This window comes from Ostrinia furnacalis, unplaced genomic scaffold (assembly GCF_004193835.3).
Source record: "Ostrinia furnacalis isolate ACB-3 unplaced genomic scaffold, ASM419383v2 OfSCF3339, whole genome shotgun sequence".
NCBI classification, from domain to species: domain Eukaryota; kingdom Metazoa; phylum Arthropoda; class Insecta; order Lepidoptera; family Crambidae; genus Ostrinia; species Ostrinia furnacalis.
Window position 1 is genome coordinate 4,318 of NW_021133578.1, and position 69,481 is coordinate 73,798.

The 69,481-nt window shown below is 36.9% G+C and overlaps 5 protein-coding genes across 6 annotated transcripts; 4 read left to right on the top strand and 1 right to left on the bottom strand.

The window, feature by feature from the left end:
• Nucleotides 1-970: 970 nt before the first annotated feature.
• LOC114357731 (vitellin-degrading protease-like) lies at nucleotides 971-4,537 on the top strand. Its single transcript, XM_028311479.1, has 5 exons — nucleotides 971-1,028; nucleotides 2,482-2,647; nucleotides 3,040-3,295; nucleotides 3,543-3,686; nucleotides 4,355-4,537. The coding sequence occupies exons 1-5, from the start codon at nucleotides 971-973 to the stop codon at nucleotides 4,535-4,537; spliced, it is 807 nt and encodes a 268-aa protein (XP_028167280.1).
• A 17,603-nt stretch (nucleotides 4,538-22,140) lies between these two features.
• LOC114357739 (UDP-glucuronosyltransferase 2B14-like) lies at nucleotides 22,141-30,557 on the top strand. 2 transcript variants are annotated; one of them, XM_028311490.1, is made up of 4 exons: nucleotides 22,141-22,998; nucleotides 23,105-23,327; nucleotides 23,848-24,067; nucleotides 30,156-30,557. In XM_028311490.1, the coding sequence occupies exons 1-4, from the start codon at nucleotides 22,177-22,179 to the stop codon at nucleotides 30,433-30,435; spliced, it is 1,545 nt and encodes a 514-aa protein (XP_028167291.1). In that variant the 5' UTR covers nucleotides 22,141-22,176; the 3' UTR covers nucleotides 30,436-30,557. The 2 variants fall into 2 exon arrangements, with proteins under 2 accessions (XP_028167291.1, XP_028167290.1); XM_028311489.1 differs by lacking the exon at nucleotides 30,156-30,557 and adding an exon at nucleotides 24,429-24,737.
• A 1,068-nt stretch (nucleotides 30,558-31,625) lies between these two features.
• Nucleotides 31,626-34,201, top strand: LOC114357741 (UDP-glucuronosyltransferase 2B14-like). Its single transcript, XM_028311491.1, has 4 exons — nucleotides 31,626-32,447; nucleotides 32,576-32,798; nucleotides 33,080-33,299; nucleotides 33,812-34,201. The coding sequence occupies exons 1-4, from the start codon at nucleotides 31,626-31,628 to the stop codon at nucleotides 34,089-34,091; spliced, it is 1,545 nt and encodes a 514-aa protein (XP_028167292.1). The 3' UTR covers nucleotides 34,092-34,201.
• Nucleotides 34,202-35,636: 1,435 nt separating this feature from the next.
• LOC114357736 (UDP-glucuronosyltransferase 2B14-like) lies at nucleotides 35,637-38,462 on the top strand. The gene is made up of 4 exons (XM_028311485.1): nucleotides 35,637-36,464; nucleotides 36,559-36,781; nucleotides 37,226-37,445; nucleotides 38,061-38,462. The coding sequence occupies exons 1-4, from the start codon at nucleotides 35,652-35,654 to the stop codon at nucleotides 38,338-38,340; spliced, it is 1,536 nt and encodes a 511-aa protein (XP_028167286.1). The 5' UTR covers nucleotides 35,637-35,651; the 3' UTR covers nucleotides 38,341-38,462.
• Nucleotides 38,463-43,110: 4,648 nt separating this feature from the next.
• LOC114357737 (UDP-glucuronosyltransferase 2B4-like) lies at nucleotides 43,111-44,386 on the bottom strand. The gene is made up of 3 exons (XM_028311486.1): nucleotides 44,279-44,386; nucleotides 43,929-44,151; nucleotides 43,111-43,334 (listed from the first exon to the last, which is right to left on the bottom strand). Exons 1-3 carry the CDS (start codon nucleotides 44,384-44,386, stop codon nucleotides 43,111-43,113), a joined length of 555 nt encoding a protein of 184 aa, XP_028167287.1.
• Between the last annotated feature and the right edge of the window lie 25,095 nt (nucleotides 44,387-69,481).

A 69,481-nucleotide genomic window follows, 5' to 3' on the forward strand; every position in this document is an offset into this window, starting at 1 on the left:
TAGCTATAATAATAATATGTTGCAGTGCAAAACTGATTCTTATACAGTACAAAATACCACAAAACGCATACTCAAATCCTTAGAAAATTTGTCTTACATAAAAATGTTGATAAGAAAACTATTTTTCATAAAATGTTACGTATGTATTTATTGTAAACGTGTTAAAAAGTGATAGATGATATTTAATAATATTATACATTTACATACTTTCATACATTTTGGAATTTAAATAACTCGTTAAAATTATTTTATTTAAGGTATGTCGTACACTGACAATTTGCTTTTAATTTTATGAAATGTTTTTTATTGTGACGAAAAATGGTTTAAATTTTAATATAAGCCACATTATTTTGATGATTATTAATCTAGTTTTCAATAGTAAATCTTCTTAATCATTATCAATACATAAAATCGTTATTTTTTACTTGAAGCCTAAATGCGTAATATCGTTTGTAATGCGAACAGCTAGGGACTGGAATTCGCTGCCTGCTGCTGTATTTCCTGTAGGCCTAAGATGCACGCCGCGATAAGCGCTTATCACGCCATTTTATCGATTTTGCCCATACATTTTGGCGTCGATAAAAGTTATCACGGCGCGCATCTTAGGCCTACTGAACACTATAATCCGGGCGTTTTCAAGGCGAGAGTGAATAGGCACTTACAGGACAGCTGATAATAATATGTACCATCCTAGACTGCATCTCACTTAACACCAGGTGCGATTGCGGTCAACCTGCCTTGTCTAGCATAAAAAAATGTTTTTTTCAAAACCTATAAATTAGTTTCCCATACAACCTTTCACTAATTTTTTATTATTATCCTTGTATTTTTTAAGGAAAACTGCTGCACACTGTACGCCTTACCTTATACCAGTCGCGTTACTGGGCACCTATATAAACATAAGAAAGAATTTCACTATCGACTTACTTAGCTTTCTCTTGCTAAGTTTGGGTTCTGTATAACAACCAAAATGTGGTTCGCTGTAATTCTATTTCTGCAAGCACAGTTTTTCAACGGCCACGCTGGAGGTAATTAAATTTAAATATAACCAGAGAGTACTTATTGTGGTAATACTTGATGGTTTTTTCTCACTTCTATTTATTTTATGTACCTACTTGTTCCCAAGAGTACACTATTTCCCAGGAATATTTTTAAACTAGGAACCTTTCATGCTGAATAGGCTAGTTTCCTAAAAAAAATTTTTTAGTCCGTAATGTTAATATCAAAAAATATTGGACACATATATTTTTATTAATTTGTCAATCTAACAAATAATTACATAGTTATGGTGCGTTGAAGTTCCGCACGACGTCACAATGTGCGGCACTTTTATGCACGCATTGACGTCACGGGCCTCTTCTTACTAACTTTGGGACGCTTTATCTCATTATCATTAGTTTGAAAAAGTGAAAAATACGTGTAGAGTATTTTTTGATAAGTTAACTGACGGACTAATTAAAACTCTTGCTTTTTGACCCAGGAAACATCCCTATTCTTATCAACCTCGCAACCGTATCAACTCGAGGCGGTCAGTTTATTTGTATGACACTCCGTACCGCTCCGTTATCAACTGGAAAGGGATCAACACCGTATGGCCTTCCGCGAGCTGTCATCGCCTTACTCGAGCTGTCAATTGCGAGGCGAGGCGTTTATGTAACGGTGCGAATAAGTGTGCGTTGAAGTGTGGAGTTTCATACAAAGAATACTGACCGTCTCGAGTTGATACGGTTACGATCCCTTTCCTGGTTGATAAATATGCGACGTCCTTTATCTTCATCGTATGTAACCGTAAACGCCTCGCCTCGGTTGACAGCGCGGCGAAAGGCGATACGGCGTTGATCCCCTTCCGGGTTGATAAGTGTGCTGTGACCTTTGACAGAGTAAATACAAATAAGTAGGTTATCTTCATAGGAACGCACCGAACGCGGTTTGTATGTGAGCGCGCCAATACGTATGCGGCGCGCACGCACACACTGACAAAATTCGGCGCTACACCCCGCTAATCCACGCTAAATTGTTGTTGCTCGGTGCGTTTCTATGAAGATGACCTACTCATTTGTATTTATTTACTCTGGCGATACGGTGTTGATTTAAACTTATCAACCTGGAAGGGGTCCAGGTTGATAAATTTAATGTGCCGTGACCTTAGACCAGCCAGAACAGGCTGGTTTCGTCAAAGGTAAACTCAACCCAACCCAACTCCATAGAACGACTGGTCGTCCAGGGAAAAGTTGAAGGAACCCGATCGCGTGGCAGGTCACCAATGCGCTGGACCGACCAAGTGAAAGCAGCAGTGGGAGACGGCTTATGTGACTGCACCAGACAGTCTGCCAATAGAGAAAGATGGAGGGAGATCGTGCGGAGAGTTGTATCCGCCTCTACAACCGATGTGAACAACGCCTCAACGTGACCACGACCGCTCTGCCAAGAGCGTAACGAATAAGAAGAAGAAGAAGACCTTAGACCATTTTTTTGTTGCAGTGGTGGGGTCATTTAGCCGCGGTAACAATGAAATTGTTGGAGGCGAAGAGATAGAGATAACTGATGCTCCTCACCAAGCAGGGCTGCTGTTCAAGGGTGACTTCATCTGTGGAGGTTCAATAGTAGCCAAGGACGTCGTTATTACTGCAGCACATTGTTTGTCCACGTAATGCCCTTTTGATTCAACTGTATCGATAATCATCATTATCATCACATCATTTCAGCCATAGGACATCCACTGCTGAACATAGACTTTCATATTTTTCAATAACAATGATTTTCATGTTGATCTATTAGTAGCGGCCTGCTTCCAGCGCTTTCCTGCTACCTTTATGATGTCGTCGGTCCACCTTGTGGGTGGACGTCCCACGCTGCGTTTTCCGGTACACGGACTCCACTCCAGAACCGTCAGTTCTGTGATCGATAAATCAATGGACCATGGAAAAGAAATCAAATCCGAAAAAAGAAGATGGTGGCGTCCGTCCTAAAAGTCCGTTTTAAAAACCTCGTGAAGTCATAAAGATGAAATAATAATCGTATTATGTAAATTTCTTTTAGCACAAACCTATTGGATTACACAGTTCGCGTTGGGTCGTCGTATTCTGGTAGCGGTGGTCAGCTCGTACGGGTTGCCAAAGTACTAAGCCACCCAGATTATAACTTCAACAACGATATAGCTATCGTTTGGCTTTCTAAACCAGTTACATTCAGTGACAAAGTCGCGGCTATACCAATGAAGGATTCAAACGAAGAAGTACCTGATGGTGCGATGACACAAGTGACAGGATATGGAGCTACCGACCCTTGGTTTAAAGTAAGGAGATTTTATTACATAGTGAATACTATGCATAGCCTATTAGTTTCGGAAGAGCAGGATAGGAACATCCCCAATCTTTAAAAATGGCCCATAAAAAGGTAATGAGTCAATTTCCTTTTAAGGGATAAAAAAAACATAAGCACATAAACTGGCAATAATTGATCAGCTTTCAATGCTGGTCAAATAAGAACAAAATTCAACGTCAGTGGTTCGTCAAATATTTTTAAAATTTATTCCTTTTAAGTTACAGAACTACAACGTTAAGCTGCGAAGAGTTATGGTTCCCAAAGTGAACCATGATGTATGTCAAAAAGCATATGAACCTACAAAAATCACCCCACAAATGCTGTGCGCGGGCTTTCCTGAAGGCGGGAAGGATTCTTGCCAGGTAAAGCGTTCTTATTTGTATTCTTTTACTATTTAAGCTAAAATATAAATAAGGCCTCTCACTAGGTGAACCAACGATCTAGTGAAGGTTTCAGGGAACAACTAGATGCGGGTAACGCAATCTGTCGTTGTGGAAACCCTTGGGGGAGACCTTTATCCATGAGTGGACGTCATAAACTGAAATGACGACGAGAGCGATAAGTGACACTGCTTCATGAATCTCAGCAATATCCGTGACAAACGCGACATAAAGCTATGCTATGCGACTGTGCGCTACACGAACATACGTTAAGTCACACTAGTCGCATACTCTTAACGTCATAAAAATTTACAATGGGTAGGTCAAATGGTAGTTTCTTTCCCGCGGGACAAACCTGATCTTCCCTGCTAGAGTTTTTGGGGCGGTCAAGCTGTAGATCCCAGCTACACGGGAGTTGCAGTAATTGGAACGCCAAGTGGGAAGTCTCAATAGGTATTGCACGTGTTGAGAGTGAGACACAGAATAAAATGGTACACGGTACACTTGACAAAGACCTCCCCCAAGGATTTCGACCGGTCCTACGGGACCTTTACCTGATCTTTGGTCCACCTTTTGGGGGACCTGCCCACACTACGTCTTTCGAAACCAATGATGATGAAAAAAAGTATCTGAAACTATTTTTTATACAGGGTGATAGTGGTGGTCCTCTCATCCACGACGGCAAACTGGCTGGTATAGTGTCCTTTGGTGCAGGATGCGCTAGACCAGATTACCCTGGAGTGTACGCCAAGATGTCAGCTCTGAGGAAGTGGGTTGATGACCAGCTCCATCTTAGGAAGTTGGAGCAGATATTGAGGGCGGATTCCAATTAATTTGTAACTCTGTTCCAAATAAATTCTTCGGAGTTTGAATTTTATTTGTTTTTTTTTTTCATACATCTGATGTACCGCATCACAATACACCCGACAAAGTGTAGGTATTACTATCATTTTATTCCCAAGGTCATATGTTTTTACCCGACTGCCCAGAAGGAGGGTTATTGTAAGTATACGTCCTTGAACTAATAAAGCTCTGGGTTTATAGTGTAGGTACCTACCTATTTAAATTAACGAAATGTGTCATTTTCAGTTAAGTATGTAGTATGAAATATTTTGTTTGTTTGAAAACCGAGTCACTTGAAATCTACTAGAAAACCAAAGATTTTTATTTTCCTTACATTGCTGTTCCTGAAACATTAGAACACACTTATAACTGTGGATTTTATTTATTTCGATATGAGTAGATTTTGAAAGAAAGAAAGAAAATGGTAAAAGAAAATTATAAGGTACTCACCGTCCTGTAATAGAAAAAATAGTTATTATCAGCTAAATGAAAAAAATATACATCAATCAATTAATAAATCCCTAAGGAACTGCGAACACTATTAGTATGAATTATTTTTATACATACTTATATTTATATTTGAAAAGGGATTAACACCGTATCGCCTTTTGCGAGCTGTCATCGCTTTTCGCGCGCTGTCAATTGCGAGGCGAGGCGTTTACGTTACGGTGCGGATAAGTGTGCGTTGCAGTATGGAGTTTTATACTGGGTGGCGCAAAAGTAAAGACCCTATTTGGTTCAGCTATAACATTTTTTCTAAATTAGAAAACTAGATTTAGGTTTTTTTAAATGTATATTTGTGCCATTAAATTTCGTACCATTAGGATTTAAAGATAATGTCTTTTAACCCTTCATTTGGCAGTGATGCTTTTAAGCAACAACCACTTTGAATATTTCTACAGCACCAAATAATAAGTTTTGTGCAAATCATTCGATTTTGTTACAAAGCTTAGTTCAGCAAAACACTAGTAAATCGGTCGTCCACTGAGTTTTGAGTGATTTCATATCCATATTTCTGTCAGACGCCAAGATGACGCGCAATGAGAATAACAACGACGGAAGTTTTATGATTTTGTACTATTTTATCACCTCTGATTGTTTTTGTTTTGTCTAAATTTAATTTATAATAAATCAAACTAATCATATAAAGCAATATTTGGCGTAGAAACCGTGTTTTCTAATACATGACATGCTTCCGAACCTCGATGTTGCCTAGAAGCAACAGTGCCAAATAGCTAACAAAATAGGTTTAGCTTTTTGTTAATACAAAAGAGTGTCAATACACAATAAATCAATCATGTATTACATGAATAATGTTATAGAGATGGTATAGTAATTACTTTTGATGCAATTATGGACCCTGTCGGGCACAGCATTTTAGGAGAGAGGAAGAATTAGCTGTCTGTCTCTGTGTTGTTTGTCTTCACACTTATACCGCTGAACTGATTTAAATGATAAACACATTTTTCTTGCGTTGTAGTCAACAANACGAGACTCTGTGGCTTGTTCACATACACCCGAGATTTCAAAAAACCTCAAAGAAAGAAGTCTGGACTGGTCAGATCGGGTGATCTTGCAGGCCAAGGCAAATCGCCAAAACGAGAGATAACTCGGCCTGGAAAAGCGTCCGTAAGAACATTGACACAATTATTCCACGTTCTTGGGGAGTAAAACGGTCCATGTTTATTTTCAGTGTATTTTACATTTGTTCACTACACAATTTTCAACAACAAAATGACAGAAAATGTCATATAAAAAAAAAGTATTTTCTTTAGTGCCAGTACTTTTGCGCCACCCAGTACAAAGAATACTGACCGCATCGAGTTGATACAGTTACGATCCTTTTCCGGGTTAATAAATGTGCTACGTCCTTTATACTAGTGTTACGAGTGGCTTCACCACAATAGTCGAGCGCCGCGGCGGGGTTCTAACCTACGTTTCTAGTGCATTTCAGTAGCACTAATATAAAAAAACATGAATTCCTCGGATCTCAAATCGAATGTCGTTTTTTCGGAATCAGCCATTCCGAAAAAACGTTCGATTTTAGTTACTAATAAAGAACGAAGTTCACTCGAGGCCGTAAACTCGAGGCGATCAGTATTCTTTGTATGAAACTCCGTACTGTAATGCACACTTTTCCGCACCGTAATGTAAACGCCTTGTCTCGTGTTTGACAGCGCGGCGAAAGGCGATACGATGTTGATCCCTTTACGCGTTGATAAGTGTGCTATGACTATAAATACAATATGTCTCGTCGCTTCTCCTCTCCGCTATGGATGAAACTGGGCCTAGCAACCGATATTTCTATGGATGTGTATGTCCTTCTGATTCAATTGCCCTTTTACTCATAGTTTTCCCGCGGGATCCTATCAAAGAAATGTTTCTCATAAAATCTGACAGATAATATTCTGAGCTTCTATTTCGTAACAGATAATAAATTATGGATTTGGTTATCATCATTTATTACTAGATTTATAAGCAAACAAGTTAGTCTTTGACTTAGTTTGCAGACCTTTTAATAAAAAAACTTTATATTAATAAATATACAGGGTGTTAGCGGTAAATGGGTATATGAGCCGACACTAGCTCATGTTAACATGGTCATATAAATGGTGAAGTCAGAAAATTGATATCTTCATTTTAATTATTTTAATTTTCATACAAATCGGATTTTATAAAATTTATTTTGTATGAAAATTAAATAAAACCGACTCCAAAAAACCTACACTAAAAAGTAGAATAATAATTACTAATTACCTACTTATTTATTAGGACGAATTATTAATATTTATGTAGGTATACCATGATTGATACTTCTGGAGTCGGTGCCAAGATTATGAAACATGTAAAGTTTGCCTGCACCGACTCCAAAAGTATCAATCATGGTATACCTACATAAATATTAATAATTCGTCCTAATAAAAAAAAAAAAAAAAAAAAACATACGGGTCGAATTGAGAACCTCCTCCTTTTTTTGAAGTCGGTTGAAAAAATAAAATCATGATATCAAATTTCTGACTTCACCATACCATTTATATGCCTATGTTAACATGGGCTAGTGTAGGCTCATATACCCATTTACCTAACACCCTGTAGATGCGCTTTGAGGAATTTTATTATTTTTTTGTTTAATTTTTTTTATTTTAATATTGAAACACTATTGTAATTAGTGGTCCATGCAAATAAAGAAATTTTGACTTTGACTTAAACTTTATTAACTTTAGGTGCGCCTTAAAATGTTCCGCGGAATATTTCAAAAATACAAAAAATATTCCAGCCTGATCAGCTGTCTGTATTTGTAAGGAAATAAGTTATTTTTACATTCCCCAGAAACATTTATTAACAATGTGGCGTATTGGCAAAAAACCGGCTCTGTCAGATTTGACCTCCCGAGAAAATGTCAAACGTGAAGTATTGACGAGGGTCCCGTTGACAACGTTATTACAGATTTTCTTGAATATTAGATTTTATGTCATCATTCAATATGGTAAGTTTATGAGGCACAGATCTTCGAGTCCTAACAATATTCGATATATTAAGAGAAACAAATTGGCTTATTTACCGTCAATAAGTAAATACGCTAACAATAACTCGCCCGAGGTCACTAAAGTTGCGAACTGCGACGTCGTCCAATCATACGTCTACCTTGGTGCACTGATATCGAACAGTGGTGGATGCGCGGATGAGATCAAGCGGCGTATGGCTATTACCAGGTCCGCCATGGACCGGCTCAAGAAAATATGGAGAAACAGAAACATCACAAAGGCCACCAAAATGCGACTTGTCAGGGCATTAGTGTTTCCCATATTTCTTTACGGTGCTGAGACGTGGACTCTGAGAGAAAGTGAGAAGAAGAAGATAGACGCTCTAGAGATGTGGTGTTGGAGAAGGATGCTTGGCATAACCTGGACAGAGTTCCGAACCAACGTCTCGATCATCCAAGAGCTTGATGTCAAACAGCGTCTTTCTTCCATCGTCCAAAGTCGTATACTCACTGTCTTTGGCCATATAACACGTGGAGACGTCGCTTCTGTTGAACGACTTGTCGTGCAGGGGAAGGTTGAGGGCACAAGAGCGCGCGGCAGGTCGCCCATGCGCTGGACTGACCAGATCAAAACCGCACTCAATGGTCCACTCCACGAGTGCACAAGAAAGGCTGCAGTGCGGGAGGAATGGCGACGGATTGTGAGACTTGCCACCGGACCTGGTGTGACGACCACGACCACTCTGGCAAGAGTGTAGCGACGAAGAAGAAGAAAGTAAATACACTATTATGTTTATAATAAACATGATATGTTATGGTTAGCTGGAAGAGAATGCCACGTGGCATTAAGCGCGCCTGTTGTACCACTGTTTTTAAGTGTCCAATAAAGATTTTAAATAAATAAAATAAACAAGTGGTCGTCCAACCCCCGTTTTTTCACCTTATAGGGGTGGAATTTCGTAAAATCCGTTCTTAGCGGATGTCTACGACCTATAAAATAAAAAAAATAAAAAAAAGTATAATATTTCAAATAACAGGGATCCATAAATGTTAGTAAAAACTTAGGCACATTTCTAAAACAGACCTCGTCCTGCTGAGCATGTGGCCGATCAGTGGACAATCCACACTATCGGCTATCTCCTTCAGTACGCTGTGGCAGCTGCCGCGCCCTCTGTGCAGTAATGATGCGCACTTTTTGCGCATGACAGCTTCAAAGCTATCAACGCCCGCCAACGCAAACATCGCAGACGCACTACAAAACCGCGGCAGCCGCAACAGCGGCCTGAAGGCGTGATTATATTGGACACGCAGAGCACTGTAGGCTTTTTTGGTATAGTTGGTCCATAAGCTGCACGAATAAAATGACACACAATATGCTATAAAAAGCGTTATTTAAATAAATAAAGAACCCATCTGCCAAATTTCAAGTTTGTAGGTGTTATGGTTTCTGAGATTTCGTGATTAATCATTGAGTGGTATTTCGCTTTTGATAGATATTAATCGAGCTTCCACTTGTTTTAATTCATTTATAAGCAATAGCATTTTCCGAATAACATAATATCAATCTACTTCTATCTATCTACCTATCTATAGCAGCCTTTGGGTTCGCCTTCGAACATAGGCCTCCTCTTCAACCCTCCACCGACTTCTGTCTCTGGCCACACGCATCCAGTTCACTCCAGCCTGTTGCCGGATATCATCTGTCCACCGTTTAGACGGTCTTCCTCTGCCGCGGGTCTTGTTGCGGGGTCTCCACTCCAGGCTCTTTCTGGCCCAGCAGATAAACCAGGATCAATTTACTTAATCTTCAACAAATTATAACTAAGTATCTTGGTAAAATCACAGAATATTATTACTAAAATGTTTTACCTTGGTTCACCAAAATAGTGGCTCTCAAGCACCTCATGACAATCAACTGTTTGTTCAGTGCACTTACCATGAGTTTACGTTAGGTGTGCTCGATAGCTATCTTTGAAGATTTTAGTTCTTGAAAGTAATCACTAGGGGCGCTGTACAATTTGTCATACATTTATTATATTTTTTTACGCAGTTGCTAGCGAGCACACCACTAACGTAAACTCATGGTATAGTTAAAAGATTTTGAAACGTCAAATGGCAAAGATCGAAAATAACTGGCATTGATGTCCTCCTGCAAATTTTGTTTGTCTTGTTGGTTGTCCTATACACCACTAAATTTTTATCACCGAAAAAAAAAATTCTGGGTAATGAGTTATTGATACTAATCCTATTTATGCAAAAAAAAAAGTTAAATAAAGCTACTCAAAATATCATCTCAAAATTGGTAATATTTGGACACACGCGTCGCTAGCACTATTTACGCTCAACGCAAGGCCGCCCGTTACTATGGAGAGAGATGCGACGTTGCCGGCCCGACGCTTCCTAAAGGCGGCGGTGTACGTTTGTTGTGCGGCCATTATCGGGCGGGTGCCCGCGGCCACGCGCCGCCGTCTCGCTCGCCCGGCCGCCGGCCGCGGTCGGTCAGTTGCGCGCGCGCGAGCTCTTGATCGGTCGTGAACTGTCTTGTTAACATTGTATCAATCAAGTCAATAGTGTCGTGCAATTATTACGTTGTCTTACCAATTCACCTCACGTGAATACGTGTTAATGATACGTGCATTATTATTCTTGGCCGGAGAAATTGTGTAGTGCAGTTTTGCGACTGTACCGGGACAGCCACACTTCAGCACGATGCAGGGTGCTTATCAAAGCATTGAATTTTGCCGGTCCTAAGGCCGATCCTAAGCCCGGGTAAGTATGAAGGGAAAGTTGAATTATTTTTATTATTTTACCTAAGCGCCTTCTAAAACCACCATCTAAAACTGTTCGCACCACTCAGCTGTTATGGCGGATCTTAAATTCACGAACTACGAACGACGTGCGATCTCAATTGGAGTTACACAGTAGGTATTATTATTAACTAGTGTTAAAAACTCACAGAAATACAACGTGACGTATTACGTAATTACTAAATTACTGTTTTCGTCCTTTGCCCTGCGTTCAATTACAATTCTAATTACCTACTTGAAATGTTGCAATAAAAATAGCCTAAGATAGGTAGCTAAGTAATACATTATTATTATTCTGTGATGATAACACTGAAAGCCGCTGTTTTGGCAGATCTTTGAATTACATATTTCTTTTAAAGTCGTAGTAGCCTCGTAACGACACATTGGTGTGTATTCGTAACGTATTCACAGTAGGTAGGTATTTCATTGTATTATTAACTTACAATTAGTGTTAACAGTCAGAATACCACGTAAAGAAGTACGTAAGTGTAATGAAACACTTATTAGAACTCAAAATTACTTGAAATGTTGCATTATAATGGTCTAAATTAGTAATAATAACACTGGAAGCGTGGTCAAGGCGTGAGCGAGACAGACAGATCAATGTGCGAGCGCGTACGACTACTCTACTGAATGAACGAGCAGCGGAGTGGCCCAGCTGTGACGCGTAAAATAGGGACTAAAGAAAATTTAATAAAAAAATTAACTTTATAAAAATTTAATTTTTTTTTTTTACTTTATAATTTTCACACATTTCTACATAACCTGTTAAAATTTTTCCGGTGATAAAAAAGTAGTGGTGTATAAAATAAAATAAAAATTTCATTTCAGTGTTTTCCAACGTGGCAAAAATCGGAACCAGCGATTCGGTATTGACAGTGGCGCCCCTCTGTCAATGTCACGGTTCATGTAGTTCCCCTGAACACTGATTTTATAATTATAATAATATATTTGAATCTGTGCTTTAATTTGAGCGTTATTCAATAACAAGTATTTAAACATTACGAGCAATGCTCTCAAATGGGAATTAATGTTATCTAACGAATCTGCTGTCCAAAACAAAACCATCCTTGTTTTAATGAGTAACGTAACGCATATTCAGGGATTTTGTTTTTAATTCTACATATCCAACCAGAAGAGGCCTTTTTCATAATGTAGAAAGAGACAGAAAGGCCGGAATATTTTATGTTGCCGTACTTGCAACTTCGTATGCGTAACAATCCTTTTTCTAGTCAGTTCAGTAGACCAAACAAGAGAGTCGGGACTTATAAACTTTCGTGTAAGAATGCTTAGTGGACTCTATCTATCTATGTATAGCAGCCTTTGGAGTTCGTCTCCGAACATAGGCCTCCTCTTCAATCTTCCACCGACTGTCCCCGGTTACTTGCATCTAGATTATTTCAGCATGTGGCCGGATGTCATCTATACATATGTTTTATGTTCTTCTGAATAATTTCATTGCGGGTCCTATGACAGTTTTCCCCGGGACAAACATGCCTTCACTGGTTGGGTTTTTATTGGCGGTTAAGCTGTAGATCCTGGCTACACAGGAGATGCAGCGGTGGGAACAAGAGGTGGGAGAGAGTCCCGTAGCGGAAAGCTACTAAAATTTTATTTATAGCCCTACCCACTTATTAAAGTTAACATGCAACGGCTACTGTACATAATTTCACTGTGTGCTGTACGAAAATACTCTGGAATTTAATATCGCTGTGTTTAGACCCGCTTAGAGGCGAAACGGTGGGATGAACAATGTTTCCGTACTAACGCTCTTGTTTTCACACGAAAAAAATTAATTCAATTCCTTTTTTCCCCTTTTTCTCTTTAAACATGTGTTTTAGTCACCCAAATCTCGTTTAATTTCCATTGTCATCAGTTTAATTGTTATTGAAACAATATAATTTTCAGATGAGTATACTTAACCTTTAAACGACGACGTGATTTTTTTGTCACGCCGTCTGCGACGTGCAGTCTGTGGGACCGCTATACTGTTTACTCAAAAAGTAATCATTTTTTGTATAAAAGTATTATTGATTTTATATTTTTTGAGAACATTATAGTATTACAAATAAACATACGTATAATTTGTGAGGAATCAATGTAAATTATTTATTTAAATATGGCTAAAACGTTTTTGACGCTTAATTTCATTGAAATAACACTAGAGCTCAATAATCCCAACTAATATTATAAATGCGAAAGTAACTCTGTCTGTCTGTCTGTCTGTTACGCTTTCCCGCTTAAACCTCGCAACCGATTTTGATGAAATTTGGCATAGAGATAGTTTGAGTCCCGGGAAAGAACATAGGATAGTTTTATCCCGGTTTTTGAAACAGGGACGCGCGCGATAAAGTTTTTCTGTGACAGACAAAATTCCACGCGGGCGAAGCCGCGGGCGGAAAGCTAGTACCTATATAACTTGTAAATTTTAATCAAAGCAAGAAAAACTATACTCCTTCCTAAATATAGTGAACATAATGAATAAAATAAAAATAAATGACACGTACATTACATGCACAAAAAAAAAATGATGTAGGGTAAACATTAGGCACACTCAAGACATTTTTTTTACCGCATTCCAAGCATTTCCGGTATACATAGGTAACACCTGTAAGATAATTTCGTTTTTAATTTAGGTGGACTAAAATATACGTCTTTTTTGCCAGCTGGTACAATGACATCAGGCTGATTTGGCATGTCAGAACCTAGAATACATGTCACTGTTTGCTTTACCACCCGTTTCGGGGTATTTTTTTACAGACTACCATATTTTACATAATATTATGTCCAAATATCAATAATATCATTAGGAAATGTCTTTTCCTAGGTTGTGGTGGCCCAGGATCCATAATTTTTACGAAAAATGAGTCGTCTAAAACAAAAACGCAAGTTTTAGTATGGTACAAAAATGTCACGTAGTCTGCGACGTGCGGTCCCACAGACCGCTGTTGAACTTTAAATCGAATTATCTTATTAAAACTGCCCTCATCGATGTAACCACTACCTGTAATGGCGTTTGGGCAACTAAACTCGAAGGTACTGAGACGCTCCGGACATGGGAGTAAGTAGAACATTGCAATCCAGAAATTTCAAAAACCGGAGCGGTCTGTGAGACCGCACGTCGTCGGTTAAAGGTTAATAAGTACATAGCCCGCAGAATTGCCAAACTACAGTGGCAGCAGGCAGGCCGTAGCGCTGATGGCCACTAGCTACCCTAGTGTAAGTTCTTGACTGGCCACCACAAGCTTCAATATGCGTGGGCAACTTGGCGAGCCTCCCACTACGTGGGCCGATGATCTGGTGAAGGTCGCTGAAGGTACCTGGATTCAGGCGGCGCTGAACCAGTTGTTGTGCAAATCCTTCATAACTGGAGTTTGGTTTAATAGGCTTTGGCTCTTACTCCATACACCGATCTAAAGAAGACAGTTCGCGACGGGATGCAAAACGCGAGAGATCGTGCTTAGTATCGTCCTTTTAGAGAGGCTCACCCGCACTTGATTGGTCGAAATGATAGTTCAGGCGGCCTATCGTGGTTCTTCAGCCGACATGCCTTGCGGTTCTGGATTTTAGTGGTCCTCCACTCCCACTCTTCTTATGGTTGTCGTAGAAGACGACTAGAGGACATCAAGCCTCCCCAACCCGTCTATCCAGCGTGAGGAGTGTAGAGTTTCTACCTACAAAGTCTCTGGTAGGTAAAAGAAAAGATGGTTCTCCTGCAATAGAAACTTTGATAGCAACGATGATCATGATTTTATAAACGACCAAGAACATACTTTTAGGCACCCAGGTAAGTGTTCCAAATATTCATTATAACGAGCGAAAATACCCTGAAATATGTTATTTCGCCGTTATCGTATCCATATAGAAGGGCAAATAGGAAACAACGGGAATAATAGAGAGTACAAAAACATGCGAGCACTAATAAATAAAGATTACCCCAAATATTCTAACCGAAACAACCTTTCTATGGGGCCACGAAAAGAGCTGTTAAAATATAATTACTAAAAATATTAATTATTTGAAAAAAGAAGAAAGATATTTGTTTATTTTAGTTCAAAATAATCAGAAATATAGATGTACCTATAAATTTGTTTTTATTATTTTTGAACTAAAATGGCAACCACTCAGAAAGTGTCATGCTCTAGCGTAGAATTACAGAATACATAATAGAAGTAGAATGTAGAACATAACTCATTAGAACATTATTTGGAACCCACGGCTATTAATTCATCTTAATAAAACCATTATTAAAGCAGCTATGACAACGACATTTTATTTGTGCCCATGACATTTCTCAACCACGGGCCGGAAGATATAGTGTGGGCAGGCCTCCACTAGATGGATCGACGATCTGGTAAAGGTCACGGGAAGTACTTGGATGCTGGCAGCGTAGGACCGTCGGGAAATCCTTGAGGGAGGCCTTTTTCAGATATGGGCCTTTATCCATTGTGCTGAAACAATTTTTTTTATCCATAACGTGGAAGCTCTTAACCTCTATCTCACCTAATGGTAAGTGATGATCAGGCCGAAGGTGGAAGCGAGCTTCACCCGGAATCCTCAACCACGGAGGAACTGGCTATCTTACCTCTAACCGCCGGAACACAACAATGTTGTTAACATTGTTGTTATGGCGACAGACTTAGGTAAGATGGTGGTAGCTAGCCAGGCGGACTTAGAACAAGCCCTACAACCAACCAAACCGAACAGAAAAATCTGCCTCCACTGGGAATCGAACTTAGGATCTCTGCGTATGAAGCAGGTGGTCTTACCACTAGTCCACAGAGGCGGTTTAACAAACTGAAAATTGAAAATAATTTCCTTCATTTTCGTAGCCCCAAACTCAGAACGAGATTGTCCTTTCGATTGTTATTATCTCGGCAGCAAGTTTGGTGCCCGTTTTAGCTTAATAAGGCCCGATAAAGTTGGAAAAAGCTGTGTATTTAGTGTCACTAACTTTAGAGTTAGGGCCCATTGTGGGTGCCAGGTTTGTAGAGGGAACGGCCCAGTTTTTCTGCACGAAAGTTTCCCTTTACGGCCCGATGTCCTTAATAGGCCTGCTGCCCACATTTTGTGGTTATTAGTTACGTGTATAGTCGGTTTGTTACACTGAAAAAAATATTAATAAATTACTATAATGCTCTGCTTCTGTGTCTAACATAATTTTTAAAGCTGAGTTAGGCGGTGAACTTTAACAATGTATATCGATAACCGGTGTTTTTTGTATAGACTTTGACATATTTTTGACGTTTGTCAATGTTAAGGTAACCTAACCTAACCTAACTTTAACAGTAATTATATTGATAACCGGTGTTTTTGTATGGACTTTGACAGATTTTTGACGTTTGTCAAAGTTAAAATAAGATGGTGCAACCCAGCCTAAGACTTGTGAGATGCGTTAACTAATAATTACATACGATAGAACATAGAAATTGCGATATAAATGCCATAAGGTCTGCTAGGTAACCTTCGGGAAAATTAAAATTAAGCAAGCAAAAGAAAAATAAAGAAAACGATTGACATACCTCAGGCGGTTAGGTGAGCGCCGCGCGCCGTTTGCGTTGGGGGACTATTCTGCACTGTAGTGGTCGATCTAGGGAAATCGTAGATATTTAAAAAAATATTTAAAAAAATTTGAAGTCAGTTTTTTTGCTGATTTGTGATCAGAATAAGCTACTTAATCAACTCCCTAAATATGGCGGGTATTGAAATCAACACCCTGTATAACCTTTGGTTTTTCAAAACCATCTAGAATTTGAAAAAAATAAGAAAAGTTGCAGCCAGAACTGGCCAAAGAGGCTGCAACTTTTCTAGTAATAATAAATTGTATTTTTACGATTATCAGATTGATCGATCTTTAACAAGGTATAAAATAAATAGTTTTACAGCATATCGATAGCCAAGCCATTAATATATTAGACAACACTAGTTTCTCACAAAATCATTTTAGGATAATTAATAATATTATGTTATCAAAAATTTTGACCTGAACTTTATTAACCAAATATTTAGTAAATAAGTCGAGCTTAATTAACATCTTTTAATTAAATAACGAAAATAGAAACATAATTTATTCTAAAACTGTTTTAAAACGAATGTAATTCTACATTTATACTAGAGATGAAACGGATAGTTGTTTGGCCGGACACCGGATACCGGATATCCGGCCAGCTGCCAGGCCGGATAGCCGGATATCCGGCGGCCGGATAGTTGGCCCATTGTCTCGTTGCATATCGTGACAAGTTTAGCGCTGCACAGGTGCTTTGAACGCGATCAGTGGGTCTATTAGTAGACTAGAGTAGTCACACTTTTTGAAAATCAAATCCGTCCGAATAGAATGTCAGATTTTGCCACTTGTCTAGGGGGCAGATCAATTCGGGTGATATCGGTTGCTATAGTGAGTGTGTGATTGAATAGCGAAAATTAAATTAGTTTACTTGCTGCGTAATCTGACTGAACTGCATGCATCATGTCACTAGACCATCAGTGAAAAAAAGATCCCCTTTTTATTTGGCAATATTTCGACATTAACAGATGTTTACTATTTATGTATTCGCCATTAGAGTGCCTTTTTGTTGTTTAAATTCAAAGTTGTAATTAGGTACTATATTATGTTATTGTATTGTGTAAAGTTCACGGGTTGCTTACATTATAATATTATGCATGCTGTGGTTATCGTTTGTGTGGGAGCAGTTAGCTAGAGACCTTTGGCTTAATTTTTTTAATTGTGTATAATACTGTATCTCATGTTGATAGCCCAATAAAATAAATAAATAAATAAATAGACCTGAAAAAGTAATTAGTTTTTTGAAAGGCCTTAATATGGATTTTTTGTAACTTTTTGGACTTTAAATAAAAGCCGTCATTGCTATAAGCCATTTTATTGATATTTACCTCAAAGATTAATGTATTCCATTTTATTCATAGGAAATTGTCGTAGTTTTTTAATATCCGGTATCTGGCCGGATAGTGAGTTACTATCCGGTATTCGGCCGGATAGTAAATTTAGGCCGGATATCCGGCCTACCGGATAGTTACCGGATATCCGTTTCACTAATTTATACTGATCTGTTTAAAATATTGTAATGTCATTCCAAGTGATGAAGTTGTAAATGTATGTTAACATTTCTAAGAACTTTATGATTTTTAAAGGATTTCCTTTTTAACCCTTCCAATTTCGTATGTGGTATGAACGTAACAAACTGACAGTTTTTGTGTCCAATATTTTTTTCCTATCTAAAAATGGTTAAAACATTTTCATAACGATGGCGCCAATTTGACTTATACAGCATTTTGTTCCTAAAGTGAGATATTTCGGTTTAAAATAATGATTCTTCTTCTTCTTGTCGTGTCGACAACAAACCTATACAGTATCAGCCCAAAACTCCGATACAAGAGTGGCGTTGTCAGCAGCATTCATTAAATCTTCCTGCGTGCAGTTGTTTGGGAACGCAGGGCACGACATCATGTGCTTATAAAAATCGCTGATTTTAATTAAAGGTTGTCATAATAATTAATGATGCATGGAAATTATTGCATGTCAGAATATCTAATTGACTAAAAATATTCCTATTAATGAAAAGTTTAAAGTCAAAGTCAAAATTTCTTTATTTGTTTAGACTAATAAATAGTTCTTACAAATCGTCATTTTGCTCTTAAAGAGCCTCTACATGTCTCATAATCTTTTTACCCTACCAGCGCTTCGACACCAACATTTGGCAAGTGCTGAGAAGAAGCGCCGCAACAAACTCAGTCACCACTGTCTGTCGGTTAATATAAATAAATAGAAATAGCAGTAGTAGGTACATTCGATTCAGGAGCAGTTCACTGAATTTACCATGCATTCTTGTATGGTGTATCTTATAAGAATGGGTATACAAAATTGCGTGGTATATTAAACAAGGTAGTGACGTGCTAATATCTAGACTTACAGATTAAGATACTTAAATACTAGTAGAAATGACTCGCATAGGTACATAAATTTGAATAACTTGGATTGACCACGAGTAACAGTCTATTCAAAATGTAGGTACTCTGTAATTTTCACCCTCGCTTCATAATAAGCGAGTAAATGAAGATATTTTCTTGTTTATTCTGCTCAAAAGATGAGAAATTCCTATACAATTAGTTAATTAACTTCTGACGCTCAGAATTTGCTGTAATTTTGTCAAAGTTAATAGCTCGCTCATAATAACGACTTAAAATCGTTACAATATTAATAAAGGAATTGTGGTTTACGGAAGTTTAATTATCCGATGTTTTTGTGACCTATTAATGTATTTATCGCCTTTCGTTTGGTTATTCTAATTTCGTCCACTGCTGGACAAAGGCCTTCTTCACGAATTTCTACAAGGGCAGGTCCTGTGCTACCCGCATTCAGGTGCAACCCGGAACCTTTACCAGATCGTCAGTACGAACCCGTTTTCAAAATCAATCCATAATTTTTAAGTGACCCTTTTGAAAACAAAATTCCTTTAAAGTGTTACCATAAGGTTCCGGGTTGCGCCTTAATGCGGGCAGCGCAAGTCCAAACCCTTGTAGAAATTCAAGCCCTTGTGGAATGGACTGTCGTCTGCGGTGTTTCCGGACGGATACGACCTGCAAGCTTTCAAGAGGAGAGCGTATCTTTACCTTAAAGGCCGGCAACGCACCTGTAACGCTCCTGGGTCTGCGGGTGTCTATGGGCGACGGTAATCACTTACCATCAGGTGATCTGTCTGCTCGTTTGCCTCCTGTCACATAAAAAAAAATCGTAGAAAAGGCCTTAGCCCAGCAGGAGATTTATCTAAGTTGAAAAAAATATCAATTATTATGTATCAAAATCCTCCACTTGTTAAAAAAATAAGTGCTCAGCCCATTTTAAGACTAGCAGAAAATGCCTCACAGAGTCCACCTTTTTAACACTTAAATAGGTACTTAGCTAACACTTGCGAGTAAAAAACTTAAAAGTCCGTCATTAAAATTATATTGTTTCTAATGTTTTAAAACTACTTCCCCGTTCTGTAAGTTTGTGTGAACAGCAAAATAATTTACACCTACGGTATTGACGCAATGTTCCTGCAAAAAAACTGTTTACACCTACGGTATTGACGCAGTGTTCCTGTAACACCCCTAAAGCGTGCATTACTAAAACACAAACAGAACAAGACTTAACCTGAAAATGCCGGCTTTTAAACTTCCAAATGAATGCTCGGGACGGCTCAAAACACTCGGCTCTTTAATATCTTAATTACTGTAAAACGTACTGGCTTTTACCATTCGGGTGCGGACCCAGTAACAAGCCGAGTCAAGTTTATGCACCGTAAATTCTGAAACGATATAAGCAGAAAGAAGGAACTAACTAGGACTACGTAGTGGACCGATGATCTAGTAAAGGTCGCGGAAAGCACGCACGCACGCAAGATGTTGTGGAAGTCTTTGGAATACTTTGTCCAGCAAGTATATAATTTGGTTAAAACCGGGCAGATTGTAACTGCATCTCACTTAACGCCAAGTGCGATTGCGGTCAAATACCTGCCTTGACACGATCGGGGATTCTAAAAAACTTGTAGGTAATAAAGTTTTTTTTTTGTACAGATCAGGTGTCTCCAAACTACGGCCCGCCACTGCCATCAATCCGGCCCGCGACAGCTTAAACTAAGCCTAAGATGTTGGCATAGGTGAGCAGAAAAATTAAATTTTTTATGGCCCTTGCAACATACCACACCGAAAAAAATATTATGGCTTGGGGCCATAAAAGGCTTCTAAGTTTCATTGGTTTCATCATCCATTAGTCTATCATTTTCTTAAGTTTGGCAAGCTCATTATATGACATCTTGTATAAATACCGCTTAGCTTCAGCTAAATCAGCGCCTGCAGACCGCCATCTGCACGCGTTGCTTTGGCTGAATCTTTAAAAAGTCATGAACCACTCGCTTAAAACCGTCACCCGCTCTGCTTATCGCTACGCTCAACAAACAACCATCCCATTTCAATTTTTAGCTCTAAGCATTTTGAGGCATAAACGGCTTTCCGCGCCCTACAATTCTGCTAAGGCATGTAGTGGAACCGCCTTCAATGGTCGAAATAAGAAAATATTTTGTACATAAACGAGCTTTTCAATTTTAAAAGCAAAGCGAGAAATAATGATGCTGAAGGACTTAGCACTAGGAAGTGCGATGTACATAAATCGAAATGTAAAATTCCAACTATCGAATTAATTCAACCACAGGTCAAATCACTGGATAGAATTTTTTTTCTTTCTTCCAGCAACTGGGCCCAAGATTAAGATTCTAGAGTAGAAGCTAAAACTGGCCCCTTTCGTTAGTACCGGCACCATTCATAAAAACAATTTACCTGTGTAATTAAATCAAGAATTAAATTAGCATATCTTAGCTGTCTACAATGTTGACTAGTTAACATGACAATATACTTAAAAGGTACATTGTAATAATAATATTAAAACACAATGTCTGTAATCAAAAAATTTACACGTAACACAAAATTGTTAAGGAACAATGATATTCTGTATTGTACCGATTAATTTATCTTAAAAAGCGTACAAAATTCTTAAAGTAACCAGAAGGTTCTTGTAAACAATAGTTTTTTGGTGTATAATTAATAATGTGCGTCATTAGACGCAAGGAAAAACAGTAGCAAAAACCGGCCAAGTGCGAGTCGGACTCGCGCACGAGGGATTCCGTACGACAATTTTGTTGTTGTATGTCCCTCTTAAATATTTGTAATTGCCTAGCTATCACGGTTCATGAGATACAGCCTGGTCACAGACAAAAAGACAGCGAAGTCTTGGGCTGGGTTGCACCATCTTATTTTGACTTTAACAACCGCAAAAAATCTGTCAAACTCTGTAAAACTAAAGCATCGGTAAAAGTTAGGTGGTGCAACTCAGCCTTAGTAATAGGGCCCCGTTTGAATACGGATCACTAAAAATGCTGTTTTGCATCTTTAGAATCACACGTGTTTTCTGTAGGTAGTGAGTGCGTCATGTTATAACCCAAAAGATTATTCCTAGTTTAATCTCTTCTTTAAATAAAAATTCTGTGCCAAAAATTCCTTGCAGGAAAAGCTAGCAGAATCCAATGGGGATGTTGCCTGGGTCAAAAAGCAAGAGTTTTAATTAGTCCGTCAGTTAACTTATCAAAAAATACTCTACATACCTAGTGTGTAATAATATTATGCTTATCATTATATCAACTTGTCATTCAAATTAAGTACCTTGTAAACAATCTAAATTAACATGACTCTGCAGAACTTATTATCATTATTAGCCACTTCATAAACAAAGTGATTTCCTCATTACGCTATTTTATTATACCAGAGTAGTGAAGATTACCGTAGAACCATGTCGTGTCTGTTATTTGCGTGTTTTGCAAGTGTTTTGTTTGTCAATAATGTTGTCGAAGCTTCCAGAATTCTTGCTTACTATCCAACACCATCTATAAGTCATCAAGTAGTTTTCAGACCTCTCAGTCTGGAACTAGCTAGAAGAGGACATGAAGTAGTCGTCATAACCCCAGATCCTATGTTCCCAAATGGAACTGCACCAGAAAATCTAACAGAAATAGATGTGCATGATCTCTCATACAATACATGGAGAAAGTTGATTCAGAAATATGAAAACAAGATGGTAATCAGTCAATTTGCGTCAATGTTTAAATCAATGATATCATTAATGGAAGAGCAGGTTAAGACAGATCCCGTGCAAAAGATACTTAAAGATCCAAGACCGTTTGATCTGATAATCGTTGAAGCGATAGCGGAGTGTACTTTAGGTCTGTCCCACATATACAAAGCACCAGTAATTCAGTTTAGTTCATTAGCTAGCACTACGATACCATTGCAAATGTTTGGTGCTACTACACATCCGCTTCTTTATCCTACATTTTTTCATCATCGAATCTACAATCTCACCTTGCGAGAGAAACTCAACGAACTCTACGATGAACACGTTTACAATGCGTTGTTTCCAGAAGTAGAAGAATTTTGTTTGGATATGATGAAACGTGTGTTTAGCCCAGATGTTCCGACATTGGGAGAATTAAGAAAGAATGTGGATCTGTATTTTCTAAATGTTCATCCTTTGTGGGATTTCAATCGTCCAGTGCCCCCAAATGTGGTGTACCTTGGTGGGATGCATCAGAAGCCAGCAAAAGATCTGCCAAAGGTAATTGTTAATTATTTTAAATTGTAAACTTATTTCAAGTTAGTAACTTTATTTATGTGGCATATTTTTAAATATACGTACTATTTAATCTCAATTTCTATTTCAGGACCTACAAAATTACTTAGACTCTTCTAAAAATGGAGTCATATACGTCAGTTTTGGTTCAAACGTAGAACCAGCATTGTTCCCGCCCGAAAAAATACAAACGCTAGTGGACGTATTCTCAAAATTGCCATACGATATTTTATGGAAATGGAACCAAGACGAACTACCTGGACGCACTCCAAATATTAGAATTTCAAAATGGTTTCCACAACCTGATCTTCTGAGTAAGTATTCAAAATCCAAACTTTATTTGCTAACTGTAATTTGTAATTTGGCGTAGTTCCCTAGACAATATTCATAATTATTATCATATTAATTTAAGTTGACTTAACCAGGTCACAGGTCAAAATGACTTCGTCTTAGACCAAAGTATTGTATGTGTTTAATTCGGTGTAAATTAGAAACATCAAATCTACAAGATTTTTCATAATATTAAAATGATTTAAATGCTAGCACTTAATTAGCAATATCAATAATAAATAAACTAGTGTCTTTTTAACAATAAAAAAGTACCTAACGTGCACCGACTGATGTGACTATAAATTAATAGTTGTGTACTCGTACATCATCAGTAACAAGTAAAGGACCAAATCCTTATTACACGATTTTAAACTTTCGCTTCTGCTTGTGATCACGGCTGCAGCATTGCAGCCGAAACGTCAAGCCGTGAGTACAATAAACTTCGCGTTACCATATGACCCATGTCTTACTATTTCAATCTTAATTAGTTTTAATCTATTTTAGGACATCCAAAGATTAAACTATTCGTAACCCAGTGTGGGCTTCAGTCCACGGATGAAGCCATCACAGCTGGTGTTCCTCTTCTTGGAATGCCAGTATTTGGAGACCAGGAATTCAATGCTGAACAGTATTTACATTACGGCATTGGCGTCAGAGTTGATTTGGAAACCGTAACTGAAGACAAACTAAATGAAGGGATCAATAAGATTCTGAAAGATGATTCGTAAGTATCAGAAGTGTCTCTTGATTACACAATGTAAACAATAGTATCTCTAATTTGATAATAAATCATACTCCGATAAGAATAGAGTGGGTAGCCATTTACTATGATAACGCACGATGGCCTTGTGGTTAGAAACCTAAGGACCTGACTATCTAAAAAGTCTAAGTACCTAATTATGAATCTAAAATATTTCAAAACTAGTTTATTAATTGAAGAACCGATACTTTTCCTGGAGTATATAATATAGGCCCCTAACCCAAGGCAGCATCTTGTTTTTTTATTTATAAGGTTTTTATTATATTTTTTTATTTTGGAAATCCTGAAAAAAAAAATTTGTCTAATGAATAATTATTATTTACAGCTACCGTAACAACATAGTGCGCCTTCGCACCATAATGCGCGATCAACCTCAGACTCCACTAGAGCGCGCGGTCTGGTGGACAGAGTACACCATACGTCACTCTGGAGCACGTCACTTGCGAACACCTGCAGCGAACATCTCTTTGGCAGAATACTATGAGTTAGAATTAGTAATAACTGTGTTATTTGTTGTAGGACTAGCACTAGGCGTAGTTATAGGAGTGCTAAGGTATACTTATGTGAAGTTATTCAGAGTTACGCTTAAAGTTAAGAAGAATTGATGTGTGTAATTGTTTTTTTTTTGTTCAAATGTTTCCTCGGAACTTGAAAATACTAAAATTGAACATGTTGTTCATTATAAATGGTTCAGATTATTTCGATACCTTCAGGTTCACTTGTCGTATAAACCAAAACCCTACTTTTCAGGAGAGCCAAAAAACGATTTTTTTTTTTAATAAAAAATTCGTAACTTTTTTATTTGAGAAGTTATAAAAAAATGTCCAAGAGAAAACATTTTTCAATTTTTGCGATGAAAAAGTCTAAATATTTAAAAAATGGGCATCTTCAGTAGTTTTAAAGTTAGCTTGGAGTTACGTCGTTGAAAAAGGCACTCGGTGGTTTATACGACCCATTATATTTGACCTAAAAATAACTCTTTACGTCGTATTTGAATTTTTTGTAAACACGAGACTGAAATTGATGGCTTAAAGACCATTAGATGTATTTTTTTTGGTTTATATACCCATTGATAAAGTGATTTATTCAAATGTATTATTAAAACTATGTATGTAAATAATGTATTGTTTAGTATTTCCAGGCTTTTGTTGTTTAGAGAATTTGCACAAAGATATTTAACAGTGTAAAAACTATATTTGGTTGAGGTAGAAATAATAAATTTGCTTGCATACGAAAAATAACATTTTTTTTACATTTTGCAGGAAAATTATGGCAAAACAAATAATATTTCTAATAATTCTAAACAAAACTAATCACCATAAATTTTGAACAAAAAAATACAATTACAGCAAAACATTAAGACAGCTTTCCTGGTTCTCTGATTCTGATTTCGTTTGGTTATGATACATTTTGCATGAAGAGAAGAGCCCCAGTATGCTCAGGAGAAGGATTTGTAATTTTTTGAGAATTTCTCTAAGGAATTTGTATCTTTACAAGAAACCCAAATTTAAATTACAGCTAAAAGTAACCACTACTGGCAACAATTAAAAGTTGGAGTACTTGTAAAGTAATAAACTATTACAGAGCATCTCAAAAGGGTATAAAATGAGCACACTATGGCTTATTTTCTTTGTTTAAAAGTCTTGAATTCATCACATTTAGTCCGTCAAACAGATAATTAGAAAATATGAGACTCATATTTTTTATTTTCTTTCATAATTTAATAATATCAGTGCTACATCGAATTGAAATGGCGCGATACGTCACGCTTGAGTAGAATTTTTACTAAAAAGTGACGTCGCGCGACATTTCAACTCAATATAATACAGTAATTCTTCGATTATGGGAAAAAATTAAAGTATGAGTCTAAATTTTCTAATTCTCTGTCTGACGGACTAAATAGAGTTTCGATTTCATGACCCGGTCATCATTACTATTCACGGATGTACTGAAAGCAACCTATCTAGTTATTATCTTCAAAAGTAGAAACAATCAACTTTCTTTAACTTTATAAATAAGAAAAACTTACTTACTGTACATACATACATATGTGATGTAATAAATAAATAAATATGAATATGAAACAGATAATTACCATATTGAATACGTGGACTAACGACGTTGAATCTGGACATAAAACGCCATGTCTTAAGGCGTAAAAACCATTTTCAATTACGAGACAGTTTTACGTCCTGGCTTAAAAAAATGTATGGTTGATACATCTTAGCAAAAATACCAAAAACAAGTGTTCGGTTTTTACACTGTTTATAAGGTATTTATTTATCTTTTACGCTATAGTTTTTTGGGGCGTATAAACATTTTTTTAGCGAATTTCAATATTTCGAATATACAGCTCGATAGAGAAAAAAATTCTGATTAAAATGGTATATATAACTCGATTTGGCCAAAATGGTTTATACGACAATTGAACCTGAAGGTGTCGATTTATTAAATGAGACTGTAATGCCCGAATTAACCATCAATCCTTATTTTTAACTGACTCATATCTATGGTAAAACAAAAGAAATTTTGTTTTTATGGGGTCAAATAAAAATTAGGGATTGATGGTGAAAACGGTCTTAAATTTCTTATCCCTTTTACCGATGTTTTAATAAAGAAAGCGTGGGCACCTTAATACTAATAAGTAAGTATTTTATATCATGTGATAGCTAATAAAATCATCTATTGTTAGAAGTAGAACAGACACAACTTTCATACACTTTAGGGGAGTAAGAAAGGATTTAAGTAGAAGTCCTTTTCAGTTATTTTACAATACAAGAAAAACCAGGTCGTTTAAGTATGTTTTATTTGCATTTTGTTATTAGTATTTTACAAAACGAATGTAAATTTATTACTCTACGTCTATTAGCAAGTGGTAAGAGGTATGCTTTAGAGGTCTCGGATTTGATTACCACTGCCTGGCTAGCAACTCTATTTTCTTAAGTCTGTCACTATAACAATAATGTTAATAGCATAACTGTATTCCGGCATTTGGAAAAAGGAAGCCATAATTCCTCTGTAGTTGAAGTTCCCTTCCACCTTCAGCCTAATCACCGGGTATGAATCAGGTATGAATGAGGGCAAGAACTTCCTCGTGGAGAATAAAAACATGTTCTGTCCAGTTATTCTCTCTAAATCTGTTCTACGTAATTTCCAATATTAATTCACTCTAAGAAAGTCAAAAACATGTAACGGAATCTCCGACTTACCACTTTAGTGGAGCGATTACAGGAAATAGTGGCACATTTTTTGTATTATTATGAATGTTCAGGAAACTTGCGCAGTTTTAATATTGTTTTGGACCTATGGAAGTTCTTTTTTTTATTTAAACATTTAAGTTGAAAATTTGATATTGTTCTACTAAAATCATAATTTTAATATTTCTAGCAAAACTTTTGTATCATGCATCAAATATAGGAAAGTGATTATTTTTTTTAAACATCAGCAAATAATAACAAATGTATCCAAAAAAAATCTGAGAAAATACGACCCAAAAAAAAAAGATAAATTTTTTTAAAGCATTTATTAGGTCATTAAACTTTAAAAATATCACAAAATTAACTACTATCTCATAAAGCAAAATCGTGGAACATACATGGGGGTGATTCAGATACGTACACGGTCACACCTCGATGTAAGGAATCTAAATTTTTCTTTAAGACTTTACATTTTTGACCACCCTGAAAAATTTCCATTTTTTTTCATGTATCTGTTTCAATCTACCGACAAATTTCATGAAACTGAAATTTATGGTTCTTTAAAAATGGCTAAATGTTTGTAAGGAAACATAGATATTCGTTTAGTAAAATACGACAATTTCATACTTATTACAAAATTAAATAATCATTTGTCATTAAAATTAGGTAGGCTACTGTAAACAATTTGGAGAACTAGTTATTGTCATTCATAGCAAACATAAAGATTTCCTCATCACACTATGTTATACTACCAGAACTATCGTGGAATCATGTCGTGTCTATTAGTCGTGTGTTTTACAAGCGTTTTGACTATTATTAGTATTTGTGAAGCTTCCAGAATATTTGCTTACTATCCAACACCGTCTATAAGTCATCAAGTAGTCTTCAGACCTCTTAGTCTAGAACTAGCTAAAAGGGGACATGAAGTAGTCGTCATAACCCCGGATCCTATATTCCCAAATGGAACTGCACCAGAAAATCTAGCAGAAATTGATGTGCATGATCTTTCATACAATACATGGAGGGAGGTGATTCGGGCAAATAAAAACAAGTTAGTATTTAACCTATCAATATTAAAATTAATGATAACATTATTGGAAGAGCAGATTAATACAGAAGCCGTCCAAAAGATACTGAAAGATCCAAGACCGTTTGATTTGATAATCGTTGAAGCGCTAGCGTTTCCTTTAGGTCTGTCTCACATACACAAAGCACCAATAATTCAATTTAGTTCGCTTGCTGGCAGTACGATATTATATCAAGTATTCGGTGCTACTACACATCCGATTCTTTATCCTACAACTTTGCATCAACGAATTTACAATCACACCTTGCGGGAGAAACTCAACGTACTCTACGACGAATACGTTTACAATGCGTTGTTTCGAGAAATAGAAGGACTTACTTCGGATGCGATGAAACGTGTGTTTGGGCCAGATGTTCCGACAGTGAGAGAATTAAGAAAGAATGTGGATATGTATTTTCTAAATGTTCATCCTTTGTGGGATTTCAATCGTCCAGTACCCCCAAATGTGGTGTACCTTGGTGGGATGCATCAGAAGCCAGCAAAAGATCTGCCAAAGGTTATTTTATAAATCACTTGTGACTGACTTGAACTAAGTTTTGAAATTTTTTGCATATTTTCTTAAATTAATTTAATCTCCATTTCAATTTTAGAGCCTACAAAATTACCTGGACTCTTCTAAAAATGAAGTTGTATACGTCAGTTTTGGTTCAAACGTCGAACCAGCATTGTTCTCGCCCGAAAAAATACAAACGCTAGTGAATGTATTCTCAAAATTGCCGTACAACATTTTATGGAAATGGAACCAAGACGAACTACCTGGACGCACTCCAAATATAAGAATTTCAAAATGGTTTCCACAATCTGATCTTCTGAGTAAGTGCTTTTGTCTTGTTCTAAAATCTGAGTAAGTAATGTTGTTAATATGAATTATAATATAGGTAAAATATATAAATCTTGACTTACCAACTTGCTTTGACCTGTAACTTCCTCAAATATAATGAAAATTTATCATTGGAGCATATTTATATAGACAAAATGTATTGTCGTAATAACAATAAATGTTAATTCTGAGTAAATTATTTTAATTTGTAAATTTCTGATACTGAAAACGTCTACTCTAAAATATTTTTTATTTATAACATATAATAGTAGTCTTTGTTTATAACTATTTTATAGGATAAAAACAATTAATGTAATTTCAATTATAAAAATACTTCATGTATTTTTAATGATACAAAAAAGTATTGTGTAATTATAATCGACAATAAATAGAAGTGTACACGTCCACGATTAGTAATAATTTATGAACCAAACCAAAAAAGCTTGTTTTATTCTATTTTTAGGACATCCAAAGATTAAACTATTCGTAACCCAGTGTGGGCTTCAGTCCACGGATGAAGCCATCACAGCTGGTGTTCCTCTTCTTGGAATGCCAGTATTTGGAGACCAGGAATTCAATGCTGAACAGTATTTACATTACGGCATTGGCGTCAGAGTTGATTTGAAAACCGTAACTGAAGACAAACTAAATGAAGGGATCAATAAGATTCTGAAAGATGATTCGTAAGTAACAGAAGTGTCTCTTGATCACACAAATGAAACAATGTAGCTCTTGTTGATAATAAAATTAAATACTCTGATAAGAATAGAGAGCCATTTACTATAATCACGTACGATGGCCTTATGGTTAGAAACGCAAGCCTCAAAAGTCTGGATTTATAAATCTTAAATATTTCAAAACTGGCATAAGGCCTTTTCCTGGAGGATTTAAAGTATTCAGGTGAACCTGAATAAATAATATTATCTAATGAATAATTATTATTTACAGCTACCGTAACAACATAGTGCGACTTCGCACCATAATGCGCGATCAACCTCAGACTCCACTAGAGCGCGCGGTCTGGTGGACAGAGTACACCATACGTCACTCTGGAGCACGTCACTTGCGAACACCTGCAGCGAACATCTCTTTGGCAGAATACTATGAGTTAGAATTAGTAATAACTGTGTTATTTGTTGTAGGACTAGCACTTGGCGTAGTTATAGGAGTGCTAAGGTATACTTATGTGAAGTTATTCAGAGTTACACTTAAAGTTAAGAAGAATTGATGTATGTAATTGTTGTTTTTTGTTCAAATGTTAAAAGTTCATTAGTTACGGTTCAAATATAAAAAGATTGATTATTCAATGAGAGGAATATAAAGGTGTTTTAATAAATACAGTGCAGTGCAGTCGGATTTTTAATTTTTTCTTGTGGTGTCCGTTTCCATTAAAGGTATCAATTTCCTTTTTTTTATGTATCTGATGTTAAGGAAGATTCACACATATCAGTGTAGTCACAGTTCAGGCTCAGTACCGGCACAGTGCGAAATATTCTTTCATACAGTTTCTATGAACGCATCCCCACTTGCGAGTGTCAGTGACGACACAGTGCTCTCGGTGTCACTGCCGACACCGGCAGTCACGGACGTATTCGTTGACGACGATATTTTTGCCGGATCACGGACGCCGCCGCGACATCAAAAACAAAATAACTTACTTCATAGTTTCTGAACAAGAATATTGAAACAGCTCTCCTTCATTTTAAAACATTCCAAATATTTCACTGACGCAACATTGTAGCACTGATATAGATGACCCACGCTGAACTGTCCCGCCAAACTCAATGACAGGGGGGCGCTACCATCGTTCAACTTTATGGTTTCCAACATGGCAAAAATCGGAACCAGCGATTCGATATTGACAGTGGCGCCCCGCTGTCAATGTCATCGATAGGACAGTTCAGTATTTTGGAACTATACTGAACCGAGCGGACACTGTGACGGAACTGTGGCCTCACTGATATTTATGTCAATCGAGCTTGAATGTTGTTTCAATCTACTGACAAATTTCATAAACTGAATTTTATGGTTCCTCAAAGATCGGAAAATAATTGTATGGAAAAATAGATTTTCGTTGAATATAAAACGGTAATTTCATACTTATTACAGAACTAGCGGCCGCCCGCGACTTCGTACGCGTGAATCCCGTTTTTCCCGCTAATTCCCGTTCCCGTGGGAATTTCGGAAATTCCTTTCTTAGTGCACCTCTACGGTACCTAAGCTACGTCCCTTCCAAATTTCAAGTGCCTACGTTTAGCCGTTTAGGCTGTGCGTTGATCTGTCAGTCAGTCAGTCAGTTTCTCCTTTTATATATTTAGATTAAATAATCATTTGTTATTTAAATTAGGCAGGCTGTTGTAAGCAATCCATAGAACGAATATTTTTTCTCATCATACTATGTTATACTGCCGTAGAACCATGTCGCGTCTATTAGTCGTGTGTTTTACAAGCGTTTTGAATATTATTAGTATTTGTGAAGCTTCCAGAATACTTGCTTACTATCCAACACCGTCTATAAGTCATCAAGTAGTCTTCAGACCTCTTAGTCTAGAACTAGCTAAAAGGGGACATGAAGTAGTCGTCATAACCCCGGATCCTATATTCCCTAACGGAACTGCACCAGAAAATCTAATAGAAATAGATGTGCATGATCTCTCATACAGGACATGGAGAAAGTCGATTCAGGAATATGCAAACAAGATGGCAAGCAGTCAATTCGCGTCAATGCTTAAATCAATGATATCATTAATGGAAGAACAGGTTAAGACAGAACCCGTGCAAAAGATACTTAAAGATCCAAGACCGTTTGATCTGATAATCGTGGAAGCGATAGCGGTATGTACTTTAGGTCTTGTCCACATATACAAGGCACCAGTAATTCAGTTTAGTTCATTAGCTAGCACTACGATACCATTGCAAATGTTTGGTGCTACTACACATCCGCTTCTTTATCCTACATTTTTTCATCATCGAATCTACAATCTCACCTTGCGAGACAAACTCAACGAACTCTACGATGAACACGTTTACAATGCGTTGTTTCCAGAAGTAGACGAATTTTGTTTGGATGTGATGAAACGTGTATTTAGCCCAGATGTTCCGACAGTGGGAGAGTTAAGAAATAATGTGGATCTGTATTTTCTAAATGTTCATCCTTTGTGGGATTTCAATCGTCCAGTGCCCCCAAATGTGGTGTACCTTGGTGGGATGCATCAGAAGCCAGCAAAAGATCTGCCAAAGGTAATTGTAAATTATTATAATATAAACATAGTTCAAGTATAGTTTCGAAACTTATTTCAAGTTAGTAACTTTATTTATGTGGCATATTTTTAAATATACGTACTATTTAATCTCAATTTCTATTTCAGGACCTACAAAATTACTTAGACTCTTCTAAAAATGGAGTCATATACGTCAGTTTTGGTTCAAACGTAGAACCAGCATTGTTCCCGCCTGAAAAAATACAAACGCTAGTGGACGTATTCTCAAAATTGCCATACGATATTTTATGGAAATGGAACCAAGACAAACTACCTGGACGCACTCCATATATTAGAATTTCAAAATGGTTTCCACAACCTGATCTTCTGAGTAAGTATTCAAAATCCAAACTTTATTTGCTAACTGTAATTTGTAATTTGGCGTAGTTCCCTAAACAATATTCATAATTATTATCATAGTCATTTAAGTTGACTTAACCAGGTCACAGGTCAAAATGACTTCGTCTTAGACCAAAGTATTGTATGTGTTTAATTCGGTGTAAATTAGAAACATCAAATCTACAAGATCAAGCCGTGAGTACAATAAACTTCGCGTTACCATATGACCCATGTCTTACTATTTCAATCTTAATTAGTTTTAATCTATTTTAGGACATCCAAAGATTAAACTATTCGTAACCCAGTGTGGGCTTCAGTCCACGGATGAAGCCATCACAGCTGGTGTTCCTCTTCTTGGAATGCCAGTATTTGGAGACCAGGAATTCAATGCTGAACAGTATTTACATTACGGCATTGGCGTCAGAGTTGATTTGGAAACCGTAACTGAAGAGAAACTAAATGAAGGGATCAATAAGATTCTAAAAGATGATTCGTAAGTATCAGAAGTGTCTCTTGATTACACAATGTAAACAATAGTATCTCTAATTGATAATAAATACTCTGATAAGAATAGAGTGGGTAGCCATTTACTATGATAACGCACGATGGCCTTGTGGTTAGAAACCTAAGGACCTGACTATCTAAAAAGTCTAAGTACCTAATTATGAATCTAAAATATTTCAAAACTACATAGTTTATGAATTGAAGAACCGATACTTTTCCTGGAGTATACAGGGTGTTAAATGGGTATATGAGCCGACACTAGCCCATGTTAACATGGTCATATAAATGGTATGGTTAAGTCAGAAAATTGATATCTTCATTTTAATTATTTTATTTTTCATACAAATCGGATTTTATAAAATTTATTTTGTATAATATAGGCCCCTAACCCAAGGCAGCATCTTGTTTTTTTATTTATAAGGTTTTTGTTTTATTTTTTTAATTAGGTAAACCTGAAAAAAATAAATATTAATTTGTCTAATGAATAATTATTATTTACAGCTACCGTAACAACATAGTGCGCCTTCGCACCATAATGCGCGATCAACCTCAGACTCCACTAGAGCGCGCGGTCTGGTGGACAGAGTACACCATACGTCACTCTGGAGCACGTCACTTGCGGACACCTGCAGCGAACATCTCTTTGGCAGAATACTATGAGTTGGAATTAGTAGTAACTGTGTTATTTGTTGTAGGACTAGCACTAGGCGTAGTTATAGGAGTGCTAAGGTATACTTATGTGAAGTTATTTAGAGTTACGCTTAAAGTAAAAAAGAATTGATGTGTGTAATTGTATTTTTTTGTTCAAATGTTAAAAGTTCATTAGTTACGGTTCAAATATAAAAAGATTGTTTATTTAATGAGAGGAAAATAAAGGTGTTTTAATAAATACAGTGCAGTGGGATTTTTAATTTTTCCTTGTGGTGTCCGTTTCCATTAAAGGTATCAATTTCCTTTTTTTTATGTATCTGATGCTTAAGGAATATTCACACATATCAGTGTAGTTACAGTTCAGGCTCAGTACCGGCACAGTGCGAAATATTCTTTCATACAGTTTCTATGAACGCATCCCCACTTGCGAGTGTCAGTGACGACACAGTGCTCTCAGTGTCAGTGCCGACACCGGCATGCAGTCACGGACGTATTCGTTGACGACGATATTTTTGCCGGATCACGGACGCCGCCGCGACATCAAAAACAAAATAACTTACTTCATAGTTTCTGAACAAGAATATTGAAACAGCTCTCCTTCATTTTAAAACATTCCAAATATTTCACTGACGCAACATTGTAGCACTGATACTGAACTGAGCGGACACTGTGACGGAACTGTGGCCTCACTGATATTTATGTGAATCGAGCTTTAATGTTGTTTCAATTTACTGACAAAGAAGAACGGTCATCTGTGACCCAGGCCCGACAGAAACGAGACATACCTCAGTTTTTTTGTCATGTCTTAATTAGTTAAATTATATATTTTTTATATTCGAAATCTATGTATAACACCAAAATATTGCCCTTTGTTTTTGTTTAGGCGTTATACAAAAACTAATACAAAATGCCTATTTATCACCAAAATTGGTAAATGTATGTACCTAAATGTCTATTACAGCTGCTATGGAATGTATCTAGGTGACCTGGAGATACAGCCGGATTATACAGGGTGGAAAAAATAATAAGTTACAAAATCCAAAAATTCAATTTTACCAGCTTCCATAATCTGTACTCTATTAATGGTACCATTTGAAAGAGCTCGTGGAGCACTTTCAGAATCAGTAACTAGTTTTTCGATATCTTGTATAGTTTAGAAATAATCGAGTGAGATCACTTATCGTTCCATATGTATAACCACCCTGTATAATCCGGTTGTATCTCTAGGTCACCTAGATACATTCCATATCAGCTGTAATAGACATTTAGGTACATACATTTACCAATTTAGGTGGTACATAAGCATTTTGTATTAGTTTTTGTATAACGCCTAAACAAAAACAAAGGGTTAATATTTTGGTGTTATACATAGATTTCGAATATAAAAAATAAATAATTTAACTAATTAAGACATGACAAAAAAACTGAGGTATGTCTCGTTTCTGTCGGGTCTGGGTTTTTTTTGTATGGGGCGTGACCGTTCTTCAAATCATGAACTGAATTTTATGGTTCCTCAAAGATCGGAAAATAATTGTATGGAAAAATAGATTTTCGTTGAATATAAAACAGTAATTTCATACTTATTACAGAATTAAATAATCATTTGTTATTTAAATTAGGCAGGCTGTTGTAAGCAATCCATAGAACGAATATTTTTTCTCATCATACTGTGTTATACTACCGTAGAACCATGTCGTGTCTATTAGTCGTGTGTTTTACAAGCGTTTTGACTATTATTGGTATTTGTGAAGCTTCCAGAATACTTGCTTACTATCCAACACCGTCTTTAAGTCATCAAGTAGTCTTCAGACCTCTTAGTCTAGAACTAGCTAAAAGGGGACATGAAGTAGTCGTCATAACCCCGGATCCTATATTCCCAAATGGAACTGCACCAGAAAATCTAGCAGAAATTGATGTGCATGATCTTTCATACAATACATGGAGGGAGGTGATTCGGGCAAATAAAAACAAGTTAGTATTTAACCTATCAATATTAAAATTAATGATAACATTATTGGAAGAGCAGATTAATACAAAAGCCGTCCAAAAGATACTGAAAGATCCAAGACCGTTTGATTTGATAATCGTTGAAGCGCTAGCGTTTCCTTTAGGTCTGTCTCACATACACAAAGCACCAATAATTCAATTTAGTTCGCTTGCTGGCAGTACGATATTATATCAAGTATTCGGTGCTACTACACATCCGATTCTTTATCCTACAACTTTGCATCAACGAATCTACAATCACACCTTGCGGGAGAAACTCAACGTACTCTACGACGAATACGTTTACAATGCGTTGTTTCGAGAAATAGAAGGACTTACTTCGGATGCGATGAAACGTGTGTTTGGGCCAGATGTTCCGACAGTGAGAGAATTAAGAAAGAATGTGGATATGTATTTTCTAAATGTTCATCCTTTGTGGGATTTCAATCGTCCAGTACCCCCAAATGTGGTGTACCTTGGTGGGATGCATCAGAAGCCAGCAAAAGATCTGCCAAAGGTTATTTTATAAATCACTTGTGACTGACTTGAACTAAGTTTTGAAATTTTTTGCATATTTTCTTAAATTAATGTAATCTCCATTTCAATTTTAGAGCCTACAAAATTACCTGGACTCTTCTAAAAATGGAGTTGTATACGTCAGTTTTGGTTCAAACGTCGAACCAGCATTGTTCTCGCCCGAAAAAATACAAACGCTAGTGAACGTATTCTCAAAATTGCCGTACAACATTTTATGGAAATGGAACCAAGACGAACTACCTGGACGCACTCCAAATATAAGAATTTCAAAATGGTTTCCACAATCTGATCTTCTGAGTAAGTGATTTTGTCTTGTCCTAAAATCTGAGTAAGTAATGTTGTTAATATGAATTATAATATAAGTAAAATATATAAATCTTGACTCACCAACTTGCTTTGACCTGTAACTTCCTCCAGTATAATGAAAATTTATCATTGGAGCATATTTATAGGGACAAAATGTATTGTCGTAATAACAATAAATGTTAATTCTGAGTAAATTATTTTAATTTGTAAATTTCTGATACTGAAAACGTCTACCCTAAAATATTTTTTATTTATAACTATTTTATAGGATAAAAACAATTAATGTAATTTCAATTATAAAAATACTTTATGTATTTTTAATGATACAAAAAAGGATTGTGTAATTATAATCGACAATAAATAGAAGTGTACACGTCCACGATTAGTAATAATTTATGAACCAAACCAAAAAAGCTTGTTTTATTCTATTTTTAGGACATCCAAAGATTAAACTATTCGTAACCCAGTGTGGGCTTCAGTCCACGGATGAAGCCATCACAGCTGGTGTTCCTCTTCTTGGAATGCCAGTATTTGGAGACCAGGAATTCAATGCTGAACAGTATTTACATTACGGCATTGGCGTCAGAGTTGATTTGGAAACCGTAACTGAAGACAAACTAAATGAAGGGATCAATAAGATTCTTAAAGATGATACGTAAGTAGCAGAATAGTGTATATTGATTACACATTATAAACAATAGTATTTCTTATCTAAATACATAAATAACTTAAAGGTGATAGACCACGCACAGCCCAAACCACTTGACGGATCGGGCTGAAATTTGCCATGCAGGTAGGTGTTATGACGTAGGGGTGGAGTTGTTAATAAATACCCTGGTAAGTTTAGAGTGGGGGTAGCCATTTACTATGATAACGCACAATGGCCTTGTGGTTAGAAACCTAAGCCTCTGACTATCTAAAAAGTCTGAATAATTTATAAATCTAAAATGTTTCAAAACTGGTAATAAGAATTTAAGTACCGATACTTTTCCTGGAGGATATAATATAGGATATATTTTATTTATATCATATCGGTTTTCTACAGTAAAAGGCTACACTTCGGAGAATATGCGAAAGAATTACACGAATTAATTCCACCAGCCCCCTTCCATCATCGGGGAACCAGACGCAGGTTTGCGTACCATCCCTGTATTGTTGACATTCCACCAGCTCGCACTAAGCGTTTCGATGAGGCTTTTATAATGCGAACAGCTAGGGACTGGAATTCGTTGAATAATGAATAAAATTAAAATAGAAATAAAATTTACAGCTACCGTAACAACATAGTGCGCCTTCGCACCATAATGCGCGATCAACCTCAGACTCCACTAGAGCGCGCGGTCTGGTGGACAGAGTACACCATACGTCACTCTGGAGCACGTCACTTGCGAACACCTGCAGCGAACATCTCTTTGGCAGAATACTATGAGTTAGAATTAGTAATAACTGTGTTATTTGTTGTAGGACTAGCACTAGGCGTAGTTATAGGAGTGCTAAGGTATACTTATGTGAAGTTATTCAGAGTTACGTTTAAAGTAAAGAAGAACTGATGTGTGTAATTGCTTTGATTTTTACAACAATTTCTTTCTTCATTACTTAAAAGTTAAAAACTTCTTCATTTTCATCATTCAAAGATTATTTTATTCACCGAGACTAGATAATACATAAAGATGTTTTAAATAAATACAGTGTGATACAAAATTGATTTTTCATTTAAGTTTTGATCATCACTTTCCATCAGGTGAGATGCAGATCAAGAGCTTCCTTGTTTGTGAGAAAGAAATCATTTACGTGAGTTAAGTCATTATGTTATCAACTAAACCTCAGGCCTCAACTCCAGTACCTTGCTGCCCCATCGGCCGTCAGTTCTGCGTACTATGTGCCCTGCCCATTGCCACTTCAGCTTGCTAATCCGTCGGGCTGTCAGCGACTTTAGTTCGTTTACGGATCGGGTTAAAATGTGCTCCTTAAAATTAATGCCAGAAAATTTCACTCAATGGAAATACTTAACATACACATTAACGACAAAATTATGTAGTTTTAAATTACAACCTTTTATCTTTTCGAATTCAGTTGAAGTTTGAATGCCATCGCTGCTTAAAACTGTCAGTGCAATTACAATACAGTAGGGTAANCTTTTAAAATTAACAGACTCTAAAATTTCTGCAATAAAGTCCAAATTTCTGACACAATTTGGGGAAGACTGTGCACCGCGTCCTTCGTTATTAGCTTCCATTAAGTTGAAACTGCACTTAGTAGCAGGGATGTTATGGATATCCGTAACCGTAACCGAAACCATCGGATATTAGAAATAAAAAAAATATCCGTATCCGAAACGATTCAAAAGTTTCGGATAAAGGTGGAGTTTAAATCTTATTATTTTTTAATATTTGTAATTTGTCTGTCATTCCCTAACCAAACCTGACCTATTTTATCTTTATCATAGAGTGTCGTCATAGTGCACAAAGTGGCTATGTGGATCACGCAGCATCTTTCTATTTGAATTTTACATTTTTTAAATTCTAATATCCGTAACCGAAATTATTTGAAACTTTCGGACAATCCGAAATGATTTCATATCCATAACCGTAACCGAAACCGGTATAATATTATTCTAATATCCGTAACCGTATTCATAACCGAAACTTCATATCCTTAACATCCCTTCTTAGTAGCTTCAGCTGTACGTTGAATGTTCAAGCCGCAAGTATTTGAGGTTGCCATGCTTGAAAATTAGTTCATTAATGTAATTTTGTATAATGACTAAGACGTTGCAACAGGGCGGGGAATCCTGGAGCTTAATTCCTCACGTCACGGAGTTCTGTTTCATTTTCTGTTTACTCCTAATGTCGTTACGTTTTCTGTGATACAGGGGCAAATAATAAATAATGGAAATCTATACTAATATGTAGATACTAACTAGCGGCAGCCCGCGACTTCGTACGCGGGGATCGCGTTTTACCCCCTTAGGGGTGGAGTTTCGTAAAATCCTTTCTTAGCGGATGCCTACGTCATAACATCTACTTGCATGCCTAATTTCAGCCTGATCCGTCCAGTGGTTTGGCCTGTGCGTTGATAGATCACTATGTCAGTCAGTCAGTCACCTTACTTATATATATTTAGATGGATCAATACTAATAATTTGTTTGTTTGAAAGGAATAGACTCCGAAAGTACTTTAAAAAGAAATAATTTAAAATAAAATAAACACTAGAGGGGCTTTGTCATAGGTACAACAACAAAATTTTCGTACGGAACCATTCGGGCACGAGTTCGACTCGCGCTTGGCCGGTTGCTGCTACTGTTTTTCCTCGCGTCTAATGACGTAATTATTATTATTACACAATTCAAAAACTATTATTTACCAGCTGTTTGTTATGAATTTTGAACGCTTTTTAAGGTACATAGGTAGTAATTATCATCGTGGCATGACAAACTGCCTGGCTTTGTTTCGTGTACTGGAATTCCACACTAACTTTTGTTGATTCATATCATTATTATAATGTACCTTTTATTTGTCGCCTTTTTTTGAAGAAGAGCCGAAAGACGTAGCGTGGGCAGGCCTCCCACTAGGTGGACCGACGATCTGGCGAAGGTCGCGGGAGGTGCCTGGATGCAAGCGGCGCAGGATCGGTCTTCGTGGAAATCCTTGGGGGAGGCCTTTGTCCAGCAGTGGACGTCTTTCGGCTGAAACGAACGAACGAACGAACCTTTTATTTATATTGTTTCGTTAACTCACAAACTGCTTAGAAACCTTCTTAAAAGTAATTTGTTCGATACCAAATTTCGAAAATGTATGACACTTACAAGTGCGTTCAGCCTCATTGTATATTCTCGCTTTGATAAATTAAACTCTCATGAACTATTTAATGATTGATTCCTCACACTTGAAAGTCTTTACGCAGTCTGCGGGAACTTTGAATTAGTCAATTTAAAAACTGCAGCAATGGTGAAACTGTTACAGTTATTAATTTTTATTCGTTTCAGCCAAATGACGTCCACAGCTGGACAAAGGCCTCCCACAAGGTTTCCACAATGAAAGGTTCTGCGCTGCCCGCACCCAGGCTCTTCCCGCGACCTTTACCAGATCGTCGGTCCACCTAGTAGGAGGTCTGGCCTGTCTTCCAACCCGTGGTCATTAATTTTTATACCTACAACTAAACATCCTTCAGAGGAATCAGTAAAAAAATATGAATCATTTAAACTCGTTGATTCACACTAAAAATCTCTAAATACATTCAAACAGTAAGAAGTATGAAATAAAACCCTCATATCAATTCATCTTCTCTTTACTTTTCCAAACCTTTCTACAACATCTCACTGAAAACACAAGTCCAGCTACTACAGCCAATAATGCTGCCAATCCATAAACACATAAGTATAGTTCATAATATTCAACAAAAGAAGGATATGCGCCGGCCGCGCGCAAGTGGCGTGCGCCGGAGTGTCGGATCACGTATTCTGTCCACCACACCGCGCGCTCTAGTGGAGTCTGGGGCTGATCTTGCATGAGGGTACGTAGACGAACGATATTTCTGCGGTAACTGAAAAAGGGAAACAATTGAACATTAGGCTGGGTTGCATCATCTTACTTTAACTTTGACAAACGTCAAAAATCTGTCAAAATCCATACAAAAAGCACCATCGTTATAGTTTCGGTAAAATTTAGGTGGTGCAACTCAGCCTTAGTATTTTAAAAGAAGAACACAAACGCCCGTATACACAAACATTACTATGAGGTCTAACAGTGCGCGTGGACGCACAGAGTCACACACGAACCAATCACAGCGCTCTATTGAATGTTGTGTGTTCGATTTGCTGCAATCATCGTTTTTGAATACGGGCGTAAGGGTCTCAATGTTGAGTACACACGATAATGATTGCAGGAAGGTGCGGATCGGCTAATCTATATGTATAATCTAAGAATCTAGTTTCAGACTTAATAAATCATGCCTTCCAATCCAAGGCATATTTTTTAGACAATGAAGTTGACTTACGCCTAGAAGTGATAATACCGTGTATTAAATAAAGTCGATTTTTCTTGTTCCTTAAAAAGTGACAAAGTTTAAAAAATTATAGGATCAGGTTTATATTGAAACAATTAAAGTACCTAAACTAACAAAGCTGCAAAGATCAAGTACACAAATACAAATATTAATCTCAAAATTTTGCAGACAGCTTAGTGAGCATTAAGTTATTTGCCTTCACAAAGAGGTTAATATTTCATAATCCTATTGCTTTCAGCTTAATAGTCTTAAATACATTGTTGATAATATTATTGTTACGGTCAAAGTGATAAATGTGAAAATTATGAATAATCGCCGGTTATTATGTATAATTACCGCATGATTTGGTAAATGTGATTAATTTGAGGTCATTTATGTGTGTATAAAACTAAATAGGCGGCTTAGGGGTGGCCCATGGGCCACCCCCGCTGCACCTTTACCTATTTTTCACTTTAAATCAAAACATTATATTATAGGCATCATGGAAAAGTAATATTATGCAAGAAACATTCCAAACTCATTATGCCAAATTATATTAATATATGATATCAAAACGTTCAAAAGTTTGGCTGTACACGAGCACGTACACTAGATGTTGTTCTCTTTTATGAAATTTGTTTGTACATACTAAGGTTGAATTATTAAATAATCACTGTTAAATGTGATTAATTTATCACTTTTACCGCGACTGTCGGTAATTATTCATAATAACCGGTTATTATTAATAATTTTCAATTTATCACATTAACCGTAACATTATTATCATCAAAATTAAAGGTCTAGCGGTTAACTCCGTCAGTAGCTGAGGTAAGAGAGCTGCACAGGAGGGTGTTTTTGAGACTTCAAACGTTAGCGAAATTCCGATCGACCAGCAGATCAAGCGCCGCGAGTGGAACTTGATAGGCCACACTCTCCGAAGGGACCCCGATCACATCCCTAAGCAGGCTCTGGATTGGAATCCCCAAGGAAAACGCAAACGTGGTCGACCCGGGCAAACTTGGCGGCGCACTGTAGCGGACGAGGCGAAGAAGATCGGCAAGACCTGGAGCGAGATCAAGCGAGAAGCTCAAGGCCGAACGAGATGGAGGACTGTTGTGGACGTCCTCTGCCCCATCTAGGGGACATAGGACCATAAGTCAAGTAAGTCAAACGTTAGCGAGATTTCAAGTATTCTTCAGATTTGTATGCTCTGTCACGTCATAATATGTCAATGTCATCCCTCCCTTTCTTCTCCCATACCTCAGGCACTGATTGAGTTAAGCGTAAGACCTATAAGATTTATACTTCAAGCGAGGACCCATTATGTTTGATTAGCTCACCTGTCATCTTGTAGTATCATGGTAATTGCGTTACTAAGTTTCTCTTCAGTGACAGTTTCAATGTCAACTATAACACCAATGCCATGGTGGAGATATTGCGCTGCGTTGTACTTTTGGTCCCCAAACATCGGCATTCCAACGAGAGGAACCCCTGCTGTGATGGCTTCATCAGTAGACTGGAGACCACATTGGGTTACAAACAATTTTATCTTGGGGTGTCCTGGAAATAAATAAAGAAAGAAAAGATGTTTATTTGGAACGAAATTTATTGTGAAATGAGGAGCAGGAAAACTATAGTAACTGACATAGGCCACAGAAACGCCAAAATTAAGTGCGGGGCATGCTCGTAGAGCTGATGGCCGCTGGGGCAGAAAAGTTCTCGAGTGGCGACTGTAGTATATTTTTTTTATATTTAATGTGTGAGGGTATCGGAATAATAAATCAGTGCTTTAACCAACTGGGGCGTGTTTTATTTCAGGGTGTCAGTGGGAAATGCGAGCCGGAAAATGTAGTGTGGGCAGGTCGCCGAAAGTACCTGAAAGCGGGCAACGCAGGACCGGTAGTTGTGGAAATCCTTGGGACCTTTGTCCAGCAGTGGACGTCATTTGGCTGAAACAAACGAACTAACGATGTGAAAAAAATCTACTACTGTAAGGTGTTAAGATAAAGCAACGACATATCGCACGGTGTAGGTGTCTTAGCGTTCAGAGATCGTGGGTTCAATTGCCACTTGAGGTAATACTTTTTCAAGTTCTATAATATTGTTCGATGGAAATGTGTAGTGTGTAATAACTTCTAATGCAAAAATACTTACTCAAAAGATCAGATTGTGGCAGCCATTTTGAAATCCTTATATTTTTAGTACGTCCAGGGACATCTCCATGATTCCACTTCCACAGAATATCGTATGGCAATTTCGAGAAGACGTTTACTAGGATTTTTATCCTTTCCTGAGGGAATTGAGTGGGATCGATTATGGAGCCAAAACTGACGTAAATAACGCCGTTTTTAGAAGAATCTAGGAATGTTTGAAGGTGCTGAAAGGTTTTGACAACATTTATCATTATTTTCATTTTATTAATAACTAAACTCACTCATAATTTAATTATAGTGATAACTCGGGATATATAAAATGTAGTAAATATTAGTGGTAGTTAATACTACCTTAGGTAGATCCTTTGCTGGTTTCTGATGCATACCACCAAGATGAACCACATTAGGAGGCACTGGTCGATTTGAATCCCACATGGGATGCACATTCAAGAACATCATATCCACATTCTTTCTTAGTTCATCCAATTTCGGCACTTCTGGACCAAATACATTCCTTAATACTTCATTAACATGATCATCAATGTCAGTTTCTATAGAAAATTTATATTCAATGACAAGTGCTTTCATCTTCTCCCACAATGTACGGTTATTTAAAGTTTCATGTATTATTGATGGATAAATCAACGGGTGAGCGGCAGCGCCATACATCTTGTATATAGCAGTAGTAACACCAACTGTACTGAATTGAATTACTGGTGCTTTGAAAACATGAGTCAATCCCAATAAGGCTTCCATGTACGCCTCAACAATAATCAAATCATACTTCTTTGATTTATCTTTTAAAATCTTATTAACAGCGTCTGATTTCATTTGCTTTTCTATAGTCGATGCTACATTTTTGAATATTGCAGTGATCTCGCTGTTTTCCATTTTGTTATCAAATTTATTTAGCAGTTTCTTCCAATCTGCGTATGATAGGTCGTGTACGTCTATTTCTGTTAAGTTTTCAGGTGCTTTACCCTTTGGAAATATAGGGTCTGTGGTTACAACGACCACTTCATGGCCTCGATTCACAAGTTCCAGAGTAAGTGGTCTGAAGACAATCTGGTGGCTTATGGACGGGGTAGGGTAGTACGCCAGAATCCTAGCTGCTTCAATGATAGAGTTCATATTTATAAAGCAAATTACACTGAATACAATTAATAAAAATCGAGACATAATACATTTGAAACACTGCTGCTAACACTGTTAAACTGACTGCTACTGCTGTCTCGCTACAAAAATATCCTTACAAAAGTTTATAGAGTTACTGAATCAGATAAGAAGGTACTTTAAAACGTTAAAACGATTCACAAGTCACGAACCTCCACTGATTTACGTAATTATACTAGCTAACACATAACTAATAAATCAATTTTTTCACACGTATTAACACAAATTAACTATCTGATAAAATTCAGATTAAAATGTGAAATGATACCAGAGAAACAAAAAACAATGACCAAATGAATTTGTTAAAATATTTGTCTTAACTTGTATTTGTCATTAATTTTCAATGTGCGCACTTATCTTTGGTAACGAGTTTAAGAGGTTACGTTACTTTTTCCATTTTCAGTTAACTTCCAAGAAAACTGAATGGTTTCACACGAATTTGGGAATCGAAATGTCTGTGTAGTTCTAGCTGATATAATTTAAGCTAACCTCAATAGACTTAAACTTGAAACTCAATAGCATATTCACGCAGACTCAAATGGTTTTGCATAATAAACGCGCTGGAATTGAATCCATTGGACGTTTGGTCAGCGGATCTGGAGTTCACCTGAATCAAGCAAGATTTGTGTTTGTGTTCCCAGTTTCGTGCCGCAGTCTTAATGCAGGCTTCACACTAAACCCGCCGACTCAGTGATATCTCGTTGAAATTGGGAAACTTTGTCAGCATGACAGTCCAAGGATTCTGAAACGCGAAGTTACAAAAATGAACTAGGAACCCATATTGATAGGGCTCTTCTGTAAATATCATAATTATATGAGACACTTCCGTGTTGTCCAACGTGGCAAAAATCGGAACCAATAATCAAGTATTCATAGTATCAATGTCAATATTCTAACTAAGACACTTCAGTCCTTCAGTGGTATCCAACCAACTATAGCAACTTTTTTACAGTTGCTATCAACGACAGTCACTATGACAACCGTTGACAAGACAGTATGGTTTTCTCGAGTGTCGTCATATCGCCGAAATGTTGTTAAAAGTAGGCAAGCTGAGCGACTCGAGCGGGTACAAAATACATGATTCATCTACCGATTTTATAAAGAGAAAAGATTAGAGTGTTTGTTTGTATTGAATAGGCTCCAAAAGTACTGGATTGATTTGATAATACTTCATTATTTCTGATGAACATAGGCGGTTGGGCGGTACTTTCGCCGGGGCAGCTAGTCTTACTAATATTATAAATGCGTAAATTTGTATGCATGTCTGGATGTTAACATGTTTGTTACTCTTTCACGCAAAATGTACTGAACGAATTTTGATGAAACTTTACAGTATTATTCTTTATACGAGTAACCCAGAATAACATATGTATAGGCTATAATTTATGACGATCTTCTGTGACAAACAAATTTTACGCGGGTAAAGCCGCGGGCACAAGCTAGTTTAAAATGATGCCGCCGGGCTTGGTGTGTAGTGTCCTTTACTCTGCTGTGACCACAAAGCGGTTCGCGGAAACATCGCACGATATTGTTTTAAAGTCGACAGTTCAGATAGTCGGAATTTGAACAGCAGTGGTCGGATTTTGAATCAGATACCTAGTAAGTAACGATTTTCAGAAATTTTCTTTGAAGAGGCATTACAGCTAGGTATGCAAGGTTTATAGGGCTATTTTGTAATATTTAGCCTTAGGTTTATAAACAACTGCTGAATTTTGGTAAGAAAAAACACATTAATGCTGTGCAAAAGCAAGAACTTAACAAGAAGTTAACACTATTTCAACTTCATTGTGAAGGTCCAAGCAATAAAGGCTTTTGTGGTAAGTGTGACTTTTTGTAGAAACAAAGTTACTGATCTGATTAACTAAAATTGGCCAACTTGCAATTAAACCGCGCCATCAACAATTCACATTCGTTCTAAAACAATCTCAAATTCAAACTCCAATCCAAAAGCGAACGAGCGCATAAGACTTCTCTGAAAGGGTTAAAAATGAAGCTGAAAATGAATTTCGTACCCGGTATCAGGTACAGCCGACAGCAGATCAGACTATGTATTTTTGATGCAAACTCAACCATATTACAGTGACATTACTGACCTCTGTTTTTAGCTTGATGTGCTGCCTGTACAAGTAATACAGTTCCATGCATATGCCTTCCATGTCCACTCAGTCGGGAGTTGGGATGAAAATCGGATACTCCGAGAGTACTTTATTTGGAAGGACCATATTTGCACTCGGAGTTACCCCTACCACCAGTTCCGATCTTCTTTTGTTTTGAATCGATTCAAATGATTCGAATCTTTTAGGTTCAGCCAAACCAGCGCGATTATACGCGATCAGCCGGCGTGCAGCGATGCAATGCATTGATCGCCATCGCTGCACGCCGGCTGATCGCGTGTGATCGCGTTGGTTTGGCTGAACCTTTAAAATGCATTGATCGCCATCGCTGCACGCCGGCTGATCGAGTGTTATCGCGCTCGTTTAGAATAGAATAGAATAGAATAGAATACCTTTATTCAGCATTAACATTTATGTGCATACATGTACAGAGGTTAAATATTACTGAGCCATGCTGAAAAGGCGCCCGCTCAGCGAAAATCGTGACATGACACACACAAGTCGTCAAGTCACGAAGCTGGTTTTCAGCGGGTACCAACATGGGGGTTATTACGCCAATTATGCGTCCTTTTGACAGTGACGAAGTTTATCAATAAAATTCGTGTCGGTTCGTAACACTTCCTGGCAAAAAGACGCGCAACAGAGGGCGCTGCTGTTAAAATAAAAAACAATTTATTTACATAAATCCCAACTATATATTATATATATTATATATATTATATATTATATATTTTTATATATATATATTTTTTATATATATATTATATATTTTATATATTATATTATAAATGCGAAAGTAACTCTGTCTGTCTGTCTGTCTGTCTGTCTGTCTGTCTGTCTGTCTGTCTGTTACGCTTTCCCGCTTAAACCTCGCAACCGATTTTGATGAAATTTGGCATAGAGATAGTTTGAGTCCCGGGAAAGAACATAGGATAGTTTTTATCCCGGTTTTTGAAACAGGGACGCGCGCGGTAAAGTTTTTCTGTGACAGACAAAATTCCACGCGGGCGAAGCCGCGGGCGGAAAGCTAGTACAAAATAAAATATAAAAAAAGGTAGACCTAAAATATTACATTTACAAAATATTTATAAAAATAAACTCCACAATTGTTCCAAGACGTACACTAAACAAAATAACGAGACTAGAACACAATCAGTTAACTGTATAATTATTAATTTAAAAAAATAAATAAAAAAAAACGGTATAACGTTTTCACTATAAAAATAACTTTAATACTATGTGATCTGTGAGGCGGCTTCGGACTGCTGACCTGTCGTTGTGTTGATTCGTTTGGCTGAACCTTTAATATTTAGATTGATGATTTCATATCCAGGTTTATACGATACCTTCATTAGTTAATTAAAATCTTTCTAGGTAGGTACGTATTATTATTTTCGTAAGTTCAACAGAAACAAAAAAGTTTCTTGTGCAAGGAACATGTTTTTTTGGCATTTTTAATACCCCGTGGACTTTTGAGTTTTTGTTTTTTCCTTGAAGCTTTTAAATTATGTTTTTGTTTGTTGTTATGGCGAAATTAGAAGAAACATTCTGTGAACATTTCAACTTTCTACGTAATGCGGTTCATGGGATATAGCCCGTTGAAAAACCGACAGTTCAGCAGGTATTATCATTAATTTGTGTTTTGATTATAAATAGGGATGTTTCCTGGGTCAAAAAGCAAGAGTTTTAATTAGTCCGTCAGTTAACTTATCAAAAAATACTCTACACGTATTTTTCACTTTTTCAAACTACGAAAATTTAAAGAGATAAAGCGCGCCAAAGATCATAAGAAGAGGCCCGTGACGTCAATGCGTGCATAAAAGTGCCGCACGTTGTGACGTCGTGCGGAACTTCAACGCACCATAACTATGTAATTATTTGTTAGATTGACAAATAAAAATATATATTATGTCCAATATTTTTTGATATTAAACATGAATGACTAAAAAAATTTTTTTAGGAAACTAGCCTATTCTAATCTATACTCAAAAGCTGCTACAGTTTTGGTTGTCCTTTGATAATCATCATCAACAGGTCATTTAGTCTCCACTGCAGGAGTACTACCCTCTCTAATTTACTAGAAGCAAATGGAGGATTTGGCATACATTCGCCACCCTGGCCAGACGGGTTGGGGAGGGTAGTAAATAGTAATTTGATAATAAAGAGACTATTCACATTACGTGCCTATGCCTTCCTTTTGTATGAAGTACGCAGAGAGATTCTATTTCGTCTATGACATAAGACACTATTCGTTCGTTTCAGCCAAATGACGTCCACTGCTGGACAAAGGCCTCCCCCAAGGTTTTCCACAATGAACGGTCCTGCGCTGCCCGCATCTAGGCTCTTCCCGCGACCTTTACCAGATCGTCGGTCTACCTAATAGGAGGCCTGCCCACGCTATACCTTTGACAAATTTAATTCATTATACAGCTCAGTTGCTACAACTTTCCCCAGGAAGTTCAAATTTAACAATGGTTGATCCATAGGGGAGACTGTGGTGACTTGTAACAGAGGAGAGTTGTGACATTTGGTAACTCGAGACTTGAAATAAAAAAGCCTACTGTTACGAGCTCGCTAGTAGTTAGTAAAGTAAAATCGACAATGTTACAATTTTTTTGGTAAGTACAAATGCCTCAAAATTGTTGGTTCTCTTTTGGCTATGTTCTCTTTTGGATTCAAAAAACGCCCAGGAAGAAAGTGCTACAAATAAATTGAATTTTCTGTACCGGCAGGTGGCATTTTGAAGAGCAAGGCCGGAGATAAGAGGTATTGTATTGCCTTTGAAATTATAATGGGGTGCAGTGCTGATAATGTGAATAAAATTCAATAGTTATATTAGAGCTAGGTATGATAAAATTGTATAAGTATTTTTGGTAGCGTTTGCATTATTATGTATGTTTATTTATATCAAGTATGTTTGTATCCGTTGTCTAGTACCCATAGTACAAGTTTTGCTTAGTGGAAGTTACTAGAGGCGCAGTGTAAATAAATGTCGAAGGATATTTAATTTATTACTTTAAGTTTTTCTTCCGCTATTTTTTTAAATAAAAAAATATGTGGACGTAATAAACCACTAGTTGGACCGACGATCTGGTGAAGGCCGCAGAATGAACCTGGATGCGGGCAGCGCAGGACCGGTAGTTCAGGAAATCTTTGGGGGAGGCCTTTGTCCGAAACAAACGAATAAAAATATACTCGTAGTCCCATTAACCCAGTATTTCCCAAAGTGGGCGATAACGCCCCCTTGTGGGCGGTGCAGGCTTAAAGGGGGACGGTAAGAGACCCAGAAAAAAAATCGGGACGTTGTGTAGAGGCTTGGGAGGCGTCATCTACTAGGAGGACTCTTATACACCGACTGAGCTCGACTCTTGACTACAAAAATGGAGGGCGCTAAAAATAATTTATTCTCAAAGTGGGCAGTAGACTAAATAAGTTTGGGAACCACTGCATTAACCCCTTGTGGTAAGCTAAATAAGCTTGTGTTATGGTTACGAGTAGGTTCACCACAATAGTCTAGTGGCTAGGCTGGAACCCACGTTCTTCAGATCTAAAATTGGACACCATTGGCCTATTGACGCAAAATAATGTTTTTTTAGTGCTTAACAAGGCACGTAGGTATTTCATAAAATATTTTTTATAAATACGAGTACATCATACATTCATGAATATTTTTTATAAATGCAATAATTGAATTAATTTAAACAGGTTTAACGCGATGCGCGGATAGGTTAGCATTAATTTTGATGCAATAATTTTAAACGAATTTATTTTTAACAGTCAATTATTTTTCTCCTGCTCCCAGTCCCAACTGAGACATTTCAAACATTTGAAGATATTATAACCAAAAGTAAACTAAACAACGGTATTAAAATAGAGTATAATTAATCTCAAGGGATTCTAGTGTGGGCAGAGCAGTGTAGTAATTAAGTTTATATGGACACAAAACACTGTTACATCTAGCCTCAAGGATTTTCTAGGTCGTAAACTCATACTTACTTCTGAGAAGTATGGCTGGGTGTTAAAATTTAATAATATTAGGTAAATTGAAACAGAAAAGTTTTGCAACAATTCGAAGATACTCTTCTTGAGTGGCGACCATGAGCCGGTGAGCAGGCCTCCCTCTAGGACCTAGAGCATAGGTTCCCAAACTTATTTGAGACGCGCCCCCTTTCGACCATACAAAAATTCCACGCCCCTCTCCTCCAGACAAGATTATTTATTGGTCGTATCGAGCAGTCTGGAATGTATTCTCTCAGCGGTCGCAGGTTTCTTACAGAGGGCCCGCGCCCCCCTTTAAATGTCTTTGCGCCCCCCTGGGGGGCGCGCCCCCTACTTTGGGAACCAATGACCTAGAGGGAGGCCTAGAGGTCGCGGGAGGTGCCTGGATGCGAGCGGCGCAGGACCGGTCTTTGTGGAAATCCTTGAAGGAGGCCTTTGTCCAGCAGTGCACGTCTTTCGGCTGAAACGAACGAACGAACGAAGATAATAGGTACTACGTTAAAATTATTTCTGTTAAACTTATGAGAACAATTCATTATTGTGTTCCTATTTTATTTTATTGGAGGGATGGGAGTTAAAAGCTTGGCAGCGCACTTGTGACTCTACTGATGTTGCGAGTGTACATGGTATGCAGTCTAGGGTGGTACTCGTATATCTGCCCTGTAAGTCCTATTCACTCATTTCTCCTTTTGTTTTCCGGAAATTTCAGGGGTATATCCCAACTTTATTATAAATGCGAAAGTAACTCTGTCTGTCTGTCTGTCTGTCTGTCTGTCTGTCTGTCTGTCTGTTACGCTTTCCCGCTTAAACCTCGCAACCGATTTTGATGAAATTTGGCATAGAGATAGTTTGAGTCCCGGGAAAGAACATAGGATAGTTTTTATCCCGGTTTTTGAAACAGGGACGCCGCGATAAAGTTTTTCTGTGACAGACAAAATTCCACGCGGGCGAAGCCGCGGGCGGAAAGCTAGTTCTTTATATAAAAACTAGTTTAAGAGTCTTAGGAACATGCTTTTCTAAAAGCATATTTTTGAAGATATTGTGGATTCTAGATTTAGAATCCTAGTTACCCAGTAGTCACCTAGTTGACTTAGTTTATAGTATCATTAATCTAGTTTTTTTGTCACCTAGTCTTTTGTGCAGACTTTTTATTGATAAGTGTATGTAAATTATGAATTATTTCAGTGAAAAATAGTGCAGTTAAGTTTTTAAATAATTTCGTATGAAAAAATAAGTCGAAAAAAATTGTTGAATTTAACAAATGTAAAGCCATTCCATTCTTTGAAGTGGTGTTATTAATACCCTAGAGTCTCAGGAAATCAAAAAGAGCACGTTGTATACAGGGTAGTAAACAGTGTATACTGCTGGGAGTGATACGGTACCTACCCCCAGCAAGTAACTCCAACTCGTACTTGACCTGTTTTCTTAACTGGACCTTCAACTCACTTCAAGCCCACCAAGTGAGCAGACCTTTATAAACAGAAATTGAATATCCCCGAAAATCGCCAAAACTCCAAAATTTTTTTGCGGGAAGAAACAATTTTTGTGAAACAACAATTATGTAACAGGCCAGTCAGTGGGAAGAAAAAGTAATTTATTATCCAAGTAATTTGTGGCTAAGTTAGGGTTTTGCATTTTCGTAACTTAGTTCATTTTATTTATGAAGCAATTTAGTTTTGGTCGAATAAAATTTGGACAGAAAATTATTATTTTGATTTGAAATATAACTAGTTAAAGACTGCAATATTCGTTATTTTGATAATTTGATACGTTGTTGAAGATGAAAAGAAAACTAATTTTCTTGTGAGCCTTATGAATACAATTTTGAATCTATTATGCTCTTAAAAAATAAAGCTGTTACTAAAATTTTAAAAGTATAAAAAATGCAAGATTAGTTAAAAAGTAAAGACTTCATAATAATTGTTTTTCTTAAATTACATTTTTTGACCTCTCAAGAGCACACTTTGTGGACAATTTATTACGGTTTTCGTATCTTATTGTAAGTCAAATTCGGTGCTATTTAAAATAGGGGTTGAGCAGTAAAGAAAAATGTGGCAAAACTACTCAAACTATTTTCACGCGTACGAAATCTCGGGCACAGCTACTAAGATTTCTTTAAAAGGATTAAATCGAACGCTTTAGAGCGCTTTCACATTAGGGCGTTAGTAGCGCGACAGCAGCGCGACAGCGGCATTTTTGTAAAGTGAAGGGAAGCATCAGCTGTCACATAGTATGAAATTTTATCTAATCGAGTATTTTCGTGCAAGTGGGTGATTAAGCTGCCCTCTGGACGCCCTCTGTTCCATCTAGAGGACATGGAATCTTAAGTCAAGTAAGTCAAAAGCGTCTGTCGCGCGTTTGTCGCGCTGCTAAATCGCCTAAATGTGAAATCGCTCTTAGGTGAGATAAGATGGTGCATCTTATTTTGACTTTGACAAACGTCAAAAATCTATCAAACTCCATACAAAATGCACCAGTTATTGTTAAAGTTACAGTCCAAGTAGGTTGGTGCAACTCAGCCTTAGTCCAGCAAACATTAGCGCTAGACTTTAACAGTCAGTTAGCGCTGGATTCAACGCATTCACTATCTTTTCCCCTCTATTTACGTCTCTGTCTATTAGCTGTTCTGTAATGCAGTTCCTGTGTTACCCTCAAAGTGGTACCTTTTATGTGTTTAAGAGCATTCAGCGTACGCCTTTACCACAAAGAAAAGAGAACAGTCCTTTCACACAAAGCAAGTGAATGAGCAAGGGAAGCTTATTGTGCTTATCTACTTTAAAGTTGGATTTTGTTTTGTTTCTCTTGTGTGTCGTAAGTACCATTTAGTTATTGTTATTATTACAGTTGCGCCAGTTTTCACCATCAAGCCCTAATTTTTATGTGGCCCCTTTGAAAACAAAATCTGTTATAAATGCTACCTTAGAGGTGACTTAAAAATTAGGGATTGATGGTGAAAACAAGCTTAAGCCAATCAACCTGGAAATCATTAGTGAGGCCTATGTTCAGCAGTGGACATAGTTGAAATGATGATGACTTTAAGGGCCTTTTCCTGCGAAATCAAAGGTATCCATGAATGCAGGATTCCGCAAAACTGGACTGCCACATAATTAGTGTTTGAAATTCGAACGGATTGATTTTTTGCGGAACACTGCAAACGGGATATTCGTATAAAAAGTATACACGTATACTAAACGGAATCCTGCATAACACTTCCTGCAGTAAACGGGACGTCTTCGAATGAAAGAGCCTAATGTGTTGATGCGTGGTGAATAATTAAGTGGGCGACAGTAATTGTTAATATTAAATGTTAACTGTTAATGATTGTGACTTTGCTACACCCTTACAGGGTCAATGTATGAATGCATGTACCTATGTCTGTATGTGCTGAATGTGTTGATGCAAATGAATAAATAAATAAATAAAATAGACTGAACTGGCTGTTCTAAGCCATGCTGTATCACGAGCATGGGTGTTTGTTCCAAAGATTAAGTGTAACGTACCGTGAGATTGGCGGACGTATTACCGCCTCTGTCTCACAAACCACTGGGTTCTGTTTTTTCAGATGTCGACAACTTGTTCACAAGGACCTTCAAGAAAATTTCCACTTTGAAGAAAATAATAAATGGATTCTAAAGAGGTTGGAATTACTAAACCCTGGCTTTTTCCGCACGAGTGGATGTTTTTGGGACCAATTAATGGTAAAAAAGAAGCTGAAATGTGTACTATTATATTTTATGATAATGATGCTTTTATACATATTAGTGCTAGAAGACTAAGGGCCGATTTTTCAACCGTCAGTTAACTTTTATCTGAAGAATAAACTTGTCATTTTGACATATTTCCCATACTGAAACTGTCAATGTGCCAAACTTATTCTTCAGTTAAAAGTTATCCGACAATTGAAAAATCGGCCCTAAGAATAAGAAAAAGTAACCAGAGAAAGCTCATTTATTGATGTCAGAAACAAAATAGCATCTAGCACCACTGATTGACTTTGCCAAGATGGAAATCATTTTTATTGTATGCTAGCTGACCCGGCGAACTTCGTACCGCCTTAGCGTAGAGATTTTCTTTATATTTTTTTCCGTAATAACCTTGTACAGAGTATTAGAAAACTACAAAAAAAAATCAGCCAAATCGGTCAAGCCGTTTTCATGTTATGTCGTGACAACGGAAAACGGGTTTCATTTATATGTATATATATAGATGTTAATCATTTATTAAGAAATTCAATGTGTTTTTCTTTAAGGATATTTATTGGGCTTTCAAATAACACCAATATTGTTGGGGCACCATGATTGTGTCAGTAGAAACGAGTTTTCCTGTAAAACGTAGGTGGGCCGATTTTTGTAATGACCAGTATATTTATGCGTCTTTTAAGTATTCTCAAGCGCAAAGTAGACGGTGGATGACAAAAATAAAGGAATACTCTATAAAAATATTACCTCTAAGTAAAAATGATGGACAGAAAAATAATCACAAGAAGAAGAAACAAGTTTTTTATAGAATTAAGAGTGACGATTGAATGGATTCATAAAATAACTGAAGAAAATACTTTACAGAACCCGAATGAATCCGAAAAAGGGAATAAAAGTTACGATGAAACAGATTTAATTTAACTTCATTCAAAATAAAGTCTAATTGAATCGGAGATTTGTCACCATCCGAAATCAATCAAAGTACGACCTAAATCCCTCGCTGACGGTAAATTCGGGGGATACGTCATTAAAAAGATCAGTTCCAATTATCAAGCATTCTGGCACAAAACAGAAAATTTCAGAAAGACCGTTCGTTTTATCAAATTATCAATACATATTTTCACTAAAGGCCTGATAAAGAAGCTCAAAATTGCATAGCTTGCTATGGAAAGGGCTATCCTCGTTGTTTTTTTACGAGATCAGATCAGAAATTGGGAGATCCGTAAACGAACTAAAATCGCTGACATAGCTCGACGGATAGGCAATATGAAGTTGCAATGGGCAGGGCATTTATAATACACAGAACTGACAGCCAATAATGGGGCAGCAAGATTATGGAAAGGAAACCATACATCGGCAAGCCTAGTGTAGGACGTCTACCCCACAAGGTGAACAGAAGACCTCATAAAGGTTGCAGAAACGGCGTGGGACGTCTACCAATAAGGTAAAAAGATGACCAAAAAAGGTTGCAGGAAAATACTGGATGCGTGTTAGTATGGAAATCATTGGGAGGCCTATGTCCAGCCGTGGACGTCCTATAGCTGAAATAATGATGATGATGATGATGATTGATTACTCTTCGCCGTCGTTTATGCAGAATGCATAGTTTTATGTTTTGTAATATAGCATAGTTTTATGTTTTGTGTTGCATTTTTACACCTGATTGGATGGTGGTGTCCGATTCGGAGGAGAAATGGAACACTGTGCTATGTGCTACCGCCATATCTATCTATGTACCTTTTTATGTCTGTCCTTGGTATAAAGTGTATCTTTCCTTCTTTTTACACGACGTGCTTACTGTATTTCCCTAAACTATGTCTCGTCAGGGAGATATTTTTCAATTAGGGCTCATCTCAAATCGCGATGAGAAGGCCACTCTCATTAATCAAAGGGACGGAACCACCGAATCCGAAAGCAGATTGCTTCAGAATCTAGTTATCTCCCCACCCTTGACGATCGACCTTGTTGCTACAAGTTACGGTTTGTTTTCCAAGAAACTTTGCGATTATAGCGCCCTTGAATTCGCAATAGTATAGTTTAGTGTTTTTCGAGATATTTATGGCCAGGGAATGTCGTACGAATGTCTTGTAAATGACCCCATTTCAGATCATGAAATTGGGGCCGTTAAAGGTAATTGATCGTGGAAGTTGGGTAATGGCCCCGATGCGAGTTTAGAATTTGAATTTTATTTGAAGCCAATGTAGAAAGAAAACGTTTATATGGTAATTTTGTTATTTGTGGAAATTAATTGTCCTTTTAATTAATTTGTACTTTTAAGTAAAAAAATTGTGTGAAACGTGAGTATATTATCTGGTTCTCAAATCAAGGAACCAGTATGTCTGATAATAATTTAAAGATGCCCCCTTAAAAATAAATTGCTTTGAGTGGATGCTTCCACCTTCGGCCTGATCATCACTTACCATCAGGTGATATACAGGCCAAGAGCTTCCTCGTTGTGGATAAAAAAAAATTAGAGCAGATTATAATTCGTAGCTTGTTTTTTCAAATACGAGTACATCTTGTTAATTTTCAATGAATAAGACACCGAAAGGGAAAAAATTCTGACTTAAAACTAAATGATATTTTTTTCAAACTTGATGGTTTGATTTGACTTTTCTTATTTTATGTCAAATCTGTACTTCTAAAATCATTTTTACCTATTTCATTCCTCTTTTCGTCAGGACTCAATTAACTAGTTACTCTAATATACAAAAACTTTTTTTAAAGACCAATTCAACTCCCAAGTCGTTATACAAACAGCAGCTAGCTAAGATAACTTGGTATTGGGGTTAAGTCTTCACAAATAGTGACCATCGCAAGTGCCTTTAAAACTCCCCCTCACTCACTTATTCTGTTTTCTTTACGCTCTCAGTTCAAAACTAAACAAATTACCAGACCGTTGGCTAGGCACTTTTCACTTTAAAGTGTGTCAAGTAAACAGCTTTCTTTAATGTACGTGAATTGAAAAATCTTACACTTCTTTTTGAATAGTGACACTTTTCTGTAAGAACTAGAACGTAGCGATGAGTGTGGAATATTTTATTGCTCGTGTTCTTCTTTTCATTTTAATCAACGTCGAATCATTTACTTTTACCTATCCTTTTACATGGAGTTCCGTAATCTACATCTACACTATACAGGGTGGAAACGATAAGTGATCTCACTCGATTATTTCTAAACTATACAAGATATTATCAAAAAACTGGTTACTGATCCTGAAGACCTTTACGAGCTCTTTCAAACGGTATTAGTAATAGGTTACAGAATAAAATGGAACTGTCCGAAAATTCAATGTTTCCAGCTTCCATACTAAATGTATGCCAACTACTCAATATTAGAAGTTTATTTTTTTTAAATTAAATAATTAACATAAAATAAACTCGTAATTTGCATTCTTATTTATAATTATTTATGGAAAACATTAGTTTTTATGCTTTACTTGCTTTAATATTATTATTATCAAGAGATGAGTGCCATGACTGCGATAGTACTAAATGTATGGAAGATGGAAACATTATTTTTTTTTGATAGATCCAGTTTATTCTGTAACCTATTGTTGATACCGTTGGATAGAGCTCGTGAAGTACTCTTAGAATCAGTTAACAGTTTTAAGATATCTTGTGTAGTTTTTAATATTATGTGGCTTTACCAAATGTACGGAAGCTAGAAACGTTGAATTTTCGGATAGATCCAGTTTATTCTGTAACCTATTATTGATACCGTTTGATAAATCTCATGAAGCACTTTCAGGATCAGTAATCAGTTTTTCAATATCTTGTATAGTTTAGAAATAATCGAGTGAGATCACTTATCGTTTCCACCCTGTATATTTTCCGTCTAATTTAAAATTATAATCGAAATATTTTTTCAAATATGTATTACAAAACAAGGGCACAAAGGTACAACATGTTGGTGAACCTGAATCCTAATATTACTCAATAGACGCCTAACCATTTGTATAGTTTTCTAGGAATACGCGACCGTGTCGTATCTGATACAAACCGAATTGACATGAACGAAGTTTCATATTTCGGACGAAGTTATTTGAATAAGTAATGAATGTATTTATCGGTTATCCCTTTTCAATTGGAGGGCCAATTTAATTTTGTCAAGCTACACTTTGTTGGGATGATCCATTCATGAAGTTTGTGCTGCCTAGTGTTGTTTTGATGTCGATATTTTTTGATTTTTTTACAAAACGTGGTGATTTCAGTCTGTTAAATGCAATGAACTGTACTCAGTAACTGAATTCTGAATTATTAATAAACCAGCTGTGCCCGCGACTTCTATCGCGTGAAAATATATAACTAGTTTGAATAATATTTCCCGTTTTTGCAACATTTTTCTTTACTGCTATTTGGCCGTAGTCTAAACCCTTCATCGATAAAATTAGTGGGCTATCCAACTCAAAAATATTTTTTCAAATCGGACCAGTAGTTCCTGAGATTAGCGCGTTCACCCAAACAAACATACTCTTCAGCTTTATTTAGTAGCTAGTATACATTATAATATTAGTACAGATATAATTTTCTAGTACACCTAGATAGTTAACTTCGTTGCTTGAAATTGCATAAAAATAATATTTTCCATTGTTTTCATTTACGCTGAAAGCAAAAATAACATTATTGATTGCTTTCAGCTTTTAGAATTTTAGCATACTAAAGTGATTAATCGATGTTTTTGTAAAATTTTGGAAGCACTACTACCTAATACTTAGTAACTTTTTGATATTCTAAATATTTAATAATTGATGTTATTTAGGTATTTATCGTTAAGTTAGTTGTCAAAAGGAGACAAGACTTCTCTTTGGAACTAATCTTCGAAATTATATTTTTAGCAGGCAAGTCAAATAAGAAATCAAATCTAATAGAGGGTTCTGCCTGGGGATCTAATAGAGGGGAGGTGCCTGGATGCGAGCGGCGCAGGACTGGTCTTTGTGAAAATCCTTGGGGGAGGCCCTTGTCCAGCTGTAAATAAATAAATATAAATAAATAAATATCTTTCGACAATTTCACACAGCGCTATCTAGCCCCAAGGTAAGCAATTAATATGCTTATGTTATGGGTGCTAGTTTAATGGATATACTACATATATACTTTTTAAATACATACATATTATACATAGTAACACCCAGACCCGTCACAGAAATTAAAATTCATTATTTCAATTTCTGCCCGGCCGGGAATCGAACCCGGGACCTCTCGGCATAGTAGTCCGTTTTAGAACCACTACACCAAACGGCCGACAAAGCTGTGGACGTCTTTCGGCTGAAACGAACGAACGAACGAGAGGGGTCTCATCTCGCCAAGGATAAACTTTAGCGTGTAGATTGTGCACAAAGGATGATGGGCACTTTTCTATGGAATCTGGGCGTAAAACCAACAGAAATGTAACTACTATTATTTGTTAGGACTTAATATCAGAAATATATTTTCATAAAAATAACTACCAAAAACTCCCGGGTTTGCTTGGAAATTGACATAAAATATGTGTAATAGTAATAGGTGCTTTATTGCTCAAACAAAAAATATTATTAATTAATATACTTATCTACTTACATTTTAAATACATTATCCATTATTATGTCCAACAGTTCAGGAGTGGGGCCAACAAATGGTATATTTAAACCATGTTCTACATTATAAACGTAGGACCATACCTAGGTACCATTTAGAGAAATGACATGAACACAGTCATGTTTCAATGGGATTTCTACCAGTTAAGTTGTAGCGTTGTCGCATAATCGATCACGGATCGATTATTAATCAATATTGCCAAATAACGATTTATCGATTAACAATTCGATTAATCAATTTTATTGATAACCATCATTACTATCATTTGATTGTTAATTCAATTCCTTATTTTCAGCAATATAATCGATTATTGCAATCGAATAATCGATTATGGTTTATTCGGTATACATACTTACTAAATCGATAGAATCGATAGTAAGATATGATACAATACTCTCAATATAATCGATAAAAGCAATCTAATTGACATAATACTATTTTATTACCCTAATGTGATGTGAAATACTATGGAAACTTTGCATATTCAACGACCTCTATCTCCGTATCCCCGCTTATTTCAGGATTGTTGTCATACTATGAAATGAAGTACTAGTATTAAACTTTAATTTAGTTTACTTTTTGTTTCTGTTGGTTTAACGCCCAATATGCCCATCATCCTTATAAAATCCAAAAAAAAACATTCTGTCATTATCTTCGTATTTTTTAATTATTTTGGAAAGCTTAGTCCCTATAAAATATCCTGGGAAGTTAATATTATACATTTTAAGTAAAAACAGTTTTTGATCACAGACTGTATCATTTTATTCACCTCGTAATTTTCATTTGTTAAACCAATCTACGAGTAATTAAATGAAATTATACTAAATTTAAAAGGGCAGGATATAAAAAAATAATTAGAAGGCCTTGTAACTTTCAACAGCCTACAACAAATGTTTTTATTGTCTTCCTCCTTCAATAAGCAGTTAAAATTAACTGTTTACTTACACCCAACATAAACGGCCCTCCAACAATATTATTCCATAACCCGTTCGCTTCCACCTGAAAACAGTTTTGGCTCATCCCTTTATGCAAAGTGGCATTGTAATTTATTCCGCGTTTCAGAGTACGATTTCACATTCCATGATGACGTCATTCTCATCACAACTGTACACGAGGCGATATTGACCTCGATTACTTGGGTAAAGTTTGATGGACTGAAATAACCAATTTGTGTGTTATTCTGGCGGCTAACGGGTTAAGCGTGACTTTGTTGGTAATAATTGTGAAGTTATTATTTACCTAGATCACTTCGGCTGTCGAAAATTTTCTGCTGCAGACTATGGACCGATAAATCCAATTATTGTGGTTGGGGGTAAGAATAACAGCTAGGGAACGCAAAAAGTTTAGTTTCAGCCATTTCTTTTTAATGTGTTATTAATTTATAGGTATATTAATCTATAGCAACATCAGTTTTGTCGATGTACAAACTTCGCTTAATTTGGTTAATACTTTTAATCCTACTATTTTTTCTATAATTTACCGACCAGATGAAACAAACGATCAATGTCACGAATTACTTTCCCCTATTACAGTTTTTTGATCTTAAACCAAAGTCAAAGTCCTATTAAGACAACATCAATATAATCCAGCCAACTTGCAAACAAAAAACAAACGTTTAAACAGTCCAGATTTCCCATCCATCACGGAGTGAAGCAAAGAAAAGCTATTAAGAGCAAAAGCTGCAAAAACTTTCGCCCAAATGAGCGGACTTTTTGCAGGATAAAAAGGTTTATTAGACAAAAACCTAACGCGGTACAGAAAATAAGTCAAACTAGAAGCAACCTATGTAGATCCATGGCACGACACAGCCTGTATAAATAAGACAACTCAATATAAATCAAGTCAGAGATGGTATTGTGTAAAGCAATCGTTATCATTTGACAGTTCATAACGTACGATTATTCTGTCAAACGCTTTGTTTAACATGCGTGGATTAGCGGTGAGGTGCGCTGAATTTTGTCAGTGTGTGCGTGCGCGCCGCATACGTATTGGCGCGCGCTCACATACAAACCGCGCTCGGGCGTTTCTATGAAGATGACCTACTCATTTGTATTTACTCTGGTTTAACGGATTTTATCGTACGTTATGAACTGTCAATTTAATGATTGCTTTACACAATTCCACCTCAGGACTGAATTATTTGACACGCATTTTATGGACTGTCAAAATGCACTTTTCCTACTGATATTATATGGAAACTAGTCTATGGCATTGTTTGTGCTATCTCATTTTTCAAACGTGCAAAAAACAAGATTATTGTGTTGTGTTATAGTTGTACCATATTATGGTTGTAATATTTGGCACTATTAAGTGAAAATAAAATAAATACTTAGTTTATGAGGCCCAACGTTATCTACATCATTCTTTAAATATTATATTTTCATGTAAGATGCAAATGAGCTAATTGATTCGATAGATGTAGGGTCCAATCTAATGAAGACGAAGAATGTCCCAATATTAAGGAAATAAAAAATATGGTCATTCAGAATTTTTTCTTATTTGCTAATTATACACCGTGTTACTTTGCATTCTTGCCATATTCACAGAGATAAAAGTAGGTAACAATACCTATTATTTAAGATAAACAAGAGACTCCCATAAAGAAAGTACACTAAGATTTTAGTAAATTTGGTTTTTTAGTACAAATTGGAATAAACCAATTTTGTCTCGCACGTTCTACAGGTGCAAGTGGAATAAACCTAGTGGGTGTGGCCTAGTTCTTAATTTTATGGCTTTGGGTACCAGCCTTTTTATCCAGTCATAATAACTATTTTAAAATACTCTTCAGTTGATTTCAGATTTTCCTTCCTACTTTACGGGCTTAGGACCGTCAAAAATACGTAATAATTAATAGGGTTTCAATTAATTTACAACATTGTACCCTATGTTTACCTGGATGCAAGCGGCGCAGGACCGGTCTTTGTGGAAATCCTTGGGGGAGGCCTTTGTCCAGCAGTGGACGTCTTTCGGCTGAAACGAACGAACGAACGAACGAACCCTATTTTTACAAATTAATAAGTTAAGTATGAAATGAAATCACCTTATTCACAATTAATTATTTATTCATAAGTTCCTACTTACAAAGTTTACGTACTGCGAAGCAAGTGTTCAAAGTGTCCTCCGTTCTGATGAAGGCACAGTCTAGCACGGCGAAGCGTAGGTTTTTCGCTTTAGTTTTCGCAACACATAAACGTTTTGTATCACAGTTTCACTAAAACAATCCTTTCATGTAACGCGTTTACACTGTTTATCTCTTCTGCGCATACCAGTCGTTTCAAGTCACTCCAAAAATCCATTGGTGTCAGGTCCGAGGATCGTGGTGGCCAAGCTACTGGACCCCTCGTCCAATCCACTGTTCACCAAACGTATTATTCGCGCACTTGACGTCCTTATTGTGGGGGAGCACCATCCTGCTGGTAGTAGAGCATTTGGTGTAACGCTAAGAGTACGTCATCAAGCATTTCATCTAAGGCCCGGTTTTTTGATTCGTAGTTAAAATAACCAATGGTCAAATTTGACAGATGTCAAATGACAAGTGGTTAAATATTAGAAAAAAATGTTTTTCGAACAATGGTTAGCTCGACTTTTAATACATTTTTTAACTATTACTTAACCATTTGTTAATATTTAACCATTAGTAGCAAAATTTAACAATTTGTTATTTTAACTATGAATCAAAAAACTGGGCCTAAGACGTCCTTGCAGACACTCCAAGCACCATTTTGATTAAATTATTGGTTGTTTGAATACACTTCAGTCATTTTTGTATTATTTATAACGTGATTTGTGTTTGATGGATTTCTCAGTTTTTTACAAGTGTCAAAAAGACATTTTAAAGACAATAGATTGCAATAGATATTTAAAAATACAATAAAAAGTAAAAAAGTCTCCATCGCCATCGCCAACAAGTGATGTGCATGCGTTACGATAAATTAGTGGTGTGTTTAACAGATTGTCGATAAAATAAAATACACAAGAGTTAAAAAAAAAAATTCGGGCATTATTTTTTTACGGATTTGTGTTCAGTATCAGTAATATAGTAACCTCTGTAAATATGGCAAGAATGCAAAGTAACACCCTGTATTATGAGATAGGTAGACACACAATAGCTGAAAAATTTGAAAGAAGAAAATCATCAAAATAATAACGTAGGCTCTTTGGTTTTAAAACCTTAAGCTGATTTTTTTACTTTTCTGAGTTAGCCGTCTTATCTGGGCAATGTGACAGTACACTAGTAGACGAATAAGGCCCGGGCCACATTAATGGTGCGGTCGAAGAAACTCAGAATCGCATTTGGACCTTTTTGGGGCTGAATTCATGAATGTTAAATGGCAGACTTTGTCACTCTAAAATGGCCCAAGACTCGTTGCTTGAACGGCAGAGATTACGTGGAGTCAGGGATGAAAAGGAAAAGGCCTAACTTATTAGGCTTATTATTATTATTACTTATAAATCACATTTTTATTTGCACACGAATAATTTGGATTAAATTTTGAGTTACGTAGATTTTTAAGTCCATGATTTATGAAACTTTAAATTTGCCACAAAGTGAACACGCAAATAAAATATTTGTTTCGTTTTTTTTTTTTTGGAGCGTACCTGTCTACTTTTTTATGCAGAACAAGGCAAGTATTTGACCGCAATTTTTAAACCTTTGTAGCGAATTTACTTTCAAAGTATGACGAATTGACTTTTTGGCAAAATGACAATCATCCATTTCAGCAACAGAACGTCTACTGCTGAACATAAGCCTCCTCCAATGACTTTCAGATTGGCCAAATGGTCTCGCCTGAATTCAACGCCTTCCTGCCACCTTTATAAGGACATCTGTCCACCTTGTGGGTGACTGTCATGCGCACATACGAGTACGTTGTAATAGACAAAAAAACCCATAATAATTTTATAATATAGGCAGGTTTTCGCTCTGGAGATATATTTTCCATATTATTTGCATTATGGATGAAGAGTGATGCTGTAAATACAACAAACTTTACATTTATAATTATTACACGTAGGTAATAATATTTCTTGCTTGGATTTTTCGATGCATTTTGTGTTTTTATTATCCAAAACACGATATTTCACTTGGCTCAGGTGAGATTTACACTCACAACCTTTCGGGTGCAAGCGACAGCTCTTAGCATCGGTTATCCTTGCTACTTTTTATACTTTGCAGGTTTGGAAGATATTTGCAATTTTCAAGTTTTGTCAGGTAAATGAATAGAAAAAAAATTGTATATCCCACATTTTTGGCCCTAAGGTTGACTAGAGGAGAATGCCGACTGGTATTAAGTCCGCCTTTTGTACAGTGTTATGTGTAAGTAAATTCTAAATCTTTGTCACTTACCTTTTTACGTATTACTTATACGTTATTCGTTTTAATACTCACTAAGCGATTATTTTACACTGTCATTAAAAATAAACATTTGTTTTTGTATATTCAACGTTATTAACCAGTATCAAAGTGCAAAACCAATTGCGATGTGTATCTCGAAACAAACAAACCGATAGCGAAGGCTGGCACCATCAGCCTTTTAGTACTTCGCGTACAATTTTGTAAAGCTGTGGCTGATTTGACAGCGGTAAAGCGAAAATGATTTGTAAGAGTAGGTTGGTAGATGTCAAATTTGAATGTGTTGCAATGGCGGAATTCTTTAAGAACGATTTGGTGGTAAGAGAGGGATAAGTCCTGAATTGAAAAGATTAATAATATTATGTATTTATGGACATCAACAATGCACCATCTAGTACCAAACTAAGCACGGGTTATAATATTTCTATGGGTACTAGACAAGGGCTCTAAATACCTACCATAGAAAACACCTGTAGACCCATTCATTAACAAAACGGGACTATTCCCACCTCTCGTTCCCACCACTGCAACTCCTGTGTAGCCAGGATCTACAGCTTGACCGCCACAAAAACCCAACCAATGAAGGTCAAGTTTGTCCCGGGGGAAAGTTAAACTGTCATTGGACCCGCAACGAAATTAATCAGAAGAACATAGGAGGAGTTCGAAATTAAGGTTCGACTTCCCTCCATTGCAAAGCGGATGACAGGTGACAAACAAAGGTTTAAAACCTTTAAGAAAAAGATTATGCACCACGGACAATAAATTAAATTAAGGGGGCCTATCTTATTACCCATTCATTAACAGACATATTATGAGTTGCTGAGTGAATATTTTATGATTGCTTAGTGGAAATCGAATGACCTTTGGCGTAAATAGTCCGGTATTCGAACCACTAGGCCAGGCCTCCGTAGATTGAAAACCTTTATTTATTAGAGTTTAGTCTATGAGTTACTTTGAAGCTAAAGTTATTTATCCTCCAAGTTAAATGTGTATCAAATATCACCGGGCAATCTTCAAATTTCACTGTCCACCGTGTCTCGTTAAACACTCGTCATTGGCGAAACCAGTGTGCTTCAAATACGCACCATTGAAGCCATTAAACAGAATAATAATAAAAAATTGGCATTTAATAAGTCAGTTAAAAATTAAAGAAAAGGACGAAAAATATTTTCGGATTTTCTTCGACAATTTAATTTCATCAAACTACCCGGGCCGCACCCGCGTTCATCAAGCACACACCCCGCCCGCTCATAAGCGAACTTCCCCAAGTAAGCGAGATAAGCGAGCGAAATTGAGCACATTTGGTTGATAACACAGAAAATTAAGCATAAGCAAATGTCGTAAAGGAAGAAATGGGACACAACCTATGGCATGATACCAGAATCTCTGAAGTTCGGAGTCAAACGAGTACTACAATTAGCGAATAACATGGCGTAATTGTTGCTGTTGTTAAGATAATAAGGGTAAGTCATTTGTCGCAGAAATAACGTATAATACAGCGTATGTCTTTCCAGTACTTGCAGATTGTCTCGAAGAGCTCATAAGGCGAAAAATCATGAAATTAGGCTAAGAAAGAACTCACGGCGAAATGCGAATAGGTGAAAAGCTACAAGGATCTTTTGATTTCGAGGTATACGACTAACAAACGGTTTTATTTCACAAGTCACGAGAGCGGTTATTTGCGCGGTTATTCTAAGAACTCACGCGTGCTAAGTCACTGGTACAAAATGGTCGTCCGCCGGCGGCGGTTTTCGCGCGGTTTTCGCACGGACGAAAATCGCCGAGTGGGACCCGATTACAAGCAACCGCGCCGTGAGTTGTGCATTAGTTTTTACCTATGTATCTGCATTCTACAGAAGCTGCGGGCCCGCAACCGACGCGGGCGCGAATGAAAATCGCGCCATGAGTTCTTAGCCAGGGCTCCTTCTGAAAGACGATTTGGTGAAGGTAGTGGGAAGTACCTGGATGCGGGCAGCGTAGGTCCGGTCGTTATGGAAATCCTTGAGGGAGGTCTTTGTCCAGCAGTGGACGTCATTTGGCTAAAACGTACGAACAAAAGCAGAATTTGACGCTTTGTTAGTACTATTCATGATAATGATGATAACTTTGGTTAGCGACTTGAAATCTTACGTTCAGCTGATTTTAGGGCGAGTTGTAAACGACAGTCACTTCTTGTCTCAGAATTCTCATCTTTATTATTTTTATTCTGTATAGTCTCATTTTCCTAGATATCTTTTACTGAACTAAATATAGACGTGTCTCTAATTATTTCTATTTTAAGAACGCTCTAATTTCACAAAGACGAAAATGTTCTATGAATTTTGTTTCGCACAAAATGGCACAATAGTTACATTAATAAATGTCTCTATTTCCTATTTTTTTATCTTTCCGCTACATTTACGATGTAAACAAAGAACATTTTCGCTTCCACATAATTTCTGTCGCCGCACCCCCGCGGTCATATCTCAACGTGTCGGAAGTCCATGGCGAGGTAGAATATTGAATGTCAAAACAGTAATATTTACTGCACAATATGTTTAACACAAATTGGGTTTGCTTGATTTATGCGAGTCAAGCGTGACTGCGATCTTGTGGTCCACTAAAAGCTTTGCTGAGTCAAGCTAAAGTCGCGTCGCCGAGCACGTAGAGTTTTGTCCAATGACCCCAAGCTACCTATCCTTATCGCTCCCGCGTAATTATATTGCTGTCGCGACTGGCGGCAGCAGTAAGTGTGCGAGCAGACTTTAGTCATTTTGGACGCTCAGTCGTCATTCTTTTATGTATAAGCACTATAAGCTTATAGTATTATGACTAAATTACACAATAGTGTAATTTAGTCTTAACTGTATAGTAGTATACAACGTTCCCTTATTTCTGATTAATTTCGTTGCGGGTCCAATAACAGTTTAACTTTTCTCCGGGACAAACTTGACCTTGACTGGTTGGGTTTTTATTGGTGGTCAAACTGTAGATCCTGGCTACACAGGAGATGCAGCAGTGGGAACGAGAGGTGGAAATAGTCCCGTTTATGTACATCCACGGGTAACAGCACTCTGTTCTCAGAAGTATACAGGATCGTATGTACTATTTTTCTAATATTAGGTACTATTTTTCCAAAAAAAGTACCTTTTGATGTGTTGTGGACGGTATCACAGGATACGTCTTCCTATTCCCTGAATTATTATATTTTTACCATACATTTATCTATCACTATTTTTACAAAGTGATGTATGATTGAAATCACCGGGCTCGCTTTGAATTCGTTCGTTTCAGCCAAATGACGTCGACTGCTGGACAAAGGCCTCCCCCAAGGTTTTCGATAGTGAACGGTCCTGCGCTGCCCGCATTCAGGTTCTTTCCGCGACCTTTACCAGATCGTCGGTCCACCTAGTAGGAGGCCTGCCCACGCTCCGTCTTCCAGCCCGTGGTCGCCACTCGAAAACTTTCCTGCCCCAACAGCCATCGTCTCTACGAGCTATGTGCCCCGCCCACTGCCACTTGATTTTAGCAATTCTGCGAGCTATGTCGGATACTTTGGTTCTCCTGCGGATCTCCTCATTTCTGATTCGCTTAAAGTAAAATTTCGGAAATATTCATTTGTCTTCAAACTAGCTCTCAGTGTGTCACCAGGCCAACTGTAC

Bases quoted from the DNA above. Each gene is read 5' to 3' on its own strand.
- LOC114357731 (XM_028311479.1), top strand. From the start codon at position 971: ATGTGGTTCGCTGTAATTCTATTTCTGCAAGCACAGTTTTTCAACGGC. The intron at 1,029-2,481 runs GTAATTAAATTT...TTTTTGTTGCAG, and splicing joins TTTCAACGGCCACGCTGGAG to TGGTGGGGTCATTTAGCCGC. The intron at 2,648-3,039 runs GTAATGCCCTTT...AATTTCTTTTAG, and splicing joins GCAGCACATTGTTTGTCCAC to CACAAACCTATTGGATTACA.
- LOC114357737 (XM_028311486.1), bottom strand. From the start codon at position 44,386: ATGATGTTCTTGAATGTGCATCCCATGTGGGATTCAAATCGACCAGTG. The intron at 44,152-44,278 runs GTAGTATTAACT...AAAACCTTTCAG, and splicing joins CAGCAAAGGATCTACCTAAG to CACCTTCAAACATTCCTAGA. The intron at 43,335-43,928 runs GTAAGTATTTTT...ATTTATTTCCAG, and splicing joins GCCACAATCTGATCTTTTGA to GACACCCCAAGATAAAATTG.
- LOC114357739 (XM_028311490.1), top strand. From the start codon at position 22,177: ATGTCGTGTCTGTTATTTGCGTGTTTTGCAAGTGTTTTGTTTGTCAAT. The intron at 22,999-23,104 runs GTAATTGTTAAT...TTTCTATTTCAG, and splicing joins CAGCAAAAGATCTGCCAAAG to GACCTACAAAATTACTTAGA. The intron at 23,328-23,847 runs GTAAGTATTCAA...AATCTATTTTAG, and splicing joins TCCACAACCTGATCTTCTGA to GACATCCAAAGATTAAACTA.
- LOC114357741 (XM_028311491.1), top strand. From the start codon at position 31,626: ATGTCGCGTCTATTAGTCGTGTGTTTTACAAGCGTTTTGAATATTATT. The intron at 32,448-32,575 runs GTAATTGTAAAT...TTTCTATTTCAG, and splicing joins CAGCAAAAGATCTGCCAAAG to GACCTACAAAATTACTTAGA. The intron at 32,799-33,079 runs GTAAGTATTCAA...AATCTATTTTAG, and splicing joins TCCACAACCTGATCTTCTGA to GACATCCAAAGATTAAACTA.
- LOC114357736 (XM_028311485.1), top strand. From the start codon at position 35,652: ATGTCGTGTCTATTAGTCGTGTGTTTTACAAGCGTTTTGACTATTATT. The intron at 36,465-36,558 runs GTTATTTTATAA...TTTCAATTTTAG, and splicing joins CAGCAAAAGATCTGCCAAAG to AGCCTACAAAATTACCTGGA. The intron at 37,446-38,060 runs GTAAGTAGCAGA...TAAAATTTACAG, and splicing joins AAGATTCTTAAAGATGATAC to CTACCGTAACAACATAGTGC.